This window comes from Rutidosis leptorrhynchoides, chromosome 10 (assembly GCF_046630445.1).
Source record: "Rutidosis leptorrhynchoides isolate AG116_Rl617_1_P2 chromosome 10, CSIRO_AGI_Rlap_v1, whole genome shotgun sequence".
In the NCBI taxonomy this organism is placed as follows: Eukaryota; Viridiplantae; Streptophyta; class Magnoliopsida; order Asterales; family Asteraceae; genus Rutidosis; species Rutidosis leptorrhynchoides.
In genome coordinates, this window is record NC_092342.1 from 79,084,540 (window position 1) to 79,156,628 (window position 72,089).

The window sequence follows — 72,089 nt, forward strand, 5'->3', positions numbered from 1 at the left end:
CAAGATTATTGATCGTGTCGGACCAGTAGCTTACCGACTTGAGTTACCTCAACAACTCGCGGCTGTACATAACACTTTCCACGTCTCGAATTTGAAGAAATGTTTTGCTAAAGAAGATCTCACTATTTCGTTAGATGAAATCCAAATCAACGAAAAACTTCAATTCATCGAAGAACCCGTCGAAATAATGGATCGTGAGGTTAAAAGACTTAAGCAAAACAAGATACCAATTGTTAAGGTTCGATGGAATGCTTGTAGAGGACCCGAGTTCACCTGGGAGCGTGAAGATCAGATGAAGAAGAAATACCCGCATCTATTTCCAGAAGATTCGTCAACACCTTCAACAGCTTAAAATTTCGGGACGAAATTTATTTAACAGGTAGGTATTGTAGTGACCCGAACTTTTCCATGTTTATATATATTAATTGAGATTGATATTTACATAATTAAATGTTTCCAACATGTTAAGCAATCAAACTTGTTAAGACTTGATTAATTGAAATATGTTTCATATAGACAATTGACCACCCAAGTTGACCGGTGATTCACGAATGTTAAAACTTGTAAAAACTATATGATGACATATATATGGATATATATATATAGTTAACATGATACTATGATAAGTAAACATATCATTAAGTATATTAACAATGAACTACATATGTAAAAACAAGACTACTAACTTAATGATTTTTAAACGAGACATATATGTAACGATTATCGTTGTAAAGACATTTAATGTATATATATCATATTAAGAGATATTCATACATGATAATATCATGATAATATAATAATTTAAAATCTCATTTGATATTATAAACATTGGTTTAACAACATTTAACAAGATCGTTAACCTAAAGGTTTCAAAACAACACTTACATGTAAAGACTAACGATGACTTAACGACTCAGTTAAAATGTATATACATGTAGTGTTTTAATATGTATTTATACACTTTTGAAAGACTTCAATACACTTATCAAAATACTTCTACTTAACAAAAATGCTTACAATTACATCCTCGTTCAGTTTCATCAACAATTCTACTCGTATGCACCCGTATTCGTACTCGTACAATACACAGCTTTTAGATGTATGTATTATTGGTATATACACTCCAATGATCAGCTCTTAGCAGCCCATGTGAGTCACCTAACACATGTGGAAACCATCATTTGGCAACTAGCATGAAATATCTCATAAAATTACAAAAATATGAGTAATCATTCATGACTTATTTACATGAAAACAAAATTACATATCCTTTATATCTAATCCATACACCAACGACCAAAAACACCTATAAACACTTTCATTCTTCAATTTTCTTCATCTAATTGATCTCTCTCAAGTTCTATCTTCAAGTTCTAAGTGTTCTTCATATATTCTACAAGTTCTAGTTACATAAAATCAAGAATACTTTCAAGTTTGCTAGCTCACTTCCAATCTTGTAAGGTGATCATCCAACCTCAAGAAATCTTTGTTTCTTACAGTAGGTTATAATTCTAATACAAGGTAATAATCATATTCAAACTTAGGTTCAATTTCTATAACTATAACAATCTTATTTCAAGTGATGATCTTACTTGAACTTGTTTTCGTGTCATGATTCTGCTTCAAGAACTTCGAGCCATCCAAGGATCCGTTGAAGCTAGATCCATTTTTCTCTTTTACAGTAGGTTTATCCAAGGAACTTAAGGTAGTAATGATGTTCATAACATCATTCGATTCATATATATAAAGCTATCTTATTCGAAGGTTTAAACTTGTAATCACTAGAACATAGTTTAGTTAATTCTAAACTTGTTCGCAAACAAAAGTTAATCCTTCTAACTTGACTTTTAAAATCAACTAAACACATGTTATATATCTATATGATATGCTAACTTAATGATTTAAAACCTGGAAACACGAAAAACACTGTAAAACCGGATTTACGCCGTCGTAGTAACATCGTGGGCTGTTTTGGGTTAGTTAATTAAAAACTATGATAAACTTTGATTTAAAATTTGTTATTCTGAGAAAATGATTTTTATTATGAACATGAAACTATATCCAAAAATTATGGTTAAACTCAAAGTGGAAGTATGTTTTCTAAAATGGTCATCTAGACGTCGTTCTTTCGACTGAAATGACTACCTTTACAAAAATGACTTGTAACTTATTTTTCTGACTATAAACCTATACTTTTTCTGTTTAGATTCATAAAATAGAGTTCAATATGAAACCATAGCAATTTGATTCACTCAAAACGGATTTAAAATGAAGAAGTTATGGGTAAAACAAGATTGGATAATTTTTCTCATTTTAGCTACGTGAAAATTGGTAACAAATCTATTCCGACCATAACTTAATCAACTTGTATTATATATTATGTAATCTTGAGATACCATAGACACGTATACAATGTTTCGACCTATCATGTCGACACATCTATATATATTTCGGAACAACCATAGACACTCTATATGTGAATGTTGGAGTTAGCTATACAGTGTTGAGGTTGATTCCAAAATATATATAGTTTGAGTTGTGATCAATACTGAGATACGTATACACTGGGTCGTGGATTGATTCAAGATAATATTTATCGATTTATTTCTGTACATCTAACTGTGGACAACTAGTTGTAGGTTACTAACGAGGACAGCTGACTTAATAAACTTAAAACATCAAAATATATTAAAAGAGTTGTAAATATATTTTGAACATACTTTGATATATATGTATATATTGTTATAGGTTCGTGAATCAACTAGTGGCCAAGTCTTACTTCCCGACGAAGTAAAAATCTGTGAAAGTGAGTTATAGTCCCACTTTTAAAATCTAATATTTTTGGGATGAGAATACATGCAGGTTTTATAAATGATTTACAAAATACACACAAGTACGTGAAACTACATTCTATGGTTGAATTATCGAAATCGAATATGCCCCTTTTTATTAAGTCTGGTAATCTAAGAATTAGGGAACAGACACCCTAATTGACGCGAATCCTAAAGATAGATCTATTGGGCCTAACAAACCCCATCCAAAGTACCAGATGCTTTAGTACTTCGAAATTTATATCATATCCGAAGGGTGTCCCGGAATGATGGGGATATTCTTATATATGCATCTTGTTAATGTTGGTTACCAGGTGTTCACCATATGAATGATTTTTATCTCTATGTATGGGATGTGTATTGAAATATGAAATCTTGTGGTCTATTATTATGATTTGATATATATAGGTTAAACCTATAACTCACCAACATTTTTGTTGACGTTTTAAGCATGTTTATTCTCAGGTGATTATTAAGAGCTTCCGCTGTCGCATACTTAAATAAGGACGATATTTGGAGTCCATGCTTGTATGATATTGTGTAAAAACTGCATTCAAGAAACTTATTTTGTTGTAACATATTTGTATTGTAAACCATTATGTAATGGTCGTGTGTAAACAGGATATTTTAGATTATCATTATTTGATAATCTATGTAAAGCTTTTTAAACCTTTATTGATGAAATAAAGGTTATGGTTTGTTTTAAAATGAATGCAGTCTTTGAAAAACGTCTCATATAGAGGTCAAAACCTCGCAACGAAATCAATTAATATGGAACGTTTTTAATCAATAATAACGGGACATTTCACATACGACGAAACTGAACAATGCAGGGTTGGCCTCGGATTCACGAACCTATAATAATTATATATATATATATATATATATTAACACATATATTTATAATCGGACATATCATTATTAGTGATATAAATTATATGTTTCATATCTATATATTTCATATATATTATTACATTGTAACTTATCATAATGTATTCAAATTAATATTTATTTTTATATATGTGTTATTATTACTTATAATATTTTAAGATATATTTATACACTAGATGTAATTTAGTTATTGTTATAGTTACAAAGATATAGTATGTAATATATTTTCTATATATAACTCTTTTGTTTGAAAAATTAAAAATTATAATAGTACTAAATAGAGATGATAATACTAATAATAATAAAAATAATAATTTTTATTAAAAGATATGATAATAATAATGATAGTAATAATAATAATGTTAAAAGTAATAATAAAAGTAATGTTAATCCTAATAATAATAATGATACTAATACTAATATTAATAATAATCATAGTTTGTGTTATTTTGATAATAATAATAATGATAGTTTTAATAATAATAATACTATTAATAATGTTCTTTAATGATAATACTAATACCAATGCTAATAGTATTAATAAAAAAAATTAAAATCATGTTAATACTAATAATAATAATAATTCTAATAATAATAATACTAATAATAATAATACTTAATGATGATATTAGTAATAATAATAATGATAATACTATTAATTATACTAATAATCATATTATTAATATTAGTGATAATAATAATTAATTTAATATCAACATCAATAAAAAAAATAACAATAAAATTAATAATACTTGAAACTACCTTTAAAAGCTTTTTCCCTAAAAAGAATGCCTCAGACAAGGCTCGAACCCAAGACCTCGCACTTAAAGCAAATCATGCCTAACCAGTTTGCTACCCTTTTATTTCTATTTTAATCTCACGGCTTATATCTATATACCCCGTATCTCTAAACTTATCCCAATTCGAAAGTCCAACAATTAAATGTTACGGCCCAATAACGAATAGCCCCATTAGAAAAAGGAAATCAGCCCAAAACAATTAAATCAAACTCAATAGAACTGGATCGTACGTTCTTGGTCCAATCTAGAACCGAAAATAGAAAAAAAATGAACATGTTACAATTCGAGTTCTTCATCATCGTCAAATCATATTCATCATCGTGTACTCGCATCATCATCGTTTTCATCATGTATCATCTTCATAACAACATCTCATCATCATGTTATCGTATTTCATTACTACAAAGCATTACCATCATCATCTTAATACTCCACTCATCATCATCGAGCTTATTATCAATAACATAATACACCATGTACCACCTTCTTTGTGATTAACAACGTATGCAGCAGTAGCAGGAAACAATCGCATTAACTACCTGAACTTTTGGGCTTTTTATAACTCATTTAAATTAAATGGTCCAACTTGCTTCCCAAGCCCGTTTAACGATATATGGCCCAAAGGGAGTGAGGGTTGCTGTCCGAATTTAAAACAAAAATATAGAATAGGAAAAGCAACTTGGATTCCTTTTTCTTAAATATTCAAATGGTTTATTGGTTCCTGGTTGTCGGCCATTAAATAGGAAGGAGAAAAGAATAGCACATCAATAGTGATGGTATTTTGTTTATCAAAGTGGGTTTCAAGTTTAAAACGCGAACTAGAAAGTATGGAGTTATAGATATGTGTTGTTGGTTAATAACATAGCAAGGACATGGTTGTTTGATCGCATTAGGAAACGGCAAAACAAAAGATCGTAGGTGGTGTTGGGTCTCGGTTTAGGCAGAAAAACAAAAAAAAAGAAATAGCAGTTGTGGTTGGTTGGGTCATGAAAAGGAAACAAGGAGGAAGAAGGAGAGTGAGATAATTGGAGAAGAGAGAGAGAAGGAAGTTTACGGTTGTGAGGTGGAGGTGGTAGCCGGCTGTTTGCACGTGGTGAAAACAAGGTGATGGTGTTTGATTTACGATGGTTGTATCCAAACAGAAGTTGTATGCAGTCGTAGGTAATGGTATCTAATGGTGAGGTTTAATGGTTGCTTGCGGTGTGATTTATGGTGGTGAAAGGTGGTTTATAATGATGGTTTGAGTGATGGATCAAGGTGGTTGTTTCAGTTGTAGGAAGTAAGGAAAGAAATGTGGTGCATATTGGATCGGTTGTTGTAGGGTGGTGGTTTAAACAATGGTGAATGATAGTATCATATATAGATTGGAACCGTGTAATTGAGTTGGTACAATTGATTTGATCAATTCTTGTTTGTATTGGTAATTTGATCGACAGGATTTTACAATCGTACATGAAGTATCAAATAAAAATATTAAGAAAGTAAAAGCTGGATACTCACTTTAAACAAATTTTGGTGTTTTCTAATTATCTGATTTCGTCCAATATGATATCACAGGCAGGAAAAGATTCAATTGTGATGTCCATCAGATTACGTATTTATTTAGATATATCTTTGGTATTTAGTAAGTATAAATATATTAAGGTAATTAATAACACTAATAATAATATCATTAATAATATTATTAATAAAAAGGCTAATAATACTAGATGACAAATAATAATATTATTATTAGCAATTTTAATAAATTTTAATTACTAATAATGATAATAATAATAATAGAAATGATAATAATAATCTTATTAGTTTTATTAATGATAATAGTAATATTGATAATAATATGATAACTTATATATATATATATATATATATATATATATATATATATATATATATATATATATATATATATATATATATATATATATATATATATATATATATATATATATATATATATATATATATTTCTAATAGCAATTTAAGTTATCCTTCATTATAGTTAAGCACATAATAGTTTAGTCTATAATATATATTTATTTATATTTCCATTCAATTAATGGTTCGTGAATCGTCGGGACTAGTCAAAGGGTAATCGATCACATAAATATAGTTCCATATATTTGAGATTCAACTTAACAGACTTTACTTATCGTGTCGGAAACATGTAAAGATTAAGTTTAAATTTGGTCAGAAATTCCCGGGTCGTCACAGATTCTTCAACAAGCACTTTCTTGGATAAGCTTTTGGAAGTGGTATAGGATTTGCTCTTCTTCTTAGCAATAAGGGCAAGTGAATCACCCGGAGAAGACTCCTTCCTTTCCGCTATAGTTTTTGACACAGCAGGTTGATAATGTATAAGTACTCCAACAAGCTCATGAATATTCAGCTTATCAATCTCTTTGGTAAATTGAATGATTGTTCCATAAGGACTCCAATCAACATTAAGCTTTTTGAGAAACTTCATGTTGATCTCAGCATTCACCTTAGTAATCTTGCACCTTTTCAACTGATTCAGAACACCATTGAAACATCGGTATTTATCCTTGAGTAGTTCTTCTGGTTCCTGCTTGAAATCTTCATAAAATCCCAGAGCCTAATTCAGTTTAGTAACATCTGATATGTCATAATCTTCTTGTTGTCGTTTGATCTCATCCCATATGTCCTTAGCAGTGTTGTTGCTATCAACATTTTCAAACAACTCATACGGGATGGCTTGCATGATGATATTTTTAGCTTCGAGATCACCTTGAGCTCTCTCACGTTTCTCACCAGAAAGTTCATAGACTGGAATTGGCATACCAGTATCCGGATGATACTCAACAACTGGACCATCTCTCAAAGAAACCCAAATATACTTTGCCTTTTCACCCTTGTAGTTTATGTACTGAGTGATACGATGAAGCTACTGGTTGTACTTGCCATCAAACAACACTTGAGGTCTGGAATCTGATCCGATAATCAATGTATCTTGAGTAGACATATTGATAACAAATGAGGTAGATTCGGTATATCACACAAACTGAGATTCAGGTTCAGAAAAATCTAACAAAATGTCAAATTTGGTATCTGGTTCGGTACTGTAGCAGACTCGGTATCTTGTTCAGTACAGTAGCAGATTCGGTATATCAGATTATGTATAAGAAACTGATAAGAATAACAAGTATCACACCCAGATTCGGTATAGATTCGGTTAACACAAAATATAAAGCCTTAAGTCACTTAAAACTCAAAGTATCAAGTTAAACAGAGATTCTGGTTCGGTATCTAGTTCGATATCTGGCTCGGTACCCAAATTCTGTAAACACTTTGAACTTAAAACAATCCAATTCCTTTGAATCAGACTCGGTAACCTTGCTGCACAAGGAAATAAGTTAGTAACAAACAGAATATCAATGAAACCGAATGTTTATGATACCGAATGTCAACTGTAGCAGTTGACAAACCGAGTCTAAGTGTAAAACTTAGAAAATCAATCGAATCCTTGCACAAACCACAATAATTAGCTGCGTATGATCAAACCGAATGTGATAGAATCACTAACACACCACAAACTGCAACAATTAAGATGAATTTCCATCTTTGAAGTGGACTCGGTATGACAGTTACGATACCGAATGTAGATCAAATCTTTAATACTTGAAGAATTGATGAAATTGAATCGTCAAATATGTGATTAAACACCTCACTAACACAACTGAATCCACAAACCTTCACTTAAACACATAATCAAGCTGGAACTGATCAATACTGAGAATTTTAGCCACGAACTCTAAAAATCAACTTGGTTCTCCATAATTGTTGTTAAAAAACTGTAATGATGATCAAAACTATTTCTAATACACCTAATAAACCTTCGCTAAACTTATCAAAAGAATCTGAACATCAGATTATCAAATTCGATGATACTGAATGTGATTCAATCTAACCGAGAGTGTACAGATTCTGTAATCTTTAATCTCTAGATCGATATAGTGATGTAATATCACTCCCTGGAGGCTCTGATATCAAATGATAGTCAGATCATAGTGAGAATCTAAGATATGATAAGATTGAGTGAGACTCGGTAAGGTAAGAACAGATTCGGTATTAGAGAGAATCGGTATATTTACATTCCACAGCTTTTTAAACTAGTTTACAATGCAATGGCTATCTAATTAGGACTACTTAGGTTCCTTATATAGCCCTCTTCTAATGAACCTTCATTTAGGCATGTTTCACATTAACACTATAAACACTTCGGGGTCCTAACATGTACCCTCCGGGCCACAATATGACACGGATGGAAAGTTCTATTCGGATGATTAAGATGATTTCTAAATGTTTAGCTTAATTATCCTTGTGATTGTGTTAAATGTTTAGTTTAAAAAAATGTAACCGTGTTTGTGTTTTAATAAAAGTGATGTTAAAAATAAATTTACTCTGTTATAATTAGTAATAATAATAATAATTATTATATTTATAATAATAATAATAATAATAATAATAATAATAGTAATAATAATAATAATAATAATAATAATAATAATAATAATAATAATAATAATAATAATAATAATAATAATAATAATAATAATAATAATAATAATAATAATAATAATAATAATAATAATAATAATAATAATAATAATAATAATAATAATTTAAACAAAAATAAAAAACAAAATTAAAATGTGAGACTAATTTAACTCATCACACAACTATCACCTTTGCCAAATCACCACTATACCCCACAAAAACACCCATCACACCTCATCACGTCCATCACCACTATTAAAGGTCTAATTCAATGCATTGATCAATGCATACAAATGGTGGATCTATCAATTTTAGTTTTAATGTTCGATTTATCAACCCCCTATTAAAAAGCGTTTGGTATATATTACAGTATGTCTCTATATAAATTGAACTATTCCAAAGCTTTGACAAGTTATATCTCATAAACTTCACATGTGATATGTTATGCATTCCTTAATTTAATGTAAGGTGATGTCACCGCTAATGAGTAACTTTTTATCTTAGACTTCGTCTTCAAGTTAGTCGAATGTCACATCTGGTTATATAACTTTAGGAAACAAACTATGTCTTTGATATTTACATAATATATCTAAGGGTTTGTTACAGAGTTCAATTTTGAAAGAAATGAAAGGGAATGAAATTTTTTTTAATTTATTAGTTCCTGAGTGTTCACATGAAAGAAATGGAATGAAGTGGATTGATCATTTTAGTGTAATTTTTTCTCAACCACTTCCTTCCAAATTGAAAGGATTTAACTCCCCTCCCCTTCATCTCTAGATTCCATTTTCATGTTTCTCAATCATTTGTCCATGGAATCACTTTTTACATGTAGGCAACGAGAAATCACCATATAATGGATAATTAATCTTTGACCATCAAAGAACAATTGTGGTTCGGGTTTCAAGGGTTCATTTTTCGGATATTGTTTTAGAACCATTGTTGGATCTCTTCTCATGAATCCTGAAACTGCTCCTTGTGTCTTGGGCTTTCTTTGACAACAGCATAAACATTAACTTTGGGTGTACTAGTGACTTTATGAGCTCGTTCAAACAATTCATCAAGGTTTTCCATCACTAGTCCTTTGGTTTTTCCTACTTTTCTTCGGTAGCATTCATGCAGTTCCACCTACTCATAAAATCCATAAGATACCAATGTTACCAACTTAACATTTTCTCTTACATTATCTGCTCTAATAATGTTGATGACATTATCAATACACCTTAGACAGAAGACAACCAATTTGACAAAATCAATATTTTCTTATACATTATTTGCTTGAATAATGTTGATGACGTTATCAATACACCATTGACATAAGACAATCAGAATGAATCACCCTTCTCGTAGTCACACCCCCGAGCTTTTTCTTTTCCCTCACTTCAAGTATGGCTTGAACATTAGGTGTAATCTTGTATGTGGGAACAACTGTTTGGGTACAGCTTCTTCTGCTTGATCAACTTGACATTAAACCTTTTTTTTTTCAAATGATCAATTAAGATCTTAGACCAATTTTACATACATCTCTCTTACTTGCTGTATAAACGATAAAAAATATATACTTGATGCACAAGTCACGTAAATAACATGGAGGGCAAATTTTGTTAAATATTGTACATATCTTTACCATAGTTGTTGTATTAGAGTATAACTAAAGTTCCTTGATGTACTATATATATTTGATCAATAAAAACCGTAAAGGGTGTAAATTATTATTCCTTACATGGTATCTGTTATACATAACATAATATTTCATCATGTAATTCATTAGATAAAGATTAAGACATGAAGATGTAAGGCTTACTTGAATGGAAAGATGAAGCCATAAGAACACAACTAGGATGTTTGATCTTCTACTTGATCCTCTCCTTTAGTGATGGACTTAGAGTAATTGTAATGTGTTGTTGTTGTGTGTACTTAGAGGTGAAGAATGAGCCTCTATTTATAGGAGAGGTCAAGGAGGGATCAACTCCAAATATTAAAGAGTATGCAACTTAATATCTCCCATCAAGATTAGTTAAGTGCATTCATTATGGTATTTAAGTATGATCATAAAAGACAACATGTAATCTCACCATATCAATAAGATGGTGACTTGTTATTAATAATGATATCTTGTGATCTCACCATATCAATAAGATGGTGACTTATTATTAATAGGTTAGGACACATTAATGTAGGAGTAATAAATAAGTCTAACATTCTCCCACTTGGCCGTATACCTATTAATGTTTTGTATAAATTTGGCCAATTAATTGATTTAATAATTAATCGTCATTAGGTAGAATTACTAACGCAAATCAATATAGTCACATGTATCATTTTTCGATACAGGACCCCTATCAATTATTCAGTTAGTCATTCACATAATTCATAATTCTCATAATCCATAATGAATTCGAATGGTGATTAGAACATAAGTGGTAACCAAACATAAACCATTCATAATAATGATCCATTAATAATCGTTTGTTAATGATATCTCATAATGTGCACAAAATTGAGAATAACAAACTTCAACATAATGTAGATAAAACATAATATAAAAGAACATAATCCTTAAACTAGGTTATTACATAATCCCATGCCGGCAACATGCTCTAGAAAGAGCTTGGGAGGTAAACCTTTAGTAAGTGGATCAGCCAACATGTCATTAGTGCGTACGTACTCAATGGCAATGCTCTTTTCTTCAACTCTTTCTCGAACGTACAAGTACTTAGCGTCGAGATACAAACCAGCTCCACTAGAACTAGTGCTATTTGAGAAACTAACAGCAGCACTATTGTCACAATATAGTCTAATGGGTCGTGATATGGAGTCAACAACCTTGAGTCCTGAAATTAAGTTCTTGAGCAAAATAGCATGACTAGTAGCGTGATAGCATGCAACATACTCAGCCATCATGGCAGAAGTGGTGGTTAATTCTTGCTTATGACTCTTCCATGAAATAGGACCCCCTGAAAGCATAAAAATGTACCCTGAAGTGGATTTCTTATCGTCCTTACATTTGGCAAAATCGGAGTCCGAGTAACCCACGACTTCAAGGTTATCCGTTCTTCTATAAGTCAACATTAAATCCTTAGTTCCTTGAAGATATCGCAAAAACTTTTTGGATGCTTTCCAATGATTCATTCCTGGATTGGATTGATAACGTCCAAGCATGCCCGTTATGTAAGCGATATCGGGACGCGTACAAACTTGAGCATATACAAGACTTCCAACAACCGAAGCATACGGTTTAAGTCTCATCTCTTCGCGTTCCAAATCATTTTTGGGACATTGAAATGAGCCAAAACGATCACCCTTAACAGCAGGGGCAACTGATGGTGAGCAATTATGCATTTTGTATTTCTTAAGGACTTTTTCAATATATGCCCTTTGTGACAAACCCAAAATGCCACGAGACCTATCTCGGTGGATTTCAATGCCAATTACGTAAGAGGCTTCCTTGAGATCCTTCATGTCAAAATTGCTTGAAAGGAATCTTTTGGTCTCATACAACATATCTTTATCATTACATGCCAAAAGAATATCATCAACGTATAGTACCAGGATAGCAAATTTGCTCCCACTGATCTTAAGGTATATACATTGATCCACTGCGTTTTTCTTGAACTGAAACTTATCAATAACTTCATGAAATTTCAGATACCATTGTCGAGAAGCTTGCTTTAACCCATATATGGATTTTTTCAATTTACAAACCATGTGTTCCTTGCCTTGAACCTTAAAACCTTCGGGTTGTGTCATATAGACATCTTCATGCAAGTTACCGTTTAGGAATGCAGTTTTAACATCCATTTGATGCAATTCCAAATCATAATGAACTACTAAAGCCATAACGATCCTTAATGATTCTTTTCTCGAAACAGGAGAAAAAGTTTCATTATAATCTATTCCTTCCTTTTGAGTGTAGCCTTTAGCAACCAGTCGTGCTTTATATCGTTTAATGTTGCCTTTTTGGTCTAGTTTTGTCTTATAGACCCACTTACACCCAACAGGTTTTGCACCATTAGGTAATTCTGTAAGTTCCCAGACATCATTTGTTTCCATCGACTTCAACTCGTCATGCATGGCTTCAAGCCATTGAGTTGATTGATTGCTCGTAATGGCTTCTTTATAGGAAGTAGGATCTTCAACTTTGCTTAAGTCATAGTCAATCTCATTTAGGTAGACTACGAAATCATCATATTTAATAGATCTTCTAGCTCTCGTAGATCTTCGTAATGGTTGTTGAGTATCGGGTTCATGATTTTCTTCATCATCATGTGTTTGTTCATTGATGATGGGAGTGTCATGTGGTAACTCATTATGTTGTGATTCATTAACAATAGGGACACCATCCTCATTTTGAACTAATGATGGTGTGGTTATCATGTTCGGTGGTAATGGAATATCAGACTTATGAGTGTTTACACTCTTTTCAAGTTCAATATTTCTTACCCCACTCCCACTATTTTCACCATTCTCAATGAACTCAACATTTCTTGATTCGACAATTCTTGTAGTATGATTAGGGCAATAAAACCGATAACCTTTACTACGTTCAGGATATCCGATAAAATAACAACTAATGGTTTTGGAGTCGAGTTTATTTATTTGAGGATTGAAAATTTTAACCTCGGCTGGACAACCCCATACCCTAAGATAGTTCAAGTTAGGTGTCCTTCCTGTCCAAAGTTCAAACGGTGTTTTAGGGACAGACTTGGAAGGCACTCTATTTAGGATATGAGTGGATGTTTTTAATGCCTCACTCCATAAGTACTTTGGGAGACTTGAATTACAAATCATACTTCGAACCATATCCATAAGAGTTCGATTACGTCTTTCGGAAACACCATTTTGTTGCGGTGTTCCCGGCATAGTAAATTGATTTATAATCCCATGTTCACGACAAAATAAGGCAAATGGACCGGGGCTTTGTCCAACATCAGAGTGTTTACCATAATACTCTCCACCCCTATCCGATCTCACAATCTTAATCTTGTATTTAAGTTGATTTTCAACTTCAGCCTTATAGATTTTAAAAACATCAAGAGATTCAGATTTTTCCTTAATCAAGTAAACATAAGTATAACGAGAATAGTCATCAATGAAAGTGATAAAATACTTATGTCCTCCTATATCAGTGATGAAAGGTCCACAAATGTCAGTATGAATAATTTCAAGAAGTTCTTTACTTCTTGTGGACCCTTTCTTATTTGTCTTCACAAATTTTCCCTTAACACATTCAATACATTGGCTATAATCGGAAAAATCTAGAGTAGGAAGAATTCCTTCTTTAGTTAGACGTTGCATTCTATCTTTCGATATGTGACCTAAACGTTTATGCCACAATCTTGAGGAATTTTCATTTTCTAGTCTTTTCCTTTTTCCATTAGTGATTATATTTACGTCCATGGTCAATAGGGATTCCGCAAAGTTGTTATCTAAATGAAGCTTATAGAGGTCATTTTCTAATGAACCAGTACCGACAACATGAGAATCAAAATACACTTCCAAACAATTATGCCCAAACTTAAAATCATAACCAAAACGATCAAGTTTAGAAACAGAAATAACGTTCCGAGTCATTAATGGAACATAAAGTGTATTATTTAAGTACAAATTGAAACCGCCCTCTATTACATATAAGAGAGTCCCAATAGCTTCAACATGTAACTCATCTCCGTTACCGACCTTAATGATTCTTTCCCCCTTTTGTAGCTGCTTCTTTGAAAGGAATCCCTGCAATGAGTTAGTAACATGAACCATAGCACCACTATCAGCCCACCAAGTATTAGAGGGAACATTAATTGAAAAACATTCATGGTAAGTAATATAGGATATATACGGACCTTTCTTGTCTAACCATTCTCGAAACTTTGGGCATTCTCTTTGAATGTGTCCATGTTTCTTGCAAAACTTACATTTTGGACCAGTTTCCTTACCCTTACTTGCACTTGCCTTTAATGAACTTTCTTTTGCGGAACTTCCTTTCTCCCATTTTGAACCTTTGTTATTTTTAAAAACTTTCTTACGAGTAGTCTTAGCGGTGGTGAGGTGAACAACATCGGGTTTTTCAATTTTCAACCTTTCCTCTTCTTGGACACACATGGCAATCAACTCGCTCATTTTCCATTTCTCCTTTTGAGTGTTATAGTTGATCTTAAAAGGACCAAACTGAGAAGGGAGAGATGTCATAATAAAGTGAAAGAGGAAACCTTCAGATATTTCCATGTCCATGCCCTTTAATTTTGAGGCCATGTCATTCATCATCATGATGTGCTCACGTACCCCACTAATACCATCATACTTCGTGGTAAGCATCTTAAGAATAAGGGTACTCGCATGAGATTTAGATGAGCCCTTAAATTGTTCCTCGACAAATTCTAAGAATTCTTTAGCATTTTCGGAGTCAGGAATGGCTCCTCGAATAGCGGGCGATATAGAATTCTTCATTATCATTAGGGACATGCGATTTGATCTTTCCCATATATCATAAGTCCTCTTTTGTTCAATCGTACTTTCGTCGATAAGAGGTGCAGGTTGATCAAATCTTAAAGCATAATCCAAATCAGTTATGCCGAGGGAAATCTTAATTTGATCTTTCCACGATGCAAAATTAGTTCCGTTCAAGTGTTCTATGCGAGGAATACAGTTTGCAATAGCAGTGGGTGTTAAAGCTGAAATGTAACGGTCATTAATATTATGCTCATCATTATGCCCATTATTATTAAGGACTAAAATAATTTTCAGGGTACATCAATAAATCAAATTTATAAAATTAGACAATATTAGTGACATAATAATAATAACAATAATAACACCAACTATAGGGCAAAAGTTGGTATAATTAATTTAATCACAACACGAAATTAAATTTATTGAAGAAGTTGTGAAATCATTGACTTCTCGTTGGTTCCATCAACAATACACTTATAACTTCTTAATTAAGTAATGCAAAATTAATTTACAAATACATCACCGTTGGGCAGAAATATAAGTAAACTAATTATAAATAATTTGCTAAATACCGTACGATGTCTGAAAATTATGGGTCATCGTTGGGCTATCCCACAATCCTTAAACACCACACGTAACTTAATATGACTTTTCATTCACCAAAGTTATATCAACTAGGAGCCTTCCGTTGGGCCGACAACTAATCTCAATAATTAGGTAGTCAAATAAAGAATGATACATACATGTTTCATAATGCCCTATATTATATATAGAGAAAAACTATAAAACAAAAACAGTTTTAATGAATTTGTTTTGTATCGATAATTAATGTTCAAACTGTTTAAGTTTGACAATATAAACGAAATATGTGCAATTTATAAACATCATGATTACACCAATAAATTCTAATGTAATAATAGCATTATTATCCATAATATGGTGATGGTAGTTAAAGCGTTCTATTCTTAAGCCATAATAATTCATCAATCTATAATAAATTTAAATCATGACCAAAAAATAAATAAATAAAATTCATCATCAGTAGTTTAAAGTTACACTAGTTAATTCACTAACAATAGTTCTTGAGTGTACCTATAATTAATGATACTTACATGATGTGATATTTTATTATTGTAAAATGCTACTTCACATCCATAATATGAGTAGACGTTTTGGATTATGTAAAAAGTTAAATAGTCCATAAACAGCAAAAAAAAATATAATGCATGCGAACAAATTTCCGTTAGTTACATCATGCAATCAAATCAAGATTAAAATAATAAGAAAAATAATGGATGATCTAGATCATACCTAAATTCAGATTTAGCTTTATATGGGCTGTGATATTTCTATAAATACTATTGACCACCACCACATTTATGCATACATGTGCCGGATTCATTAAAAGTTACTAGAAAAACTGTCATCACCAACCATATTTTAAGAGGAAGATTGTGATTAAAACCAATATTTATGTTTATTGCATACCAACTGTTTGGTAAAATGCATCCAGCAGATAATATTGAATAATAGTATTTTGTTTTAGAGTATCACGTGTTATCTTGTTGTAAAGTATTTCAATATTTGGTAATGGTGTATGTATAATGTATGACACTGAGTAAGCAGTAAAGAAAAGATGAATTACAAGATTACAATATTTGGATCATCATCATCATATAATATCCGAATGTTAACTGAAATTTTGATAACATTTGATTATGACTGGTAAGAAAAATTAAATTATAAAATTTATGGTCATCGATCATAATTCGAATTGTATATGATGTTTATTTGCTCTGATACCACATGTTATACATAACATAATATTTCATCATGTAATTCATTAGATAAAGATTAAGACATGAAGATGTAAGGCTTACTTGAATGGAAAGATGAAGCCATAAGAACACAACTAGGATGTTTGATCTTCTACTTGATCCTCTCCTTTAGTGATGGACTTAGAGTAATTGTAATGTGTTGTTGTTGTGTGTACATAGAGGTGAAGAATGAGCCTCTATTTATAGGAGAGGTCAAGGAGGGATCAACTCCAAATATTAAAGAGTATGCAACTTAATATCTCCCATCAAGATTAGTTAAGTGCATTCATTATGGTATTTAAGTATGATCATAAAAGACAACATGTAATCTCACCATATCAATAAGATGGTGACTTGTTATTAATAATGATATCTTGTGATCTCACCATATCAATAAGATGGTGACTTATTTTTAATAGGTTAGGACACATTAATGTAGGAGTAATAAATAAGTCTAACAGTATCAACCTAGATTACGATCCTTTTTCTTTTCTCACGTACATCGATCTATTCTTTTCATCACGGTCACCGCGGCTTCTTCTTTTACCGATGATGGATCATTGCCTCTTAATGCGATTCTTCATATGATCACAATCAAGCTAACATCATCTAAGTATCTAATATGGCACCATCAATTACTTATGCTTCTCTCATACCAAAAACTATTGTTGTATATTGATGGCACGCTACATGTGCATTCGCCAACAATCATTGATGACGGCAACACCTCACCCTATCTCGCATATCTCACTAGGCTTGAATCGGATCAATGAGCACTCATTATCCAATCCTCTATTTCTGAAGAAGAAATGTGAATTTTTCTTAGATTAAAAGTTGCCCGTGAAGTTTGAACGACTCTTGAATGTGACACTCTCAGCTGACATGTTGACGAAAGTGTACAATAGAGTCTGTTCCCGTAATTCGTGTACTTCTTTCTCAGTGAGTTCGTTGGAGCTTGAAATTGAGTATCATTGAATTGAGCCTGTCGTATCTTTCCCAACCCAAGACAACAAGGCGTTAACAGAACTACGACAACTCCGAATGCATCAGGCCGCTTTTAGCTCCTTGTCATTTGATATGGGGGAATCAACCTCGAAGAAGGGAGTGAATAAGGTAGTTAAGAAAAAAGTTAGCCTGGGTTGGGAAGGGAAGAGCAAAATGCTTAGAGCTTTTTATCAAGCAGCCTACTCTGTGTTCCAACTGTAATGAAGGGGACATGATCGAAGATCATTACAATCATGAATCTGTATATAGAATGCACATGTTGCGAGATAGTCTTCGACAACTCCAAAAAGGCACATATAGTGTCTCTGAGTTTAGTCACAAGTTTAAATCAATCAGTGATCAATTATCTGCAATTGAACATCTCATTTAATGATGTTGATAAGAGTCACTTTTTGTGCGACCTTGTCTCCTATTTTGAAACTTTTTATACTACACAACAGACAATCAAAGCTTGACCTAGCTTTCGTGAATTACTTGCTCAAGCTGAAAGTCACGAGTTGTTTCTCGTTCATGTTTAAACAACCGTGCTTCCCCCTACTGCCTTCACGATTCGGTCAAATGCAAACCATAACTGTAATTTTTATTTTTTTAACAATGGTCGCATCTTCTCTACCAATTCTCGCAGACGAGGTCGTGGTTTCTCTGGTCGATATAACAATTTAAATAAAAGAGGGTGTGGCCAACGAACTCCTCATTGCCAACTATGACGTACTAATTTACACTATGCATCTTATTGTCCAGATCTTCAAACTTATGCCACTCTATCCCTTTCTTTGATGCGAATTTGATTCAAGCTTTTTCTAATTGTCATGTCACTAGTAATGCAACTGCACATATGACACCCTCTTTATCTACCTTGGATTCCACCGAACCCTATAAAGGTAATCAAAAGGTCATAGTTGGTAATGGACATTAGTTATCAATCTCCCATCATGGTCAAGCAACCTTTTCTAATAATATCTTGTTTACCTTATATGCTTGTCGTTCCATATATTACCAAAAATTTGTCATCTATTAATAAATTAACTGTTGATAATCCTGTTGATATATTGAAAATTCGTTTCTAATTTAGAACAAGAGGTAGTAGCAACTGGTCGACTTCATCATGAGCTTTATGTATTACTAGAAGGAGGGCACAAGGCATTCATATCAAAATTGCAGTCACATCGCCTGCACGAATCTTTTGAATTATAGCACAGTCGTTTAGGACATGTTTAGTTTATTGTTATTTCTTTATAAATAAACTCGGTAGGTTATTGGTCACTTCTATTTTATCGAAACCGCACCTATGTTTTCCTTGTTAGCTTTCCAGAAGTAAATGTTTAGTTTTGATATTAATGAAAAATGCGCTTCTAAAGTTTTAGATTTAATTCATTGTGATTTATGAGGACATGCACTAGTTAATTCTATTAATTGATATTTTTATTATCTTATAATTGAATTTATTATCTTATATCTTTATTATCTTTATTAATGGATATCTGTTATAAAAGTAATAATTGGATGATAATTTTATTATTATTATAGATATTGCATAGTATATTTTTTGAGTATAAATAGGTGTGTTGAGTTAGAGTTTATTGTATATATTTTTTGGTTAACAAAAACACTCTCTCTCTCTAGATTCCAAATGCCACCAAACTCTCATTGTACATTTTTCTATAAATAAAAAAACCAATTACTCATACCTTTTGTTCAACCTTTGTTTTCTCTGTTTTACAGTATCTCTATCTCTATATACCTTCTACAGTCAAGAACCACTAAAGGTAGTTATAAGCCTACTGAATTATAACACGTTATCAGCACGATTATCTCAACATTTATACTAAATATGGTTGGCTCTGCCACCTAACTAATATATGGTCGGTTATACCACCTAAATGATATATGGTCGACACTGTCGCCTAATTTACATTTATGTTATCTAACATTTATTTATGTATACTAACATTTACAGTTATGTTCACTAACATTTATATTTATGTTATTTAAGTTATATATGGTCGGTTATACCACCTGAATTATATTTTCTGTAATCTAACTCTTATTAACTTCACTAACATTTATATTTATGTTATTTAAGTTATATATGGTCGGTTATACCACCTGAATTATATTTTCTGTAATCTAACTCTTATTAACTTCACTAACATTTATATTTATGTTAATAAGACCTCATGATTGTACGCAACACGTCATTTGACAACACGGTACTTTATGTACGCAACACGTCATTTGACAACACGGTACCATGGGTCGAGATTAATTCCGATCAATACGAATACGACGGGGTCTTTATATGTTATCTAACATTTATGATTACTTATGCAATTAATCATTATTTATTTCATGCATACTAATGTTTATTCTTAAATTTATAATTTTAAAAGTTAAAATAAAAATAGTTTGTATTTTTATTAAAAGTAAATCTTAAAAGTTAAAATAAGAAAAAGTAGTTTGTACTTTTATTAAAAGTAAATCTTAAAAGTTAAAATACAAAAAGTAGTTTGTATTTTTATTAAAAGTAAATTTTAAAAGTTAAAATAAGAAAAAGTAGTTTGTATTTTTATTAAAAGTATATCTTAAAAGTTAAAGTAAGAAAAAAAAGGGATGGTAAAATGGAATAGTTTTTTGTCAAAAATGAAGTATTGAAAATGAAGTGGTCTCCTTCTATAACTAAAAAAAAATATACATATACTTTTATCAAATGAATTTTTTTGTGGCCGACAATTTCAAACACGAGTCCGTGTTTAGTTTATCAAGAATATCTCTTGCTTTGGTGAAAGGTCACGATCACGATATCAGGTGTTGTGAAAGAATTAAAAAATTGGTCAAGTGGCCTTTTAAAAATTAGAAAAAAAATTTAAACAAAAAGTTTTTTTTATATATTTATAATTTACGGGTAACGTAAAAAAAAGGAAGTTTTTTAAAAAAAAAAACAAAGAAAGTGTTTAAATGAGTTTTACAGAAAGGGGGAAAGCAAAGTAAAAAAAAACTTTTTTCCCAAACAAAGGTAAATGAAAGTAGGACTTAATACAAGAAAAAAGTAAACATCTCCTAGACATGATAAAATCTATCAATGATAAGTATTAGACTTGATGAGCTAAATGTGACAAAAATGTTTCAACATGTCTTATGTTAATTTTTCTAAAATAAGTTATTATTATTCCGAGTTTAACACATATACATATGTTAATTTAAAACAACATTTTTGTTCTTATGTAGTGTTGGGTTGCAATTTTGGTTGTATGCCATAATTCCATCCAGTAGAGTGACAATAGAAAACTTTTGATGATAATCAATAAAAAACTTTTTTCCAAACTTGTCAAATGTTTTGTTAAAAACGTGACCGTTGAAAAAAGGAGGTTGAATAATAAAACTTAAAAAACAAATTATTTTTTTTAAGAGTGTGCATTAAAATGGCCCGTTTAATAATGGGGAGTAAAAATATAGTCAAATTGTTTCAACGAACAAGGGTTCAATTGGATGTCTCTTAAAAAAAATCCGCGGGTACGGGTGATGGATCCAATGGATCCGCATCCACGACCCGCGGGTGCTATCCCTAATTGTGACAAGTACAAATCAACTAAAAGTCTAAAAAATAAATGCTCTTATAGGGACCAAATGTTCACAATAATTGCCTAAGCTAGATATGAAATAAATAGTTCATAAAAAAAAAAGAGGTCGTTGTGCGTTTTCGGGATGATAGCCGAAATACACTTACAAAAGTAGGTCAGCCGTCAATTCTTTATGGCCATATCAACATAGATCAATAAAATCATTTATGGTTTTGATAAAAGATTAATTAAAAATTAATTGTTTTTTTGGTCTTGGATTCTCGGTAACAAAAGCAAAGGTTGTTTTTGGTTGCCACAACAAACAAGACAGAGGTTGTTGACTTTTGTTGTTAAACATGGCACAAGTGAACAATAACAATAGATTATTGTTTTTGAAAAGAATAATGATGCGTTAATTTTATTGTATAAAATAAAATTAAAGAAAATGGTTTTCATTGATGACTATGAACAAACGCAAACAAAGTGTTTGTGGTATTTGGTGATTAAAAAAAAAGTGCATCTAAAGTTTCTACTGAAAATAATATGCATCTAAAGCTTCTACTGAAAATTAATGTGCAAGATACAACGTATAACTATATGGTCAAATTCATTTGAGCCTTCGGAGTCACAAGTATATGATGTATATATATATTACTCAATTAACAAAATAGTAAATCTAAATTAATTCATATGAATAGTAAAACGAAATTAATTAATTTACTATTCACATAAAAAAGCGCATATGATAAAAAGCGCATCGCATATGATAAGCGCATATGATAAAAGGCGAATATGATGAAAAGCACAACGCATATGATGAAAATCGCATATGATTAAAAGCGCATATGGTGAAAAACACAGCGCATATGATTAAAAGCGTATATGGTGAAAAGGATATATGATAAAAAAAACACATATGGTGATTTATAAAAAAAAAAAAAAAACATATATGGTGATTAATGGAAAGCACATATGGTGATTAATGAAAAGTATATTGTGAAAAAGAATCACAAATGTTTCTTGAAAGAATTCAAGGTAAGATATATGAACCAATTCATCCATCATGTGAACCATTTTGATATTTCATGGTTCTAATAGACGCATCTAGCGGATGGTCTCATATTTGTATGTTATCAAGCCGTAATATGGCATTTGCAAAGTTTCTTGCACAAATTATTAAATTGAGAACACATTATTCTGATTACACCATTAAAAGGATGAGACTTGATAATGCTGGTGAGTTAACATCTCAAGCATTTAATGATCATTATATATCTACAGGGATTGTTGTTGAACATCCAGTTGCTCATGTGCATACACAAAATTGGTTTAGCTGAATCAATAGATAAACGCTTACAGCTAATAACTAGACAATTGATAATGAGTACAAATCTCTCAATATTTATATGTGGACATGTAAATTTACATGCTGCGACATTAATTCGCATTATACCATGTGGAAGTCGTAAATATTTTCACTTAATACTTGATTTTGGCCAAGAGCCAAATATTTTCTACCTTAAAACATTGGTTGTGCAGTGTATGTTCCAATTGTATCACCACAACACAATAAAATGGTTCTTCAAAGAAAGATGATAATATATTTTGGATATAAAACATCTTCAATCATAAGATATATTGAACCCATGATGGGTGATGTTTTTACAGCACGTTTTGCTGATTGTCATTTTAATAAAACATTGTTCCCTAGATTAGGGGGAGAAATAAAAATAAAAAATAAAATGATGCTTCATGATGTGAACATCAATTAAGGTATATTGAACTCGCACAAAAGAATGTGAAACGAAAGTTCAAAAATAATGCATATGCAAGAACTTGCAAATTAATTACTTTATGCATTTACAGATATAAAAAAGTGACTAAATCATATATACCAGCGATAAATGCTCCAGCTCGAACTGAAATTCCAAAAGCTGGCAATAATGTGACTGTTGAGTCTTTGCCACTCATCAAACGTGGAAGATCAATTGGTTCCGAAGATAAAAATCCTCGAAAAAGAAAATCAGCTGATAATGAGGTAAAAGAAAGTGTTCAAGAAGAACTACAAATCAATACTCCTTCTGCAGAGGAGATTGATGATGTCAATACGGAATTTTCAATCAATTACGCACATTCAAAAATATTATGGAACCGAAATGAAATGAAAAATCTTGATGAGATATTTTCATATAATGTTGCATATGACATCATGAATGATGATGATGACCCAGAACCAAAATCTGTCATGGAATGTCAAAATAGACATGATTGGGATCATTGAAAAGGAGCAATACGAGCTGAATTTGAATCACTCAATAAAAGAAAAGTTTTCGGATCTATCATTCTCACACCTAAAGATGTGAAACCTGTGGGATATAGATGGGTTTTTGTGCGAAAAAGAAATGAGAAAAATGAAGTTACAAGGTATAAAGCTAGACTTGTAGCTCAAGGTTTTTCTCAAAGACCGGGAATTGATTATGAGGAAACTTATTCTCCTGTTATGGATGCAATTACTTTTAGATACTTAATCAGCCTGGCAGTTTCTGAAAATTTAGAAATGCATCTCATGGATGTTGTGACTGCTTATCATTATGGATCACTTGATAGTGATATATATATGAAGATACCTGAAGGATTTAAGGTATCAGAAGCAACCAATGCAAAACCCAAAGAAATGTACTCAATCAAGTTACAAAGGTCTTTATATGGGTTGAAACAATCGGGTCGCATGTGGTATAAACGATTAAGTGATTACTTGATAAGCAAAGGGTATACCAATAATCTTATTTGCCCATGTGTTTTCATTAAGAAAACAACATCCGGATATGTGATCATAGCTGTTTATGTTGATGATCTTAATATCATAGGTACAAATAAAGAGATCCATGAAGCCATTCAACTTCTAAAGAAAGAATTTGAAATGAAAGATCTCGGAAAAACCAAGTATTGCCTTGGTTTACAAATTGAACATATGCCTAATGGTTTACTTGTACATCAAACAACATATACTGAAAAGATTTTAAAACGTTTTAATATGGACAAGGCAAAACCATTAAGTACTCCTATGGTTGTTAGATCACTTAATGTTGACACTGATCCATTTCGTCCCTGTGAAGATCATGAAGATATCCTGGGACCAGAAGTACCATATCTTAGTGCAATTAGAGCTCTTATGTATCTTACAAATTGTACAAGACCTGACATTTCTTTTGCAGTTAATTTGTTGGCAAGGTTCAGCTCAGCTCCTTCCAAAAGACACTGGAATGGGATCAAACACATATTTCGATACCTTCGAGGAACTACTGATTTAGGATTATTTTATTCTAACGAATCAAAACAAGATTTGGTTGGTTATGCAGATGCAGGTTATTTATCTGATCCACATAAAGCTAAATCTCAAAATGGATATGTATTCCTAAATGGAGGTACCGCAATATCATGGCGTTCTCAAAAACAAACACTTGTTGCAACATCATCAAATCATGCCGAAGTAATTGCATTACATGAAGCCAGTCGGGAATGTTTTTGGTTGAGATCAATGACACAATTCATTACTGATTCATGTGGACTAGAACGCAATAAAAGTTCAACAACTATCTATGAAGATAATGTAGCTTGCATAACACAGATGAAAGAAGGGTATATCAAAAGTGACCGAACAAAACACATACCCCCTAGATTCTTCTCATACACTCAAAATCTCATTAAGGACAACCAGATTGAAATGAGATATGTTCAGTCCAGCAAAAACTCTGCTGACCTTTTCACCAAAGCACTTCCAACTGCTATTTTCAGAACACACGTTCATAATATTGGCATGAGGCATGTTCAGAAGATGTAACAACTCAGGCGTTGCCTACTTGAGGGGGAGTCAACTCTATGCTGCACTCTTTTTCCCTTAGCTAAAGTTTTATCCCAAAGGGTTTTCTTTAGCAAGGTTTTTAACGAGGCAGTACTAGTTATTCACTAATAAAATTATCATCCAAGGGGGAGTGTTATAAAAGTAATAATTGGATGATAATTTTATTATTATTATAGATATTGCATAGTATATTTTTTGAGTATAAATAGGTGTGTTGAGTTAGAGTTTATTGTATATATTTTTTGATTAACAAAAACACTCTCTCTCTCTAGATTCCAAATGCCACCAAACTCTCATTGTACATTTTTCTATAAATAAAAAAACTAATTACTCATACCTTTTGTTCAACCTTTGTTTTCTCCGTTTTACAGTATCTCTATCTCTATATACCTTCTACAGTCAAGAACCACTAAAGGTAGTTATAAGCCTACTGAATTATAACAATATCTTTATTATCTTATAATGTTGATAATTTTTCAATGTTTACATAGTTTTATCTGTTCAAATTCAAAACCGATTTTTGTGGTATTTTTTGGGCATCCTTAAAATTGGTTCAAACACAATTTTGAAGCAAAGTTAAGGTATTTTTAAAGCGATGGAGGGACTCAATTTTTTTGCGAAGTTACATTACATGCTGTTTTCTAAGATTTTCTCTAATGAAAATTAAATTAGAGAAAAATGAAAAAAAAAAAAAAAAAAAATCAGCGTATTTTATGAAAATTAAACTAGAGAAAACTAGAAAAGTATATAAAAAAAGGTAAGCAGAGGATTCACCTGAGCCTATAATTGCAAAAGATCCTGGGTCCCACAGTCCTCCGATAATCCCGTGGAAGTTTGACACACGTCAACGCTCGTCATTTCGTACGGTATACCAACCACTCACAAAACCCCTATTCGCATTTGTTCCCCTCCCCCTCCCTCACGGACTCACCGCATCAAATATCACCTTTTCTCGCTTTTTCTGTTACAGCAATTTATCTTCAAATACGCACCTTCTTCACAAAATCACACACACACATACACGGTAACGGAAATAATGACGGACATAACGGACGATATAGCTGAAGAAATTTCAATTCAAAGTTACGACGATGATCTCCGTCTTCTTTTTAGCCTTCTTCACGACGTCCTTCAACGTGAAGTAGGTCCTAATATCATGGAGAAAATCGAGCACACTCGTACTCTCTCTCAGGTCTTCATTTTTCATTTCTCAATCATTTTAGTTCAATTTATTTTCAAACATTGATATACAGTATATGATAATCGTGATATGATGACGTACAATATATGTAGTTTAGTTGATCTGACCGTAGAATTTGACGAAATGTGGATCATATTCATGTTCAGCTAATCGGATTCGTCAATATATGTATATTTTTATCTAAATGCATACGCTTAATTTCTGTGACGATGAAGTTTAATTTCTCCAAATTTTTTGTGCTATTTTTGGTAACTTACAAGTCGGAAGAGAAATAATATTATCACAATGACGTTTTGGTGGTTCCGTAGTTGTATGGTACAAGTATTAAGATGTATATGTATATGTATATGTATATGTATATGTATATGTATATGTATATGTATATGTATATGTATATGTTAGCCATACATATGAAATGGTGGTTGTAAATTATGTAATCGTCTATTTTTGAAATGATTTAGTGAAGTTAGAATGTTATGTGTAGCAGATTTCTGGCTGTTGATTGTGTGAATTGGTATCGGATTTGTCATTGAGATCCGAGTTCCTATAATTTCACAAATTATAGAATTATAGATTAAAACTAAAAAGCAATTGATCATCACAGAAATATAGGTGTTATATCAATGTACTAGTCAAACAGAACCGGTTAGAACAATATGTCCAAGTCAATTTTATGCTGCTACTGTAACTGCTGTAACAGAAAACTATCTAGTAATTTGTAGAAGGAAAATTGTAGATGTTGAATTATGACAGAAAACAGAAAAGATACAGCTATATTATCTGTGAATTTGTTGTATAAGATACAGTTTTGTGAGCCATTATTGATTACGAGATGCATAAAGAGGCCTGATCGTATAAAGGACTTGTGAATTAGAGAGAATGAATGCATGAATCTCATTGTATTAACTTAGGTCCTGAAGCACCATGTATGACCCTGCATTTTAAGTAACGAGTGAAATACGAGTGAAATAGTATGGAGTACATGAAAGTCAACTATATACAGCTAGATGTTATGATTCCTCATTTTTTCTAACCGATTTTCTTTGAAATTATATGTTAGAGTGCATGTCTTATAAGATCTGCTGGGATCGAGGGCACTGCAGAGGTTCTGGAGAAACAATTGGCAACTGAGTTATCGAAAATGACACTAGAGGAAGCCCTGAAGCTCGCTAGAGCCTTTAGTCATTTTCTCAGCTTAATGGGTATTGCTGAAACTCATCACAGGTAAAACATTTTCCACTCTTGGTTTGGTAACGGTTAATATCAGTTTATTGATCAATAAACATTTATAATTTTGTTGGATAGTATAGTACGTAGTATTGTTTATATAGACTATAATAAAGGAAATGTTCATAGCATTGATGACCTTAAGTATTTTGGTTTAACAGATTGACTTACCTAAATTCTTACTCATGGTTTGTCTAATTAAGTAGTCTTGTTGCAGCAATAGTTTGAACTTATATTTGGTGTAATATTCAACTTTCAGGTCTCGTAAGTCAAAAAATGTGGCACAAGCCTCAAAATCTTGTGATGATACTTTCAATCAACTGATTCAGAGTGGGCTATCTGCGGATGAGTTGTATGATACTGTATGCAACCAGGTGTGATTTATGGTATCTTACATTTATGTGTTCCATCATCAGTCATAAAAATGTAGTCTGAGATGTTTCACATAACTGAATTTTGCATTGATTTTTTTGTAGTTGGTTGAGATCGTTCTCACTGCACATCCCACACAGATTAACAGACGTACACTTCAATATAAGCATATTAGAATTTCTGTAAGTTTTCTAAATCTTAGTAGCTCTTAATATCAATTCGTACCGTTGATGTAAATAAGTTGACATATATATGTAACTTTTGCAGCATCTGTTAGAAGTTAATGACCGCAAGGATCTTACACAGGAAGATCAAGATACTCTGATAGAAGATCTGGTGCTGTCATGCATATTATTTTGAGTTAAACAATAGGTTCTGGCTTATTCTGTTAATGATCATTAATATTTAATTTTGCAGGTTAGAGAGATAACTTCCATATGGCAGACAGATGAACTCAGACGCCACAAGCCTACACCTGTAGACGAGGCTAGAGCTGGTAAACTCTTTTGGAGATGCATAATACAAATTAAGTTTTGATCCTCAAGAATATGCAGTAACTTATATTTCTTATGAATTTAGGATTAAACTATGTTGAGCAGTCTCTTTGGAAAGCCATACCTCATTACTTACGTCGTGTCAGCAATGCTTTAAAGAAGGTGTGATTTTTCTGACTTGCATCCATAGATTACATGATGCAAGCTTCAAATATTTTCACTTATATGTTTGTTATTACCTTCAGCATACTGGAAGGCCACTTCCTTTAACATGCACACCAATAAGATTTGGATCCTGGATGGGTGGTGATAGAGATGGAAATCCTAATGTCACTGCAAAGGTAAGCTTTCATAATCCAATGTTTCACCCTCGAGTTTGGTGATAAACTGATAATAACATTTGTTTTCATTGATAATCTCAAATCTCAATTTTGTTGGAAAAGGGTATAGTCCTATACTGAAGAATATTTGATGTTATGCTTCTTGTACGTAAGTGGAACCAAATATAGTAAATGGCAAAATCTAAAAGTTCTGAAATACATTTTAAGAATTGTCTCGATTCTCTGTTTTTTTCGTTGGATTTTTTTTTATATTTAGTTGATTATAAAGTACACACATCAGCATTTGCGTCACTACGTTTCAGTGTTTTTTCAATTCTTATTACAAATGATCTGGATGCCTATATTCTTAATCACATTTGCACACAAAATATTTACTATCAGATTTTCAAAAAACTTTTGGATCCCATGTTGACTGAACACTTTGCTTTTGCAGATGTTTCTTAAACAATACAGTTCCTTTCTTTCTTTCTTTTTTTGCAGACTTTTGAACATTAAATGCCCATTGTTATTGTTACACACAGTTTCTGCAATTGATATGAGGCTACCATTATACTGTTAATGCTATTTAAGACATCAAGTAAATAGTCTAACATATTTCGTTAACTATGTGTTCAAATCAGTCAAACTTGAAGTTTCAGTCTAAGTCTATAAGGAGAAACATATTGTATTCAGGTTCTTTGTCAACATGACAGATACTTTGAAGATATAGTCCACGTATAAAGTGGTAGAAGGTCTCACAGATTATTCTGCATTATCTGATCAAATTTACTACAATTTCTTGTTTACTATCAGATCACAAAGGATGTATCTCTTCTTTCAAGATGGATGGCGATTGATCTTTACATACGGGAAGTTGACAACCTCAGATTCGAACTTTCTATGAACCAATGTAGCAATGGCCTGTCAAGTCTGGCATACGATATCATGAATAAAGGTATTTCGTTTATGTCTTCAGACACCACCCCATTTGTTGTTTATTGGATGTTCATTGTAGATATCTATTGTCTACTTTTGACATCTGAGTTGGAATAATCAGCTACCAAACTAAGTATTTTTTTCTGTACATTTTTCAGAAAATTCTGAAGAGGATCGGCACATGAGTTGGAGCCATTCCCCAAAGAATCAAAGCCTGTATGTTCATGGTCTACCTACACAACTTCCTGCTGAAGCTGATGTACCCTCTTGTACAGGTTAATTAAAACTTGTCAGTCATTTATAATATCAGCATAATTAACACAAGATAAAGCTCATTGTAACTAATCTGATTCTACAATACTTTAATAGAATATAACGAAGTGGCGTCTCATTATCCTCGACTAGATGTTCCTGGTTCAGAGTACAAACCTCTGAAAAGCACGGTAAGCAATTTTGAGCATAGCTGATAGCTTGCACAGCTGATACCTCCTATTAGATCAATATGCACTTTTCATCTTCATCTTTGTCAAATCGAATAATATTCTGCAAAATTTCAGGATGAGAAAGTTTGTTCAGGCAAAATTGATCTGAAAGTAACTGTGAACGGGAACCAGTCTAATGCAACCACTAGTCAACCATCTACACCAAAATCTGGATCTTTCAGTCCCAGTCAGCTTTCTCAAAAGAAACTATTTGCAGAAAGCCAAGTCGGAAAATCCAGCTTCCGGAAGCTTCTAGAACCAAGCATGCCTCAGAAATCAGGGTTTTCTCCTTACAGAATTGTCCTTGGGGATGTAAAAGAAAAGGTAATCTTAGCTGAGTACTGTTAAAAGTATCTGAGAGCCTGTAACGGTAAAAAAAATAAAAAGAATCAAACATCAAATTATCTTTAAGATGGAAACACAAACATATAAATTAATATTTAGGAGGTAGCCTTGATTGTTACTTTCTCTTGTAATTTTGTGTTTAGCCTTCACTTTTATGAGATTGTAAACCATCGACTTTCTACATGGTTTCAGCTTATGAACAGTCGTAGGAGGTTAGAGCAGCTTCTTGAAGGTCTTCCATGTGACCAGGATCCCGGTGATTATTATGACTCACCAGATCAGCTATTGCAACCACTCATGCTGTGCTACGAATCTTTGGTATTTACACAATATGCTATTTATATCTTTGAAATTATGAAATCTGTTTATTTTGGTTGGCTGATGTATGAATTGTCACAGCAATCGTGTGGGTCGGGGATTTTAGCTGACGGACGGCTCGCTGACCTAATAAGAAGAGTTTCTGTCTTTGGGATGGTACTGATGAAGCTTGACCTTCGCCAGGTTCATTCTATTCTACTCATGTTTACATCATCACAGACATCATAACAATTCGGTTTTGATGCTTACAAGTTAAAATTATTACATGTAACAGGAATCTGGTAGACATTCAGAGACTCTTGATGCAATTACCAATTATCTTGATATGGGCACATACAGTGATTGGGATGAACAGAAGAGACTTGAGTTTCTAGAGAGAGAGCTAAAAGGAAAGAGACCTCTCGTTCCACCAACTATCGAGGTATCATCACTGTAATAATCAACTTGTTAAATTATAATGTATAATGTACTAGTTAAAATGCTTTATAATCATATCGTGTTGTATTCTTTTAGTGATTTTTTCCACATTGGTGCATCAGGTTTCTGCTGAAGTTCAAGAAGTCCTGGACACCTTCCGCATTTCTGCTGAGTTGGGTAGTGATTCTTTAGGCGCATATGTGATTTCCATGGCCTCAAATGTATGTTATATGTGAAACTCCCTCAAAATCATAATTGAAAACGTGTCTAATGTCTTGATGCAATTGATGAAATATTTTCGCTTGTGCTTCTATCACGACAGGCAAGTGATGTCCTAGCTGTGGAGCTTCTGCAAAAAGATGCCCGTTTCGCTGTTGCAGGGGAACAAGGAAGATCATGTCGTGGTGGAATGTAAGCCTTCTGTTTTTTTTTTTTTTTTTTTTTGAAAAGCAAGATAATTTTATTGATAAGGAAATGATACAACGAGGATTACAACATGAGAAACACTAATTTGAGCGAAACTCGAGGACCTATACTAGATATAAAGTAAGAAACTAACAAGATGTAGAATACCCTGATTTCGGAGCAGTATTATCAAACCTAACATCAATCACCATTACCCTCATCATCTACTAATACATAAAAAGGATTGTTTGTTTCAATTCTATCTTTGGAATGTGTCTTATTATTACCTTCACCATCAATGCCCTTCCCTTTATCTCTTTTCCTTAAAACATTATGATTTCGATTTTTCTGGGTCTCCACATTCCAATTTGTTTCCTCCACAGCAATATTGTCTTTAATACCATAATTATTCTTAACTGCATTTTGCTTGATACCTTTTGCTTCTATTGACTGCCATTGACTTTTATTATTATCAAAATTCAGCTTATGAAATATCCTTCCATTCTTACCAACAACTTTAGAGCCATCCTCAACACACTGGTTATTTAAATCAACTGTTTCACCATCATTGTTGATTTTCAAAGCGTCTTTTAACACTTGTGCAGATACTTCATCTTCTGTTTTAGGCCTAATTTTACAAGTATTAAAAGAGTGCCCAAACACTTTGCAATGAGTGCATAAAGGCGGTTTCCATTGATAAGTCACCTCAAGTTTACCCACTTTGGCTGGAAAAGAACCAATCACAGGATAGGAAAATTCGACAAAGCTAGGAAGGTCATCAGCTGCATTGACTTCAGTCAAAACTCTAGCAAAGCCTAGTCTTCCACTTTTACTTAAACATCTCTCCGAAGTAACTTTGTCCATCAATATAGGCCTACCAATACCACTAACAAGTTTACCTATACTTCTGCCACTCCATAATTCAATGGGTATATTGTGAATGCAAATCCAAATTGGAACTTTTTCAGGTTCAATTTTTTCAAGCCAAACCCCAGGTTCCCACTGATTCACGAAAAAAGGAACATTATTAACTAACCATGGACCACTCTCAAGAACCTCCTTCATACCCTTTTCATTATTAAATTTGCATAAATAAAATCCTGCAGCTGTTTTGACGATTTCTTTAAGGTCAAACCTCCGCCACATTCTCCTTAGATGGGCATTAACAACCCTATAGTCCATAGAAGTTCCAATAAAATACCCATATAATTGAAGAGAAAATGCACTACCGCCCTTCTTAACCTCCTCAGCTGAGAAAACTACTCTCTTTTGACCATTAGACATTAAAACAGGAGGAATGAACTCCATTTTTAATTCTTCTTCATCTTTATTTTGTTTTAAGAAGTCAGCAAAAGTGATGTTTGGATTTACCCATGCTCTTGGGGTTTTAGTATTTGTATTGTCTTGCCCATCACTAGTCTCAACCCCTTCCATTGTTGTAGATTTAATCCCAGAGTCAACATTATCTTTATCACCGGTATTATTATCCTGCGTATTCATTAAAGGCACATTGCCACCCAGTGTAAATTGGGAGAAATCATCGGGAACAACAATTGACTCTCTAATACCATCACTCTTAAATAACTTAACAGCATTCTCAGCAGCAGCCACTAGGTTTACATCAACCTCATTATAACTACCATCTTTTGAACTCTTAAAGAATACAACAGGACTAGCAGAAACATTCGGTTTAACAACAGCAATTGTTTCACCAATAGATTTAGCAATAATATCATCATTACTAGCTACAATATCATCAATAGAATGATCAGTTTCAGCAGAATTCTTACCATGTCCACCTTTCTTCCTGTTACCCTTGCGTTTTTTAATTATTTTCTTCCCCGTCCCCTTTCGGTTTTAAGTGGATGATTATAAATCTTTCTATACGTGGCATTTTGTACTTACAAATAGTTTTTCTCTCCTTATATAGATTGCGGGTCGTACCTCTTTTTGAAACTGTGAAGGATCTGAGAGCAGCTGGTTCAGTCATACGAAAATTATTATCAATTGATTGGTACAGAGACCACATCATAAAGAATCATAGTGGACACCAAGAGGTCAGTATATCATTACTTTCGTTATAACCTTTTATATGCAGTCTTTCAATTGATCGTTAACTTGAAATATTAATCTATTCAGGTAATGGTCGGGTACTCTGATTCGGGTAAAGATGCTGGGCGTTTTGCAGCTGCATGGGAACTGTACAAAGCTCAAGAGGATGTTGTAGCTGCATGCAAAGAGTATGGAATCAAGGTTACTTTGTTCCACGGCCGCGGTGGAAGCATTGGCCGTGGCGGTGGTCCCACACATCTTGCTATTCAATCCCAGCCCCCTGGTTCTGTCATGGTATGGAAATAAATTATTTTATTAAATTTCTAAAAACAACTATATACAATAAATTAATATTTTTATTGTCAACTTAATAGTTATACTTTATTTTCCTGCCTGACGGGCCTTAGTTAGACCAGGTTTTAGCGGTAACTTGTTAGGACCAGCCCCGGCGTACGTGATCATTTGGTTGAATTTGCAGGGTACACTTCGATCAACTGAACAAGGAGAAATGGTGCAGGCCAAGTTCGGGTTGCCAGGGATGGCTGTCCGGCAGCTAGAGATCTACACAACAGCTGTACTACTCGCTACCCTGCGTCCCCCAAAACCACCAAGGGATGAAAACTGGAGGAACTTAATGGAACAGATCTCAGATCTGAGTCGACAAAGCTATCGAAGCACCGTTTACGATAACCCGGAATTCATTACATACTTTCAAGAAGCTACACCACAAGCCGAGCTCGGTCATCTAAACATCGGTAGTCGTCCGACAAGACGAAAATCATCAGTAGGAATCGGTGATCTGCGGGCCATCCCATGGATATTTGCATGGACACAAACACGATTCGTTCTTCCAGCCTGGCTTGGTGTTGGAGCCGGGTTAAAAGGTGTTTGTGAAAGGGGTCATACTGAAGAATTAAAAGCAGCTTACAAAGAATGGCCTTTTTTCCAATCTACATTGGACCTTATTGAAATGGTACTGGGAAAAGCAGATATTCCTATTGTTAAACACTACGACGAAGTGCTGGTTCACGAGTGTAGGAGAGGTCTTGGTGATGAGCTTCGAAAGGAGCTTTTGTCAACTGAGAAATACGTTTTGGTGGTAACGGGACACGAGAAGCTGTCTGAGAATAATAAGAGTCTGAGGAAGTTGATTGAAAGCCGTCTTCCTTATCTCAATCCTCTTAACATGTTGCAGGTTGAAATATTGAAGAGGCTGAGATGCGATACCGAGAATCATAAACTTCGAGATGCATTGCTTATTACTATCAATGGCATTGCAGCTGGGATGAGGAACACCGGTTAATGACCTTCAACTATTATAGATAGACCGTATGGATTAAAGACCTTTTCGTATTTTGTTTGTTCAGAAACCTTGTATGTCTTTAGAAAATTCATAATAACCTTTTAATGGCTGCATAATAATGGCTGTAATTGTGAATTTTAGTTACCTACTACTTGACAATTACACACACTAAGGAATAGTATTCTACAAGTCGTTGTAGCTACTAAGCATCCGTTATAGTCTGTGTATGGGATCATATGCTTTGTTAATAACTTGTTTGGGCATAAAAATAATGCAAGTGTTGTCTTAGTCACATCTTCAATCTAATCAGAATCTGATGCAAAGGGTTCCTATGTTTGTGATTATTGTATTCGGATATTTGTGTACTTCTCATCATGTAAATCCAACTATAAATTCACCATTGTTTGTGTCAGTGTATACATCAAGGGTAAACAACTTCAAAAACTGCATTTAAATTGTCCAAGGAATCAATGGCATCAGTGAAGATGGAGAAACCTGTTAAAGAAGCAGCAAAACCATCTATTGCCAAACCTTCGGCCTCCAAAGCGGCCCCTAAGAAGCCCACACAGCCTCGTGAACCTAGGAAGAAGGTAACATAATATCCATGAAGACATTAATAAAATCAAGTTTTCCTTTTTTCTGAAGGGTGGTATATATCTGCCATCTTTTTGATAAATTAATGCATTAATAAGTTGTACATGTACAAAATTTTACACGAATAATGCTTTAAACATGACAACCATGCACACTTTAGGTTTAATTTACCTACCATACTCTCATGATCACCTAGAAAAGATAAATATTAATGATCTCATTGTGTTTGGTTTTATGATGTTGCAGGCATCAGGTGCAAAGGGTGCAGCAACAGCAAAAAAATAAGGATAAGGTTGGGTAACAATGAAAGTTGTTACCAGTAAACAGTGGGAATGTAATCTACTGTAGTTCTTATGCATGTCTTCTAAATTGGAATAAAACATAATTAGTATTGTTTCCGTTTACAGTGTTTAACAATTCAAATGCTTGTTGGCTCGTGCGAAAACAATCTTGATGACCTTCTACATATCTCTCGATTCAAAACTAAGATCTAACAAATCACCAGTGGTTTTAAACTTTTAATCATGCAAATTGCAGACAAGCTCGGTATCATGCATCAAGTTTATGGCTATTAACAACTAAATAAATTTGTAGAAAACGAGATAATGAGGTTATAACAGTAAGTAATTCACAGATCACAGATTCTTTTGAAGTTTAGTAAAATTAGTATATTATGTATGAAATATAGTTGTAAGATTAAATATAAATGTACAGAGATGAATCCATTAGACATATACAGTACATGTTACGTGTACAAAGAATGTGATACCGCAAGGTGTGTATGTAAAGATGGTTAAAATGGACTGATTCTCGCAGCCAACTTTAGCATGAATTCAGGTACAAGTCGGCGTCTTGGAGGTGCTTTTGCTAGTTTCGCAAGAGCTTCTTCATCTCCAGCATGAATAATTTTAACTAAATCATCAAACAATTTATCCTCGCCTCTCATTGGATCCTAAATACAAAAATTGTAAGAAATAAGGATCTCACTGAAAGCGAGACACAATTTCATTGACATGGGTTTTGTTTTATAGTAAATGGGTTGAAACAGGACATTTAGCTAAAACTTTAAAAGGGGGAACTGGTAAAAAAGATTGAAACCCTAACCAAAATAATGTATCCTGCCTCCTAAATCTTTCTTATTCAAGATTCAAATTATTATTGTATTGTACTAAATTACTAATGCTAATATTGCTTTTGTCATCATAATTAGCGCATTAATATTTTTATTAATAATTATAATTATATTTATATATAAAATTTAAATAAGGATGTAAAGTGTTTGTGAGTCAACCCAGATACCCAACACGACCCGTTCTGTTTAGACACAAATAGAGGACCCGCATCAACCCAAACCCATTTTCACTGTAACTCAACCCACCCATATTGTCACCTCTAGAATTTAATTAAGGGAGAGGCTACCTGAACAAACACATCTGTGTGAGTTTTCCCCTCGTATAACATCAACTCTGCTTTCACTCCTACTCTTTGAAGAGCGTCCACAAATGTTTTACTATAAACCAAAAAAAAAAAAAAAAAAAAAAAAAAAATTGTCTCTGAATAAGTAACTATCAAATTAGCATTCCAAAACTTAAATCATAATTACATAATCATGTATACTCAAAAGATCTTTCTTTAGATACGTGCCTTTTTACAGCACCACAAAATTCCATATTTTATTATTTATATATTTGAATATATTTAAATTTAAATACCTGCAGTCTGTAGGGATGGAATAATCTGCTGTTCCATGAAATAAGATAACCGGGGGTAGAAGAGAAACAGCATTCTTATTGTGTGGGTCTTGAACCGTAATCTCGGGTGAAAATTTACTCATAGATTGCTCCCCTTCCATTATGCTTTAGAAATTGTACACAATTTTTCAGTTTATTTACGCCAGTAAAAGTAGGTAAAAAATTAGAGGGAATAGAATGCAGATAATACCTAAAAAAAAGTGACTTGTATGGGCCTCTTGTTGTCAAATGATCTGCTAGTTTAAACATATTATATCTGTACAACGATTTAAACATGAACACTAGGGTTAATCTAATAAAGGAATTAAAAATCTGTATAACAATGAATTCAGAGTATAGATTTATACATACCCTCCTGATAAACCTAAATAAGCTTTTATCTGGGAAACGCTCCATGAAGTACTTTGTGTTGGTACGGACTCTTTAATTGCCTGCTCAACAAGGGCACAAGCAGCAATGTGTGCACCAGCTGACTGTCCCATTAGATAAATCCTTCAAAATCACAATAAAACCAGAAACTTTATTGAATTAATTGGGAAGTTTAAAAACAATAAACTAAATGGTTAATGCATTTTGTCGGCTACGTAATATACCTTTGTCCCTAGGTAGGCAACCTACCCATTTTAGTACTAAGAATCAATAAAATAGCAAAATTCGTGTGGAAGTAAGCAGGATAGTAAATTAGTAACCAGTTACGGACCCGGACAATTACGTGGTTTTTTGCCTTCTTATGTCGCATTAAACTTTTACATTAAAAGGTAGGTTTCGGAACAAAGGGTGTACTATATGTAGCCGACAAAATGTAATTACTGTAAACTAAACGTACCTGTTAGGATCACCACCATATTCAGATATATTGTTACACACAAACGAGATACCTCGTGAAGCATCTTGAACCATTTCACTCATCGTAGCCTTCGGATAATTTCTGGATACACATTTCAATATTTCGGATCAAGCCTAAACTATTTCAATAAATCACAATATAAGACAAGATTGGTGCAACCACACTTAACAATTTTTAACAGTGATTCAGAAACATAATCAGTATAAGGGTTGTAAATTCAAATTTAAACCACGCATGAAACACACACACACACACAAGTGATGAATAAAATTGTTTAATATTGATTTAAAAAGTAGAAATTTAAATTTAAAACTAAATATATAACTACCTGTAATCTATACATGCCACTATGATGCCTGCCTCTGATAAGTGACGTCCTAAAAGCGAACCCCAAGCTTTATACCTACAATAAGGGAAATAGTCGTCAAATCTCGTAAAAATTAAATGAAAACGTGAAAATTTACGATGCATTTTTTTGTTGTTGCAATTTTCTCTTTTTAAATGCTTACCCTATTACCCAGGCTCCTCCAGTGATGAAAGCAATCACAGGCTTTGGAACGTCATTTTTAGGTAAAAATATATCAAGTCTGCACAATAACAAGAATCATTCAATACTTTTTTTCAAATAAAATCCTGTTACAAGTACCAAAAGAGTAATCATGTTTATACAACATACTTATTCCTTGGTTGATCACCAAAAACAATATCTCGACGTATCTGACTTGAGAAATAATAGTAATAAGCAACTGCCACAATTAAATGGTCACATATCATTAAAAAAGTAGACTAAGATCACAAAATAATCAAATTTATGAAGGAAAAAAATAGGTTTTTTTTATTAACATGTGAGGAATGACCTTAGGCACGAGCCACCAACTTTACAAACCTTGAAGTACACCTGGCATAATTAGGATCGCATAACACTGCAGGGAAATAAATCCAGTGATCAATCTATAGCCTGACCTGAAGAAAGAAAACGACTATGAAACGTTATATTAACTTAATCCCAAAAATATCGAAAAATACTTGCTATCACATATAAATGGTAAGGTCACATACAAAATGGTTTAATAATATGCAGAGTTGAGTTGAATAATGCAGGGTTAATATATCACAGATATAATAGAAGGTTACATGTTAAACATACAATGAAAAACCAATTCTTAAATGGTACAATGAGGAAATCATTGTCGATTATTAGAGAATTTACACTAAATACGTACACATGAAGTGGCAACATTGCATCTAAGTAAAAAGTAGACGAATGACCACTTGTTAAAATTCAAGATGGCTTTCTACATTTAACAACTATCTAATAGTAAGCAATATACTAAATGGCATAAAACTAATGTTCTAGCCCATTTCTAAGATTAATTATTTAGTGCACTAATATTATGGGAATGGTGAATGGTGATGGTGACAGCATAAGCATTTTCCTTAACAAGTGGTATTACATCCTTTGAAATGTTTTTGTATTTTTTTTTCTTTTCTTTTTTTTAAAGGCAAGTATTTGAAATAACTGACTGGATAGAAAACACTAACCCGATCATTTTTCATGCACACACGCGCTTTCGATTGGAAACCCGAACCGCATTACAGGGACCCGATCCTTAAACCATCCCGAGGGGCGGGCGGAGCGGGACGATCCTGGAATACGGGTCTGTAAAACCTCCCCAGGGCAATCCATAATCAGGTAAATCTCTGAATATTTTGGATATTGTTGAGAGAGGCACTCGAACTTGAGACCTCCCACACCCATCCAATACACAAGGTATTGGGCGTACCATTAGGCCACAAGGGGACATATAAAGAAAGTTAATTATTTATCAAGCTATAAAGTCTAAAATTGAAACAAAAATTGATAAAAAGACTATGTCGAAAGAAAATAATAACTCTTTTGGATCGGATGGCAATTAACATCCAATTCGATGGATATCCATCCGATCCGATTAAAGCGGATATGGATGATCTATATGAATGAATATTGGATATGGATATGGATGTTTATTGGATCGATTTATATGGATGGCAATTTGTAACCCATGGATGAACCCGAATTCACTAGAAATGCTTAAATATATAACCCCATATAATATACAACTATAAATATATCACTATAATTAGTCTCATTTATATATAGTAATTCACTAAAATTTTGCACAATCCTTTCATCTTTTTATTGCATTAAATTTTTATAGTTCTTATTCTTAATGATGTGATACTTCCCTTCATATTTAACTAATATTTCGATCAATGTACCCAATGATCATATTTTAATATGTATGTTGTTTATTTGTTGACATCAGATTGTATATTTGTATGTATAGTTGTATACACAAGTTACGATAGACTAGTCATGTATGTTATTTAGAAAATCTAGGTTATACGTTACGACTATTTAAGTAATTATATAATTTTATAATAAACTAGGACTTTCAATAGTATTAGATTGACAAAAAAGTATATAATTATCTAATGGATATCCATCAACCCTACGAATTAATCGGATATGGATGGATGAATTAAAATTAAATATGGGATATGGATATGAATGAAACTTTGGTTAATCCATATCCGATATATTGTCATTCCTAATCGTGGCTAGTGTTTAGGGGTTCGTGATTAGGTCTTCCAAAACCTTTTTTTCTAAAATTATATCAAATTAAGGATTAACAATCACCATTATTCAGCAGTTGATATACAAAACTAAATATAGAAAATTACCCAATTAAAGCCACCACTTTTGACCCGGCCCGGGTAATCAGTGTCTTACCACCATCAACCCGACCCGTCCAAAAATACCGGCGACGGCCACCACGAAGCTCAGAAAGATTGGGATCACTAACAACACGACGCCGTCCTTTATGATTAAAAATTGAAGTTGACATCAACACACTATCATCATAACTTGAAACCCTATTATTATTATCCATAAACGGTGAAGTTTCAAACTTTTTATCATCTTCAATCAAAGAATTGCTACCCAGATCACCGGTATCATTAAAATGATCTGAATTCATCAACATTGAGCCAGCTGCAGCTTGTGATACAGCTGAAATTGGCATGATTGAATTCGATGATGATTGATTTGGGAGAAAGGGGTTAGAGATTGATATAGGAAGGATATGTGATTTCATGTTTGATATGTATACGCGTGTTGCTTTACTGATTGATTTATGCATGTGTTTGTTGTAATCAGTGATTTGTATCTGTGTTTTTTGTGAATATTGATTAACGATTGTGCAGATGGTGGAACAGAGTGTTTTGATTTAGGGTTTATTACTACTCTATCAATTAATTTAATTTAGCTATATTTATTATTATTATTATTATTGACACTGTACTAAATTATTTTTTAATTATTTAGAGTAAAAACAAAAACAAGGGAACACGTGGTTATGTGTGATTGGAGAATGGGTGCGACATGGCGTGTAGAGTTAGGCTAGACCATCACTTTTCCTCCTTGTCAACGTGTTTGACGCTACTAACGCGGCGCCAAAATTTTGACGCTCGGGGCGTCAGTCGAAAATTTGACGGAAGTGTCAAATTTGTTTCAGTCAACCAGATTACGCCACATATTTTTATACATTATTAATTAATATATTTTATAACTTATAATATTTTACCACATCACCACCACAATATTTAGCACTCAAATTTAACACTCCCCTTTAAAAAAAGCTTCATCTCTTGACCTTATCACATCACCAAAAAGTGCATCACTTAATTTTGACGTCACCGCTACGATTAGAAACAGTCTAATTGAGGTGGCAATTTTGTTTGGAAAACGGACTCACTTAATTCTTGACACTCGGGTCAATGAAAACAATAAAGAAATTAACAATACAAGAAGAATTTAGGTGGAAATTTTAAAACTGGAGATAAAACACAAGCTCTCAAAGAAAATCTCTGATTTATCATAAATTGTTATAATGACATAGACCGACCACTTTCTTTCAACCGACTACACTCTCCAAAGGTTCGACTATACACTGCTCTTAGACAAGAGAAGAAAACAAGACTCAAAAACTTAAATTGTATTGATTTGGTGCATGTTGGAACGAAGACATAACCTACTTATATAACCAACTTCAACCTGATCACCAACCATAACTTGGCCACCAAACTCTTATTGTCCTCCAAGTTCACATTGCTCTCCAAATCCACCTTGGTCTCTAAGTTCAAAATTTAGAACTTTGCACAATTCTGGAAAGTTGGAATTAATATCTAAAAAATCCTTCCTTAATTAACATTCCCTAAATCTCAATATCACCGATGTAAATGTTTTTTCGAAGACAAGTTCAAGATCCACATCTTCATGGACATTATTTCTAACCTAAAAGACAAAATTTGCATCCATATCAAACGTTGTCTAAACCGACAATCATTGTCAAAATTGAAAAATTATAATTCTTAACGAATTATCATATTCCACCATAAAGAGTATCACACTTAGAATATCTCATTCTAAGAATTTTACCTCGACACATGTTGAACAACCATCTAAAACTTTATGATGCAACTTCCTCGTTTGACTTTCTCGAAAGTTCCACCAGCTATCAACATCAGTTTTCCCCACACAACTTTCATCGATGTCAAATTAATGTTCATGTGCAATTGTGGAACCGCTAACGAACATCCATTTACATGGCTGCGCGGACACACCATTAGGATGACATGACTTTAAAGAAATTTGTCATTCTATGTAACAACAGAGACATCATTTGCGCCTTTGGAGCCAATAGTCAAATTAGCTGCACATGGACAATTAACCCTTACATGCCTAATCTTCTCGCACCTTAGCGTACCAGATTCTTCTCGGAGTATTTCTTCCCCCTGTTTGTACACAGCAGTACACAGTACCTTCTAATGAAGAGACACTGTTACCTTCCAACCTTTGCTCCTCGGATATGAGCTTGTTAGTAACATCTTCAAACTTTAAAGTTTCCTTCTCATATATCAGAATAGGTTTCATGTGTTAATACTAGGGGTGTAAACGAGCCGAGCCGAGCCCGAGCTCGACTAGGCTCAAGCTCAGCTCGTTCGAATTTTACTGAGCTCGAGCTCGGCTCGATTCAAGCTTTGAATATTAAGCTTGAGCTCGGCTCGTCTGGATTTATGCAAGCTCGAGCTCGGCTCGAGCTCGACTCGTTTATTCAAAAATACTACTTTTTTATTATTATTTTTTATATATTATTTATTTTTTATTTAAATTACTGAACATCTTTATATTATACGGAGTATATGATTTAATTTACTCATTATATTGTTTATTTATATATAAAATAGTAACTATTTTGTAATTATTTAGTATATTATTAATTCGAAATAATAAATAATGCATATATATGAAAAGCTCGTTTAGGCTCGCGAGCATGTTCAAGCTCGATATAAGAAGCTCGAGCTCGTTTAGTAATCGATCCTAAAAACATGTTCAATCTCGGGCTCGAGCTCGTTTAGGCTCGGCTCGAATCGAGTTTTTAACGTGTCTAACTCGAGTAGTTCGCGAGTAGCTCGGCTCATTTACAGCCCTAGTTAATACGATGAAAACAAAGATAATATCAGTCTCAAAGCTTTATCTTCGTCATTAACTTCAACCCCAATAGCCTCTCGTTCCGAAATAATATGGAATTGCTCCTTGAGATACAAACTTTTTCTCATAAGAGCGTCAATTAAGTATTTTCTCTCTATATTAATGAGAACATCGATATCTATAACACTCTTCTTATACCGAGTAATAGTTATATATTACTCATTGGTTTAATTAATTAATTAAATCAAAGTACAAATATTAATAAGAAACGTAGAAAACAACTTTCGCATGTAAAATGGACGTGTGTTCTCATTTTCATTCTGACCATTGTGAAACGCAGGGTGAAATTCTCAGAACTATTAACTATGAGTCTGAGAATATGAATGCTAATATTAGAATTCTCCCAAAAGTTGTGAGAACATGGTGATAACGAATAGTAATATCAATGAATATATGATTTACTAGTTAACCATCACTCCGAGAAGTAATTACGTGAATGATCATGTGATTTTTATGTATAAAATATGTTCCTCGACTTTTATTTTCATATTTCAAGCTAGAGTAAATTTTTTGTTTAGTTTGTTTTCAACCAAAATTTACTCATGAACTTAACTCATTTATTGAAATGTTTGGGTCGGGCGTCAAATAGGTGACATTGCAGCTAGACCCGCGAAGGTGGTGTAACCAGGGGCGGACCTATCATGTATTGAGTGGTAGCACGTGACAACAGTGAAATATACGGTGAAATATACGGTTCAGTGGGAAAAAATTTGGGTTTTTAACTAGTGACACCAGTGGATACAGCGGATCTAGCTTAGGGCACCCGGAGTCAGGTGCCCCTGATGATAAATTTTATTTTTTGTGAAATTTTATGCATTTTATGGAAGAAATTGGTTAAAGATGTATGAGTGCAGGTTTAGATGGCGAAAGATGCATAAGTTTGAGGAAGGTTGAAGATGATAACATGTGGTATAGAAAAGGCCACGTAATGATAGAGAAATAACTCTACTGAGTGATTGACCATAAGTACTTTTTCAGTCTTTATTTTCTTTTAATTTTATTCCCATTTAGAGGCCCACATGACCCTATTATAAAACTTAATCAGTCACGTATAGTAATATGTTCATTCATTTTTAAATTATGTAATAGAAGAAAAATGATGATACTAAAGTAAAGGATATAAACATAATAAATACTACTAGTATAAATATAAATATTTATATTATTAAATATAAAATTAATAAGATAAGATGCAGCTTTAACTCAAGTTTATATAATTAATGTTTTAAATTTGTGTAGGAGAAAATTTGTTAAATCCGTCTTTTTAGCTACTCGGTATTGTGTTTCTTATTGATGTATGTTGAGAATCTTACTAATGTGATATTAACTCATTCACAATTCTATAGTCCATTATTTTACTTTGGTATTTATCAAATTAATTGTCCATTTCTATAAATAGATAAAAAAAATATAATAAAAATCTTTTGTGCCCTTTTTTATTCATATAGGACAAAAAGATAAGTAAAAAGTATGGGGTAAAATTAAAAAGTTAATAAAAAAGTACATGTGACAGGTAATTTTTCTTAAACTGTGTGTTTTTTGTGCGGATACAATAGATTTGGGACGGAGAGAGTAATATTTTTATGTAATTATTAAAAAAAGTTAGTAAAAGTTTTTGCTCTCTTACAAATTTTTTTTTGAACCGTCATTAAAATAAGTCATCTAGTAAAAAAAAATTTAGTTTTTAACCGGTGACACCAGTGACTACCATTCCTAGATCCGCCACTGGGTGTAACCCTCTTGACTTCACTAGTTTCATGACAACATCGAGTTAGCTCGAACGAACGCATACTGATGGAAAACCGTGTGTACTTTTAAAAACTTAGAAACGCAGCGGAACATGAAAATAAACATCTTTTATTAATCATTAAAATAAACATTGTAACGACCCGACTTTTTCGACTTGCTTTTGTGCCTTGTATTTTAGCGAAACTGCGTATTTGTGCGTACTGTGTTACTTTATTACTCCGGAACCTTGGCACACGTGTTTTATATTCATATTTACCCTAAAACATGCCTTGGTGTATGTGGAATGCTTAACTTGTCCATTGGATGCTTTATAACTGTTAGTGTACTTGCCGTTACGAATAAACCGCGGACTGCGCGCACGTTTGACTTTTGTCGGAACCGAAAGTTTTGGACTGCGAAATATTAATTATTATTTTATAATAATAATTACTTGGGCCTTTGGATGCTTAATTTTATTTATTTAATTGCTAAAGCCCAATAGTTAGTCTTGTTGGACTTTCTACCTTGTTGGACTCAAGCTCACCCTACTCTAGCTAGTGACCCAATTAATTAGCCCAAGTATTATTACTAGTAGTCCATAGTAATAAATAAATAATAAATAAATTAATTAATGAGTCATACTAGCATAATGGATAAGATTATCTATTTGTCACATGGGATTCTAGCATTAGTACACACTTTAGACAACCATTATCCATAAAGCAAAGTTTTGTCTCCCCCTCCCCTCCCTCAAAATCATGGCCCTAGGCCTAGCCACCTCATCAATCCATGTCAATTTCCTTGCTTATAAATACTAGCCATTTACCTCTCACTTGCTCATTTGATTTTCACACACACTTGTTCTTTCTTTCTTCCCTTTCTAGTATTGCTTGTAAGTCTTCTTTTCCTTCTTTTTTTCCTTTCAATTTCGTGGTCATCATCATCATAATATGGAGATCAAAGTTCCTTTTAGCTTTGATCTTACTTATATCTTGTTGATTCAAGCATGAATCTTTCAAGAACATGGAAGATTCAAACTTTCTAGCTTGAATCTTCATATCTTTTGTAGATCTACTTCTTTTATACTTTAATCTTTCTATTTTGTGATAAAGATTTAAACTTTTGTTTGTAATCTTCATATATCTTAAAGATCCAAGCTTTATGCTTCAAGATCTTCAAGAACAATTGAGATGCAAGCTTTCTAGCTTGAATCTTCATATCTTTTTGTTAGATCTAAGTTCTTTTTGCTTTGATCATGTTGTTTTGTGAAAAAGATTCAAACTTTTGTTTGTAATCTTCATGTATCTTCAAGATCCAAGCTTTATGCTTCAAGATCTTCAAGAACACTAAAGGTTCAAGCTTTCTAGCTTTGCAACCTTGTAACTTGTGTGAAATGGATCCAAGCTCTCTAGCTTAGGGTTCCATCACCACATTTGACTTGGATTGTGCTTATACTTGTTGAATTGATGTAAAGTTTGTATGTAACGACCCGTCAAAATCGCTATTGACGCGGCATGTTAATCATTGATTCCGCAGTGAGGTTTTGACCTCTATATGATATGTTTTGATAAAATATTGCATTCATTAAAATAAGTGACTTTCTAAACATAGAAAGTTATAAACATGTGGGCGAGTGCTTAGGTATAAGCAAAACCCCGAAATACATAAGTCTTTAATTTACAGGTTGACATCACAGTCCAATTATTTATTACACAACGCAGTTTTATTTTGAATACAATAAACTTTGTACAAAGCATGAGAGACTCCATGCAGGCAACAAGCACATCACAGCGGAAGCATTCTAAGGACCTGAGAATAAAACATGCTAAAAAGTCAACACAAATGTTGGTGAGTTATAGGTTTATTTGCTCGAGTCATAAACATATATAAAGATAGACCACAAGATTTCATCAAAAGTTTATCAATAGATTCTACGTAACAGAGCACCCTGGTAACTAAACTTAACGCTATAGTGATAATTACCCCATTCGTTTTAATACACGCAAACCAACGTGTCTTAAACTCAAATAACATACGTCCGTTAAAAGGCTAGCGCTCTAGCTCGGACGGGGATGTCAAGCCCTATGGATCCATATACAATTATTCGCGCCCACCAGTCCATATCCTATGTACTGGCAGCTACTAGTTACCAAAGCTAAGGGATTTTCGGTTTAACTCAGTGTAGAATTTAGTATGTATTTATGTCTTATTGCGTTTAAAATAAATTGCATGTATTCTCAGCCCAAAAATTTTTAAATTATTTAAAAAGGGAGACTATAAACTCACAGTTCAATATTGAGACTCAATATTGTAGGCAAATTGCGTAGACGTAATGATGGTAGACGACTGTATGGTTGGCCTTGGATTCAAGAACAATACCCCGAACAATACCCAATATTTCTTTAGCTTAAAGCGGTTTGAAACCCGAATTAAAAACACCCCCGTATATACCTTATTATTATTAAATTTTAATTTAAAATTATAATTATAATATAAATATATAAATAAAGATTATAGAAGAAGAAAAAGTGTGAGGATTTACGTCGAGCAAACTGACCTTTTATAATACTTTTGCATTTACTGTAGCTCATGCGATCGCATGAGTTTTCAGTGTTTTTGCCATGCGATCGCATGGCCGCCTTTTCCGTTTTTGTTTGCTAGTTCGTCGACATCAAATAGTGTTTGCTGTAGCAAATAGTGTACTGTAGCAAATAGTGTTTACTGTAGCAAATAGTATTTACTGTAGCAAAGTCATTTTTACTGTAGCAAATAGGGTTTTACTGTAGGAAAGTCGTTTTTACTTGTACATATATATATATATATATACATACATATAATTGTTCATGAATCGTCGAGAGTAATCAAAGGTAATTGTATATATGAAACAGTTCTAAAATTTTGAGACTCAATCTAACAGACTTTGTTTAACGTTTTAAAATAATAAATCGTATAGAGAATTGGTTTAAATAAGTCAAAAAAAAATTCGGGTCATCACATTGTAGCTTTAGTTGTTATTGTGAATTGAAATTGTGTTAAGACTAAGGATATGATGTAACCTTGGTTCATCATCCATCTAAGACTCATGAATGAGTTGTGTTCTTACTTGGTCTTAACATATTGTGTATTGATGGTGAATCTTGGTCAAAAGTGATGCTAAACCATCAACGAGTTGTACACTTGAAGCTACAAGCATCAAGGATGAGAACTGTGATGAGCATCAAGCACCAAGAACCCCACCGGAGCACTTGTCCACTGATTTTCATATCTAATCAGGCCACCTGGGCTACTGTAAAGTTGATTTTCAGTTAGTTCGGTTCGAGTAGATAATTTTCCATTTAGGCCTCGTCTTAATCCGAGTTACGGTTTAGGATTTATGGCCCTCCGAGAGTCACTACACCCTATTAATGTTGTGCTGAAATTTCTGACCTACTCGCACTTAAACCGTCGTCACGGTCAAACGAAGATGAGTTAGGTTCTGGAAATTGGTAAGCTGTTAGGGGACTCATATACGGAGCCATATCCACTGACTATGCATCTTTTCGATTTACGTAGAGGTTGTAGCAGCTGACCGAAGTCAGGCTATTGTTTCGATCTCTATTCTTGTCGAACTTACTTAGCTTTTATGATGATGAATGATGATGATGATGATACTTAAACTTATTTTATGCACTATTAGAATTTATAAAGACAACCTACTGACCTAGTAACCTTTGATTTAGGTTGACGACCTTTCGGACCGACTTACTACTTGCGTACTTTCATTAACGACTTTACCGCTTTTATCACTGTGAGTTATAGCATCCCTTTTTACTTTAACTATTTTGGGACTGAGAATACATGCGCTTTTTTAGTTTTACATACTAGGCACGAGTACTTAAACTTTAAATGTGTGTGGGTTATACAACGGCATAAACATTCCCCTTAGCACGGTAACGTTTAGTCATTGGTTTTTGAACCGGTGAACGCGAATCTTAGATATGGATCCATAGGGTTTGACATCCCCACTCGGGCTAGTCGCGCTAGCATTTAACGGGTGTTTAATACTTTGTGAACATACGCACTCGTCAAGTGTACTTTCAGGGGGTTATAAACGTTAAGTCTAGTTACCAGTTGCCCACGGTTATACATATACTTTTCATACTGTTTAATACGCTGTTTGCAGCACTGAAATCTCGTGGACTATCTTACGTTACTATTACAACTTAAACTATAGCTCACCAACATTCGTGTTGACTTTTTTAAGCGTGTATTTCTCAGGTGCCTAGAGGTTTATTGCTTCCGCTGTTAGACTTGATGTCATGCTATTATTGAATTGCTGTAAAGGACCTGCTGTATTAGTTATCCGCTGCATTACTAGAGATGTCTCATTCATAGAACTTTTCTGTTGCACTCGTAGTTTATGTTAATTTCAAACAATGGCTTTGTAACGACCTTAGGGTCAAATAATTATGTTTATGCTCCTATTCATAGGATGCACGCTATCTTTTATAAAAACGTTATCTTTTATGAATGCAAATCGGTTTTCAAACAGCATATAGTGTTTGACCATGTAATGATCCTGTTGATTGATGATCCGTACACGATGATTTTGTACGGGGCGTCACATTTGGTATCAGAGCATTGGTTGTAGGGAATTAGGTTGTATTAGTGAGTCTAGACCGACCCGAGTAGGATTCACTAATAGGACTAATCTACAACTTGCTAGTTTACTTGTTTCTGCGAAACTTACTGCATGCTTTTGTCTACTTTCTCAGCTGTATGATCTTACTACATGCTATTGCTTATCGTTACTGCCGTGCGAACTTGCTGTATGCTTATTTCCGCTATTGCATGATTATAATCGGCTTCCGCATGTTATTTCTGTTTAGCACTATTGTTATTGCCATGCTAGGTTGCTATAGTGCCTAATACATGCTTGCTTATGACTTACTGATATGGAAAAGTTATTTTCCTTGTTCCGATGTCGGATATTCCACCTGTCATTATTTTGGGCAGCGATTCAGACTCCTCAGACACTTCACCTGCCACTGTTGCCGACCCTCCGATTCCGTCGACGACACCCTCCAGTGACCTTGGCACTTCATCCTCCGGAACCAGCAGCCATACACCTGTACCAGTGGTTACCGCAGTCGGAGCCCAGGACCCTCCGGAGATTCCAGCTCCAGTTGCCCTGTTACCTCAGGAGCCACAGCCCCGCCCCAGTGGTGTTGTGATTCCCGCAGAATTCGGGGAAGGTCCATTCCGTAATCATTTACGCATGTGGTGCCGACGCACTCCTGATGGACGTCTTGTGCCGATTCCGCCCGGCAGATACCGACAGATGATGGCCACCCGAGGACAGCCAATACAGCCACCCGTGCAGCCACTCCCAGCTGATTCATCATTCGATGACTCATCCACAGATGACTCTAGTGACGATAACTCCGACGAGGAGGACCTTGATGATGCACCTGTACAGCCACCCTCCACCCCGCCGAAGAAGCGGTACCGTTTCGATGGCACCGTTATTTCGGTGATCAACGGAGGACGAGCATTCACTGACGCACATGGCCAGCGTTGTAGGGTTACCGCCCGTAAGTGGGTCGTGCCTTACCCGGCTGATCCATTCGTTCGTAAGCCTTACTGCCGTGCATCATCTACCTTTATAGCCGGACCATCTGCACCACCAACACCACCTGCACCAGCAGCTCCGCCTGCTCTTCCAGCCCCTCCCTCTATCGAGGAACTGATGAGGGAGGTGGAGATCCTCCGTGCTCGGGTAACTGAGCTTGAGGAGCAGATGTCCCATGTGCTGGACATCCTTTACCAACCGTCACCATAGAGCTTTGTAGTAGGTTTCATTTTGTAATCTCATTTGTAGTTCCATGTTTTCCTTATGTAATGTGCGAACTTATGCGAATGTATGCAACTCTTTATTAATTAATGGAACTTTGCGTTGTTTAATCCTTGCATAGTGTTCTATTTACATTACTGTATGTTGGTTTTGTTGTATTTGTACCTAGTTGCGTTACTATATTGGCATGCATTGTGTTGTTTCCCTGTTTACTATATACTGTATTATTGTATGTTGTATGCTAGATTTTGACTTAAGTCAAAACTTTTGTTTCGAAGGGCAATGGTAAACACACGAACAACACCCACATCAGCTCAAATCGAAGAGATGATTAATGAGCGAGTCGCCGCAGCCTTGGCGGAAATGAACCCTGTCACACCCCCAAAATGGACCAGGGGTAATTGTGACCAATCATATCATAACACAGTTGTATAAGCGAGAACGACTCTAAATGAGACGTTTTATTTATTAAATAAATAGTGGAAGCATTATTCAAAGTTTTACATCATAAGAGTACAGTAAATGGAAAATGTCTTAAACAAAATGATAAATATGAATGATGGACTCCATGCAAGCAGCAAAGCATACATCAATCATCTAGTAGCAAGTAGCAGCTAGCTCAATCATCACATGAGACAAAACACGCTTAAAGTGTCAACCAAAAAGGTTGAGTGAAATTCATAGGTTTATAAATAATATCCAAAGTTTTAGACCGCAAGATTTAGTTTAAAGTTGATCAATATAGATATATCAATCTAAAAGTGTTGCTGCAGTTTGTAATATCGCTACTAAACAATTTACCCTATGACACCTTGTACTGTCAGTGTCGTGGAATCATTATTATGTAACCAAAGACCAACGGTCGAATGGATAGAGACGTTACTCTCAATAGGCCTACTCACAATAATTAAGTTTGCATTTAAACGTAGCAATTGACGATATTACAGTAGGGATTTAGCATGAATCAAAGCATGACAGCATAGTTAACAATTTAGTACTTGTGTCTAAGCGTAAAACAGTTATAAAGCAAGCATGTGTCTCACCCCAAAAGTTATAAAACAGTTATGAAACAGTAAAAAGTGGGGCTATGAAGTTCACCTTAGTAGCACAAAAGAGTATTCCACGAAAGAATTGAACGGAAGGACGTGACCGAGATCTCAACCTAGAGATAGAACGTATGATCAGACATTGCCTAACAGACAATAGTATATAGTACTATATTGATAGTAATGGTTCACTAAAGAATTTCCATTCTCGGAAGGTTACTATTTATGGAAAGTTTCCACTTATAGTAATTTTCCAATTTTAGAAAGTTCGGGTTAATCTTTAGCAAGACGTTGTACAACTTTACTCAAACTTCATTGCTATAAAATAAGTCAGGAATGACCAGATGTAACCGGGGGCCCAGGACTCTTGACCAGAATCTAAGTCATGGCATTCGAGATCCACAAGCTTACCCATAAATGGCAACCTAGACATCATTCACTTACGATCGTGAGTAGCGATGAAGTTTACATGAATTATACATTATCTTTGATTAACCTTCACTTTAGGTGTATACACACAACGAATTATTAATGTACTTAATAATTATATATGTGATAATATAACCTAAGTATTATTTAATATTTAGTTATTATACCTTAGTATGTCTTATATATATTAAATATAATTACCTTTAAATAAATACCTAAATTACTTCAAAAATAATAGTGTTTTATTAATCGAACATTATTCAAAAATGTCTAAATAATAAATTAAATATCTAAAAATTACTTACATAATTTTTATAGTCTTAGTTAATCATATAGATTAGTAGAAAAATTTAAGAAAACGTTTTTATTATATTTTTGTATTTATTTTTGTTTTTACCCTTAATGTATTCACAAAACAATTTTAATTCTACATAATTACTAAATAGACCCAAATAATTATTTTTATAATTTTTATAAGTTTCTATCAGTCTAATAACCTGTAGAAAAATATTTAAAAAAATATTTTTTATAATTTTATATTTATTCTTAATTTACCTTTGAATTACATAATAATAGAATTTAATTATATAATAAATACCAATTCGAGCCAAGTAATTATTTTTATAATTTTTTCAGATCTATATAAGTTTTAAAAACTCATAAAAAAATTATATATATTTTATTTTTGGTTAAAAGTATTTATTACGAATTTTACATTGTTTTTACGTTTAAACACTACATAATTCGTATTTAATTATAAATAATATTCCATAAATTATCAAAATTATTTTTATGCATCATAACACTTATAATACTAATTATAACATATAAACATAATTAATTTCGAATTTTACAAAGAATATACAATAAATATAAATATAAATGACAATATTGAAAAAATTTAATAAAAATAGAAAGTACCTCAAATTTTCTTCAAGGTTTTGAGAGAATAACTTAAGTTTTTGTGTTTTGCAAGAAAAAATGAATGAGGAGCCATGTATTTATAGGTAAAAAATGGTTGGTGAAAAGAAAAAAAATAATAAAATAAAGGTGCCAATTTTGACAAAATAATAAAAACATGTTAAAAATGTTTTTAATAAGTTTTTGTTTTTGAAAATATTTAGTCAAAATTCATGGGCTCATTATTTAATTTATAAAAAAAATCTTATTTTTTTTATTTTTATTTTTTTTATAAGCTAAAAATATATATAATGATTAAAATAACTTATCATTTAATTAATAATTATGTTACATATAGTTTTAAATATAATACGCATTAATATTAACTAAAGTTATTTTATATAATTAGTGTAAACTTTAGTTAACAGAACGTGTCGACTAAAAATAAATATTTGATCAACGTCGAATTTAATTATATATTACGTATGGATAACAACCCTATAGGCAAATTAGTCAATTCAAGTATGAAAATGTGAGGGTTGTTATAGTACCTCCCCGTTAAAGAAAACTTCGTCCCAAAGTTTCAAGTAGACTTCTCGGATGCATCGGCGGTTGAGAAGAGGTGGGGATATTTCCGTTTCATTTGGTCTTCACGTTCCCAGGTATACTCGGGGCCACGTCGTGAATTCCAACGGATCTTAACAATGGGAATGTTGCTTTGTTTCAAGCGTTTAATCTCACGATCCATAACTTCAATAGGTTCTTCGATGAAGTGCATTTTATCATCAATGCGGAGATCATCCAAAGGAATAACAAGTGGGTCATCAGCAAGACACTTTTTCAGGTTCGAGATGTGGAATACGTCATGTACTCTACTAAGCTCAGCAGGTAGTTCTAATCGATACGCCACGGGACCAATTCTCTCAGTAATCTTGAAAGGTCCAACAAAATGCGGACTTAGTTTGCTTCGTTTACCAAAACGAATGACGCCTTTCCAAGGGGATACTTTCAACATGACTTTATCACCAACTTAGAATTCTAAATCCTTTCGACGTTTATCAGCATAGCTCTTCTGTCGGCTGCGGGAAGTTTCCAATCGTTTCTTAATCTGTACGATCTTTTAGGTAGTTTCATGTATGATTTCAGGACCAGTCAATTGTCTGTCCTCTAGTTCATCCCAACATAGGGGTGATCTACATTTTCGTCCGTATAAGGCTTCAAAAGGTGCAACCTTAATACTTGAGTGGTAACTGTTGTTGTAAGAAAATTCAGCCAAGGGCAGATGTCTGTCCCAACCTTTGCCGAAGTCGATAACACAAGCACGAAGCATATCTTCAAATGTTTGAATGGTTCGTTCAGTTTGGCCATCAGTTTGCGGATGATAAGCGGTACTCATGTCGAGTTTAGTTCCAAGAGCAGATTGTAAAGTTTTCCAGAATCTAGAAGTGAATCGACTATCGCGATCAGAAATGATAGAAATAGGGACTCCATGTCGTGAGACAATCTCTTTGATGTAAAGTTGTGACAATTTCTCCATCTTATCAGTTTCCTTGATCGGTAAAAAGTGTGCAGATTTAGTAAGGCGATCCACTATGACCCAAATAGTATCATTGCCACTAGAAGTCTTGGGCAATTTAGTAATAAAGTCCATAGTGATACATTCCCACTTCCACTGCGGAATATCTGGCTGTTGAAGTAAACCAGACGACTTTTGATGCTCGGCCTTAACTTTCAAACAAGTAAGACACTTGCTCACATACTCAGCAATATCAGATTTCAGATTAGGCCACCAATAAAACTCTTTCACATCATGATACATTTTACTAGAGCCTGGGTGAATAGAATACCTAGTCTTATGTGCTTCATCCAAGACTAGTTCTCGAAGATTTCCAAAGGTTGGGACCCAGATTCGGTTATTAAAATACCGTGTTCCATTTCCCTTGAGTTCAAGTTGCTTTTCAAGACCTTTTAGTCCCTCGAGTTGAACATTTTCTTCCTTCAATGCTTCAAGTTGTGCTTCACGGATTCGAGTTGTAAGATTAGTCTGAATAACCATGTTCAAAGCTCGGACTCGAATAGGTTTATTACGCTCCTTTCGACTAAGAGCATCTGCAACAACATTTCCCTTACCGGAATGGTACTTAATCTCACAATCATAGTCGTTTAGTAGTTCAACCCATCGTCGTTGCCTCATGTTTAGTTGTTTCTGATCGAAGATATGTTGAAGACTTTTATGATCGGTAAACACCGTGAATTTAATTCCGTAAAGGTAATGTCTCCATATCTTCAAAGCGAATACCACAGCTCCTAACTCCAGGTCATGTGTGGTATAATTCTTCTCATGTTTCTTAAGTTGTCTAGATGCGTATGCAATAACTTTTTGACGTTGCATCAATACACAACCGAAACCTTGATTCGAGGCATCACAATAAACTATGAAATCCTCGTATCCTTCAGGTAAAGATAGAATCGGGGCTGTGGTCAATTTCTCCTTTAAAATCTTAAACGCAGATTCTTGTTCTTCAGACCATTCAAACTTCTTCCCCTTATGAGTTAACTTAGTAAGAGGTTTCGCCAGAATAGAAAATCCTTCGATAAATCTTCAGTAATAACCAGCAAGTCCCAAAAATTGGCGAATATTCTTCGCATTCTTAGGCGCTTCCCAGTTCTGAATAGCAGTGATTTTTGCTGGATCAACATGTATTCCTTCACTATTAACCACATGTCCGAGAAATTGAACTGTTCGTAACCGAAATTCACATTTGGAGAACTTGGCATACAATTGTTCATTCTTTAGCAATTCTAAGATCAAACGTAAATGTCGTTCATGCTCTTGCTTGTTCTTAGAATAGATTAAGATATCGTCGATGAAAACAATCACGAATTTGTCAAGATAAGGTTTGCATACACGGTTCATAAGATCCATGAATACAGCTGGTGCGCTTGTTAAACCAAAAGGAATAACAAGAAATTCGTAATGTCCGTAACGAGTTCGGAAGGCAGTCTTGGGAACATCAGTTTCCTTGACTCTCAACTGATGATACCCTGACCTAAGATCAATCTTCGAATAGATACTTGACCCTTGCAGTTGGTCAAATAGGTCATCAATACGCAGAAGTGGATAACGGTTCTTGATAGTTAACTTGTTGAGTTCTCGGTAATCAATACACATTCTCAACATGCCATCTTTCTTCTTAACAAAAAGAACAGGTGCTCCCCATGGAGATGAGCTAGGACGAATGAATCCTTTTTCTAAGAGTTCTTGTAGTTGGATAGATAATTCTTTCATTTCGGATGGAGCTAGTCGATATGGTGCCTTTGCAATAGGTGCAGCACCGGGAGTTAGATCGATTTGAAACTTGACTTGTCTTTGAGGTGAGAGACCAGGGAGTTCTTCAGGAAAAACTTCAGGAAATTCTCTAACCACCGGAACATCTTCAATTCGTTTCTCTTCCAGTTCGACTTTCTTAACATTAGATAAGATGGCTTGATACCCCTTCATCAGGTATTTACGGGTTTTTATACAAGAGATGATATTAAGTTTAGAACCACTCTTTTCTCCTTGTATGATTAGGGTTTCACCATTCTCAATAGGAATATTAATGGTTTTATCATAACACATGATTGCAGCTCTCAACGGGGTTAGCCAATCCATCCCTACAACTACATCAAAGCTTCTTAATTCGACTGGCAGTAAGTTGATCTTAAAGTTTTTGTCAGCTAGAATCAGATCACAATTTTTATAAATATTGTCTACTTTCATAACCTTACCGTTTGCTACTTCTACAAGGCGCTTGATTTCTAAGGCTTGTGGGTTTTCAGTGAATAAGGCACAAAATTCCGTAGACACATAACTTCTATCAGCACTGGAATCGAATAAAACAGTAGCATAGCAATTGTTAACAAGGAACGTACCCGTTATAACTTCATCTTCTTCACGGGCCTCTTCGGTAGTCATGACAAATGCTCTACCCTTAGCATTACCCGCTGTTGCAGTCTTGTTCTTAGGGCACTGGTTTCTGAAATGCCCAACTTCCCCACAACCGTAACAAGTTGGCACGGTTGGATCAGTCTTTGCAGCTGGAGTGTTGGTTGCAGGCAGCACAACCTTACAGTTCTTGGCTAAGTGGCCACTCTTCTTACACCTACTGCACTCCACAGTGCACCTCCCATGATGATGCTTATCACAGCGATTACATAATGGCTTTGTTCCAATATAACCACTTTTTGTAGCATCACTAACCTTTTTGTTTGAACCCTGACCCGAACTCTGAGCAGGCTCAAACTTCCTTTTATTATCAGCAGCTTTTACTTCGGTTTGCTTATTAGTGGCGAGCTTCCTTCTTTTCGCCATTACCAAATTTTGAGCCATCAATATCACACCATCGACGGTCTCTTTACTAGCAGCTATCACATTACCCTGAATCTCATCAGGCAGACCATCTACATAACGTTCAATCTTCTTGTGTTCCGTAGGTACCATGTCAGGGCACAATGTAACCAACTCTAAGAAACGGTTGGTATAAGCCTCAATGTCAGTACCCTTTAGCTTGAGTTCCCAGAACTCACTTTCCATTTTCTGGACCTGATTTCTTGGACAATACTTGTTCGTCATCATTCTTTTTAGGACAGTCCATAGGATGGCATTTGCAGCATCAAGTCCCACAGTTTGAGAGTATGCGGTCCACCAAGTCAATGCACCGCCAGATAAAGATCCTGTAGCAAACTTAACGCGATCAACATCGGCACAATTGCACATCCTGAAAATAGACTCAAGTTTTTCGAACCACCGGGTTAGTTCAACCGGTCCCTCAGTTCCTTTATAGCTTGGAGGTTTGCAATTTGAGAAATCCTTGTATGAACAAGTTTTGGGGAGATTCTGTTGACCGTTGTTGCCATTGCTGTGGTTGCCCTGGGCGGCAGCTAAAAGTATCTGAAATTGCTCGGCAGAGAGAGTGATGTTGGGAATAGTGTTGTTATCATTTGTTTGCGCACCACTAGTCATTTTCTTCAATACATAAATAAAGTATTAATTGAAGAGTTATGGTGCTATAAATATAAGTTTGCAATTATGATTCATAATAATCACACAAAACACACATATAGATATGGTGAGATAAGACAAAATTTTTAAAAACAAACACTTGACTTTTATTAATAACGAATGGATAAATTATCCTTATTACACAGAAAACGATGAGTAGGCAAAGCCTTTTATATGAAAAACACTTGACTTTTTTTTTTTTAATAACTAAGTTAGTTGTGTTTAAGTCTCTTGGAGGGACTAGGGGTTTCAACAATAGGTGTCTCAGGTTCCTTCCTCTTCTGAGAGGGAGCTAAGACAACAGTGGGCTCAGACTCCTTCTAGGGTTCTGATTCTTCTTCTTCAATGATTTCCTCCATGATTTCTTCTTCATCATCATCCCCATCATAGTCAGCATCAATTTGAGATTCTCCAGCAGGTGGTGAATATGGTGGAGTAGCGGGCATATAGACTGGTGGTGCAGGCGATGTAGTCGAAACATAAACTGGTGATGCAAGTGGAGTAGCAGGTGCGTAAGTTGGTGAGTTGCCTGATCCTTCAGTTTCAGAATCAGAGATGATGATCGGATTACGTTTGACTGATCTTTCAGTTTCGGAGTCAGAGATGATGATCGGATTATGGTTAGACATCCTAAAAGAAAGAAGGAAAGAGAACTAGAATGATTCTAAGGATGACATAAAAGCACGAGGTAAGATATAAGGGAAAAGCACTTAAAACTAAGGCAGGAAAGGTTATAGTCCTAAAGATTGCTAAGGTACCCTAACTAGCACATAAGGCACACATAAAATGCAATCTTGGTTCTCTATAACAAACATGCTCTGATACCAATCTGTCACACCCCCAAAATGGACCAGGGGTAATTGTGACCAATCATATCATAACACAGTTGTATAAGCGAGAACGACTCTAAATGAGACGTTTTATTTATTAAATAAACAATGGAAGCATTATTCAAAGTTTTACATCATAAGAGTACAGTAAATGGAAAATGTCTTAAACAAAATGATAAATATGAATGATGGACTCCATGCAAGCAGCAAAGCATACATCAATCATCTAGTAGCAAGTAGCAGCTAGCTCAATCATCACCTGAGACAAAACACGCTTAAAGTGTCAACCAAAAAGGTTGAGTGAAATTCATAGGTTTATAAATAATATCCAAAGTTTTAGACCGCAAGATTTAGTTTAAAGTTGATCAATATAGATATATCAATCTAAAAGTGTTGCTGCAGTTTGTAATATCGCTACTAAACAATTTACCCTATGACACCTTGTACTGTCAGTGTCGTGGAATCATTATTATGTAACCAAAGACCAACGGTCGAATGGTTAGAGACGTTACTCTCAATAGGCCTACTCACAATAATTAAGTTTGCATTTAAACGTAGTAATTGACGATATTACAGTAGGGATTTAGCATGAATCAAAGCATGACAGCATAGTTAACAATTTAGTACTTGTGTCTAAGCGTAGAACAGTTATAAAGCAAGCATGTGTCTCACCCCAAAAGTTATAAAACAGTTATGAAACAGTAAAAAGTGGGGCTATGAAGTTCACCTTAGTAGTACAAAAGAGTATTCCACGAAAGAATTGAACGGAAGGACGTGACCGAGATCTCAACCTAGAGATAGAACGTATGATCAGACATTGCCTAACAGACAATAGTATATAGTACTATATTGATAGTAATGGTTCACTAAAGAATTTCCATTCTCGGAAGGTTACTATTTATGGAAAGTTTCCACTTATAGTAATTTTCCAATTTTAGAAAGTTCGGGTTAATCTTTAGCAAGACGTTGTACAACTTTACTCAAACTTCATTGCTATAAAATAAGTCAGGAATGACCAGATGTAACCGGGGGCCCAGGACGCTTGACCAGAATCTAAGTCATGGCATTCGAGATCCACAAGCTTACCCATAAATGGCAACCTAGACATCATTCACTTACGATCGTGAGTAGCGATGAAGTTCACATGAATTATACATTATCTTTGATTAACCTTCACTTTAGGTGTATACACACAACGAATTATAAATGTACTTAATAATTATATATGTGATAATATAACCTAAGTATTATTTAATATTTAGTTATTATACCTTAGTATGTCTTATATATACATTAAATATAATTACCTTTAAATAAATACCTAAATTACTTCAAAAATAATAGTGTTTTATTAATCGAACATTATTCAAAAATGTCTAAATAATAAATTAAATATCTAAAAATTACTTACATAATTTTTATAGTCTTAGTTAATCATATAGATTAGTAGAAAAATTTAAGAAAACGTTTTTATTATATTTTTGTATTTATTTTTGTTTTTACCCTTAATGTATTCACAAAACAATTTTAATTCTACATAATTACTAAATAGACCCAAATAATTATTTTTATAATTTTTATAAGTTTCTATCAGTCTAATAACCTATAGAAAAATATTTAAACAAATATTTTTTATTATTTTATATTTATTCTTAATTTACCTTCGAATTACATAATAATAGAGTTTAATTATATAATAAATACCAATTCGACCCAAGTAATTATTTTTATAATTTTTTCAGATCTATATAAGTTTTAAAAACTCAGAAAAAAATTATATATATTTTATTTTTGGTTAAAATATTTATTACGAATTTTACATTGTTTTTACGTTTAAACACTACATAATTCGTATTTAATTATAAATAATATTCCATAAATTATCAAAATTATTTTTATGCATCATAACACTTATAATACTAATTATAACATATAAACATAATTAATTTCGAATTTTACAAAGAATATACAATAAATATAAATATAAATGACAATATTGAAAAATTTTAATAAAAATAGAAAGTACCTCAAATTTTCTTCAAGGTTTTGAGAGAATAACTTAAGTTTTTGTGTTTGGCAAGAAAAAATGAATGAGGAGCCATGTATTTATAGATAAAAAATGGTTGGTGAAAAGAAAAAAAATAATAAAATAAAGGTGCTAATTTTGACAAAATAATAAAAACATGTTAAAAAAGTTTTTAATAAGTTTTTGTTTTTGAAAATATTTAGTCAAAATTCATGGGCTCATTATTTAATTTATAAAAAAATCTTATTTTTTTTATTTTTATTTTTTTATAAGCTAAAAATATATATAATGATTAAAATAACTTATCATTTAATTAATAATTATGTTACATATAGTTTTAAATATAATACGCATTAATATTAACTAAAGTTATTTTATATAATTAGTGTAAACTTTAGTTAACAGAACGTGTCGACTAAAAATAAATATTTGATCAACGTCAAATTTAATTATATATTACGTATGGATAACAACCCTATAGGCAAATTAGTCAATTCAAGTATGAAAATGTGAGGGTTGTTATAAACCCTCAAGCTGAACCATCGGCGGTTATCTAACCCGTTCGAAATGGGTGCACCTACAAGGAATTCCAGAGCTGTAAACCACATAACTTCAGCGGAACTGAGGGGCCTGTTGCTCTCACAAGATGGTTTGAAAAGCTTGAATCCGTATTCCGAGTCAGCAACTGTTCCGAGTCCAACAAAACTAAATTTGCTTCCTGCACGCTATCTGATGGCGCCCTCACGTGGTGGAACACCATGGCACAGGCACAAGGTATTGATGAGGAGTATACTACGCCATGTGAGGAGTTCAAAGCAGCTATGATTGATGAGTATTGTCCGAGAACCGAGATACAAAAGATGGAAATGGAGTTTATGCAATTGAAAGCTGTTGGCAACGATCTCGATGGTTACAATCGGAGGTTTCTTGAGTTAGCTCTTATGTGTCCTACCATGGTCACCCCGGAATTCAAGCGTATGGAGAGATACTTTTGGGGACTCCCTAAGTCCATCAAGGGTAATGTCACCTCGTCCAAGCCACCGAATGTTCCCGAAGCAATGCGCATGGTGCATACACTCATGAATCAGATTCTCATCGATGAACCGGAGAAGTCCAAGTCTGAAGCGGGTAGTAGTGACAAGCGAAAGTGGGATAACAGTAAGGGGAAGACCTATGATCAAACCCCTCCTAAGAGACACAACAACGGTGGAAACCCCAACCCTGACACAAGCTCCAACCCGAACTACAAAGGTACCCTACCGCAATGCAAGAGGTGTTACAAACACCACACTGGGTATTGTAATGTTGTTTGTGAGAAGTGTCAACGGTCTGGGCATATAGGCAAGGATTGCAAGGTCACTACTTTGAATGCAAGGGCAAACCCCACCTGGCCGAAGAAGTGCTACGGATGTGGAAAGACGGGCCACTTCAGGAATGAGTGTCCCGACAAGCGAAAAGACGGCGGATCACCGAGAGGTAGAGCTTTTAATGTTAATGCAACGGATGCACGCGAGAACCCCGACTTGGTGACAGGTATATTCACTATCAACAACCTTTTAGCTTCTGTCCTCTTTGATACTGGTGCCGATAGAAGTTATGTATGTAGACACTTTTGCGATAAGATAAATTGGTCATTAGTTCCTTTAAAAGAAAGTATGCTAGTTGAGGTAGCCAATGGGAAACTTGAGAAAGTTGACCAAATTGGCCGAGGAGCTATTATTAACATAGCTGGTGTGGATTTTGCAATTGACTTAATACCTATCAAATTGGGAAGCTTTGACGTGATTTTCAGCATGGACTGGTTGACTAAAGTAAGGGGCCGATGTTATCTGTGGAGATAAAGCTCTTCGTATACCACAAGGAGATGGTGAGCCACTGGTTATATATGGAGAGAGATGTAGTTCGAAACTGAACCTCATTAGCTGTATGAAAGCGCAGAAGATCATGAAGAAAGGACGTCTTGCTGTTTTAGCACACGTGAAGGTTTTAGAAACAGAAGAGAAGAGTGTGAATGATGTGCGAATCGTGAATGAATTCCCCGACGTCTTTCCGGAAGAACTACCTGGATTACCGCCACCGAGAGCCGTGGAGTTCCAGATCGATCTAGTGCCGGGAGCTGCACCCGTAGCTCGTGCGCCTTATCGTCTGGCACCTTCAGAACTGCAAGAATTGCAGTGTCAACTACAGGAATTGTTTGGCCGAGGGTTTATCCAACCGAGCTCATCGCCTTGGGGCGCACCTGTTTTATTCGTGAAGAAGAAGGACGGATCTTTCCGCATGTGTATCGACTACCGCGAACTCAATAAATTGACGATCAAGAATCGATATCCTCTTCCCCGAATTGACGATCTTTTTGATCAGTAGCAAGGATCAAGCGTTTACTCTAAGATCGATTTGTGATCCGGTTATCACCAGTTGAGGGTGAAGGAGAGTGATGTGATGAAGACTGCGTTTAGAACCCGCTATGGTCATTACGAGTTTCTCGTGATGCCGTTCGGATTAACCAACGCACCAGCCGTGTGATGACCCGGGAATTTCTGACCAAATTTAAACTTAATCTTTATATGATTTCGACACGATAAGCAAAGTCTGTAATGACGAGTTTCAAAAACTTTGAACTGTGTCTATATATATGTTTTATCTTTAGACTGTGCCCGACGATTCACGAACGATTGCTTGTAAATAAATATGTATATTTATATATATATATATATACATACATTTATATAAATATATATAAATGTATGTATATATATATATATATATATATATATATATATATATATATACATATAATTAAAAATTATAAACATTAAAAATTAAATATATGAATTTAGATATAAAATAATTAAAATGAACTTATATATAAATATATGATTTCTATATATAATTATTATTATATGTATTTTGTAATATATGTTAAAATGTATAAAAACTTAATATTCAATATTAGTTCTATAATACACATTATATAGTTATATTACATAAGCAATAACATATAATACTAAAATACTAAATTTAATTATTAATTGTAATAATAATATTGTTGTTTCTTTTAATATTAATATCAATACTATTACTATAAAGATTATTATTTGTAGATAGGAAATATAGTAAATATGAAGTGATAAATTATTATTACTAATCCTATTATTATCATTAATAATAAGTATTACTATAATTAGTATTATTATATGTAACATTATTGGTATCACTAATAATATCAATATTATTATTATCATTTTTATTATTATTATTATTATTATTATTAATGATTACTAAATTGATTAAAATCATTATTATTATTATTATTACTAATATAACTATTAGTATTATTATTTGTATCTCGATATTATTAACAATAATTTTATTAATTTATTACTATTATTAATATTTGATTATTAAAAACTTTATAAATATCAAAATTTATAAATTATAGATATATATAAACAAATATATATAATAAATCTAAAAACAGAAAAATTAGGAAATCCAGTTTCAATGCAATCTATCTATAATTGATTGACTTTTCTGTTTCAAATTGTATGAAATACAATATAACCAAAAGAGTAAATCCAAAATCAGTTAGCCTTTTCAATCAGGTTATATTTTTTCTTATTTTTTTTATGTCACGGATAGAATATTTTGTCCCAAAATTAGTTGAACGTCAAAATCTGATTTATATTACAAACAATTGGATTTACTGCTTCATATATTCGAATTATATCTATATACAATCCTGTCCTCATAATGAAAATCGAAAAAAAAGAAAGAAAAGCCTGTCGTAAAAACTCTGTTACAAAACTCAAATTACAAACTCTTGAATTCGAAAAATATTTCAAATTGTGTTAATTGATGTCAAAGCTAAGGTATACGAAATAGTTTATATTTTACTAGGAAACACTATTAAATATGATACAATTTTACACAAGATATTTATTTATTTAGAGAATGGATATACTTAAACCTTGCTACAACACTTATAGGCAGTGTACCTAATCGTACAGTAGTGTAGTTTTTAGTAAGTCCGGTTCGTTCCACAGGGAAATCTTTAAACAAAGCTTAACGCTATATTAGTTTACTTTTATAAAAATACAAATACATATATATAAGTAATATTATTATTATAAAGGGGGGTTTTTACCGTTTAATGACCGGTTTGTCGATTTTAAGACTTTAGTTGCAGTTAAAACCTAATGTAAAATATAAAATAAATACAAGACTTAAATTAAAGCGTAAAGTAAATAACGATAATGAAATTGCGAATAATAAAAGTGCGATAAAATAAACTTGCGATAATTAAAAAGGACGATAATTAAAAGTGCAATTAAATAACAATAAATAAAAGTGCGATAATTAGAAGTGCAATTAAATATAAAATAAAGGAAATTAAATATGAAATAAAAGAATTATGCTTATTTAAACTTCCGTAATCATGATGTTTGATGTGTTGATTTTAGTTTTATGCCCATGGGTTAATTGTCCTTTGTCCTGGTTTATTTAATATGTCCGTCTGGTTTTTGTCCATAACAGTCCATCAGTCATAAATATAAAGTGCGAGTGTCCTCGTCAAATTATTCTTATACCCGAAGTTAAATATTCCAACTAATTGGAGATTCGAATTGTAACAAGGTTTTAATACTTTGTTTAATGAATACACCAGGTTATCGACTGCGTGTAAACCAAGGTTTTACTACTTTGTTAACAATTACACCAATTACCCTTGAATGTAATTTCACCCCTGTTTTAATTATTCTAGTGGCTATTAATCCATTCCCGTGTCCGGTTAAATGAACGATTATTCGTACATATAAATACCCCACCCATCGTGTCCGATTAAATGTATATGGTAATTTATAGGGACGCCCAATTGTAAATCTTTATATTAACATTAACAAACTATCATTTAGTTAAACAAATATAAAGCCCATTAATAGCCCATAGTCTAATTTCCACAAGTGTCGTTCTTTTGTCCAAACCCCAATTATGGTACAAAGTCCAATTACCCAATTTTAGTAATTAGCCCAACATCATGATTACTTCGTTTTAAATAAGCATAATAATAACTTAGCTACGAGATATTAATATAAAAAGGTTGAACATAACTTACAATGATTAAAAATAGCGTAGCGTTACACGGACAGAATTTCGACTTACACTCTTACAACATTCGCTAACATACCCTTATTATTAGAATTATAATTAAAATTAAAATATAAATTATATATATATATATATATATATATATATATATATATATATATATATATATATATATATATATATATATATATATATATATATATATATATATATATATATATATATATATATATATATCGTTTACGTATGATAAGAAGAAGAAAAAGATTGATGATTTTGATCAGAATTCGGTTGGCTTTATAGGCAGTTTTAAAATTTGGGGCTCCGCGACTCGCGGTGAAATCCTCTTCAAACTCCGCGAGTCGCGGAGAATGAATTTACAGCTCAGTCCCTTGGAGTCTTTCTCTGCTGACGGTTTTTATTTATAAATATAATATATATATAATTAATTATATATTATATTATATTTATATACATAGTTAACTTGTAATTTTTAGTTCGTTGCGTCGAGCGTTAGGAGTTGACTCTGGTCCCGGTTCCGGATTTTCGAACGTCCTTGCGTACAATTTTATATTTTGTACTTTGCGTTTTGAATCTTGTACTCTTGTAATTTCGAGACGTTTCTTATCAATAATTGGAACCTCTTTGATTGTCTTTTGTTCTTTTGAGCTTTTTGGTCGTTTGCGTCTTCAATTCGTCGAATCTGTCTTTTGTCTTCACCTTTTATTATTTAAACGAATATCACTTGTAAATAGAACAATTGCAACTAAAAGCTTGTCTTTCTTGAGGAATAATGCTATGAAATATATGTTCGTTTTTAGCATTATCAAATATTCCCACACTTGAGCGTTGCTTGTCCTCAAGCAATATCGTCTTGAAATACAAGAATCACTTCTTTATTCTTCACACTTTGTACATCAGTGATTTCTATACGGTGATATAAACAATGGTAGTAACGATATGGTTTACAGTCCCACATGACTATAAAAATTTAGATCCATTAAGGAAATTGGATCTTTATGAAAACATTTGATCTTTTGAAATCTAGTTTTTACCCTAGATAATTTTTCCGGAATAACCCTTTACCGGTGTTTGCAAAATATTTTTGTGGGTTTGGTGGGTTTCAGATTTGAAAATTTTAGCTCAAACTTGCGGTTTTGTGTCACCCACTTGCTAACCTTGTATTTGGAAAGCAACACGTCCAGTTTACTTGTCCCGTATATTACCTTTCGGTAAACTACCGTCCGGTTGAAAAGGAAAGCGTTGAACAAGCAACTGTTAAGGCAATGTCCCCTGACATGCTTTTAATTATGGTCTATAACGTGTCGGACGCAATTACTATCCTTGGTAGGAGCAATAGTAAAGCTCACCCTTATAATTTTTCGGTATGGCACAAGGTCCTGTCTTTGACCACTATGCAACCACCGTTCTTACGGTTGACACCCGATTTAGTTCAGGTGACCTAATGAATTCCAGGTGAATTCCTAGGTTTTTACGTTCAATGGTAATGAACGCATTGAAAATAGGGTTTTCAGAAAACAAATCGGTTTGTAATTTTGATCAAAATATTTTCTCGTTCAAGCTCGAGTTTAGATATCATTGAATTCCATGAGTTTGTAATTCTCAATCTTTAAAGTCAATCTCTAGGATTGAGTAATATCAATCTTAAAAGCTGATTTTTAATCTTTAAGGAGATTATCCTTTCTGGGGATCTGATTCATTAGTCTTGTCCAGCTAATTTGCATGGTGCCCCCCATTGTACGAGATAAATCCTTCTCATGGTTAGGATAAATCTGACCACTTGGCGACCCTGTTTAATGCTGAGGTCCGTTGATTTCCTGCTGATTTTAGTGATGACTTTTCTAGATTTTTCGTCAACCTACAGCTGGTCTGGACGACAACTTCTTGACCTAAATCAAGAAGCGCGTTTCTTTTTCGGAAGACTTTACTTCCTTTTAATGATGGAATTGATTCATCGTGTAGATCCATCTCTTCTTTTCTTTCATTGGGTAAAACAGTTTAGTTTAGTCCAAAGCAAAAGTATTTTCAGTTATTTGTTACAGATATATGTGACATATGTTTAAGATAACTTGGTAAATTTTCCCACACTTGGCTTTTATTTTCCTTTTTATCGTCCTCTATTCCATTTTAAATGAATTTTAACATTTTGGTTTGTTTCTCAATTTATGTCCTTTTTGAGGTAACAATAATTTCGGTGTTAAAACCTAGTTTTATCGTTCATAAATATGTATAAACATGATTTTTAGTTCATTTAATTGAAAATTTTGAAAAATTTTACTAGAATTGGGTAGTCAGTATATAAGACTAGGGCTGTTCTTTATTATCAGAGAGCACTAGATTCTAATACAACTACTGCTTTACTAGTATTTTTAATGGTAACCAAGTGTATAAAGTAAAATTTTTTTTAAAATCCGAAAGAATTTAACCCCTTCCCACACTTAAGATCTTGCAATGCCCTCATTTGCAAGAAATCAGTAACAATTTAAATTATTGAGGGTGATTTGTGTGAAAATGATTAAATTTTACCAAAGTTTCCAAATATATTGGCATTTGTTTGCTGAATGATAAATGGTGCACATCATTTGTTCATTCCGTCTTGTTGTTATTTCACATATATTTTGCATCTTGTCGTCAAAATTAGTTGCTTTTGCTGAACTTAATGACAGTCTTTGAAAATGCGTTGTTTTACCCTGTTGTGTACATAAGATAAACTGCAAACATATATACATATTTTTGAAGTTTGGTATATTACCCCACATTCAAAAATTATTAAAATCTAAGAATAAAAGTTAGATAATTATAAAAATGATTACAATATTAACAAAAGTATTAAACGTATCAATAATTACAAATTACAAAATAAAAAAAAATAATAAGTAAACTAAGGATGATATTGGTACCAATAGGGGTTCCAGGCATAACCATAGGTGCTATAGAATGCTTCGGCAGGGTCATACGTAGGATATGGTGGCTGCATCTCTATAGACCAAGGAGGGAAGATGGGTTTCGGTGTAGGAATATAGTTTCTACCTATATGTTGGCAATGAGCTATGATTTGGTTCTGATGAACTTGCCAATCTTCAAATGCTCTCTGTCTAGCATTTTCGTATTCCTAAGAAGCTATAAACCTATGCATTTCTTGCATCTCATTCCCCCCTCCTACATTACCTTGCTGTTGGTTTCTCTCCACCTGTGGATGTCTACCATGGTATCGTACTGCGGCGTTATTTCGCCTCTTCAAAACTTTCGCACCATGGTATACATTTAAACCTATAGTATCGCGGGGTTCTGGTTCTTCTACTAATAATCCCCCCCGACTTATATCCACACCGAGATATTCACCAATCAAAGTAATAAAAATACCACCTCCTATTATGCTATGCGGTCGCATCCCCCGAACCATAGCTGATAAATAATAACCCACACAATATGGTATACTTACAGCGCTTTGTGGGTCTCGAATACACATATGGTAAAACAAATCCTGTTCATTTACTTTTTCCTTTTTTTACCCCTTTGTGTAATCGAATTAGCTAAAAACCTATGTATCACTCTTAATTCGGCTCTATCTATATCCAAATAAGAGTAATTTCCCCCTTTAAAACGGTGATGGCTTGTCATTTGACTCCACACACCGTGTGTATCAAAATTTTCATCTATCTTTCTACCGTTTAGTATCAATCCTCTACAATCGGCAGACGCTAACTCCTCAGGTGTATATATACGTAAAGCCTGAGCCATGTCCAGTAAAGACATGTGGCGCATCGAACCGCCTAACAAAAGTCTAATAAAAGAACGATCGGTTAAACTAGCTACCCGATCATTCAACTCTATACTACATAACAATTCTTCACACCATACTTTATATACAGGTCTACGCATGGTGAATAAACGTACCCAGTCTTTAAAAGAAGAATTACCATACCTCTGTACAAGTAATTCCCTAATTGGCCCGGCCAATTCTACAGCTTCTAAGGGTCCCCATTCTATGACCCTCGGTACCTCAACAACCTTAGAATGAAGAGTATGCAAACCCCTTTGATATTTTGGATAATCTATCCAAAGTCTGTCAAATCTCAGGTTCGGGTGCAACTCTTCCAAGTGCATATCAGAAAAGGTCATGACTGGATGAGGTATATCCTGCTTGTAGTAGTTATCCACCTCCTGTTGTTCCAAATTCTCAGCAGGAGCATTGCGGGCTTGGGATGAAGATTCACCCCTTTCATTCTGCAAAACACATCAAACACAATTTTTGTGCATCCAAATATGCATTAGTGTCAGCAAAATCATCAATCAAAATAATTACAATGACATTATCAATTTATATCAAACTTAAGCTCATTTTCACATTTTTTTTTATCAAATCTACACTTTTTCAAATAAGCATATACGAAAATGTTCGCCAAGTTCATAAGCATTCAACTCAAATAACATGTCAAAATAATCATTACTAGCAATTAAACAAGTCTCAAATGGCATTATCTTTCAAAAATCAAGTTCATGAATTTTTAGACTTGAAAAAGTCCACTTTAATTCTCAAAATCATGTTTAGGCTCAAAGTTTGGATCATTTAACTACCTAGACATGTTACACTACTCAATTTAGCAACAATTCATGACAAAAATCGGCCATAACCTGTTTATATCAAAAAGCCCCAAATTGCTCAAGAACACAAACCCTAGATTATTCAAAATTTGAAGTTTAAGGCTTCTAATCATGTTAAACAGCATCAATCTAGGTTATACAAGCA

General features: G+C 33.5%; 3 protein-coding genes and 1 long non-coding RNA gene across 4 annotated transcripts; 2 read left to right on the plus strand and 2 right to left on the minus strand.

Moving 5' to 3' along the window:
- Nucleotides 1-26,632: 26,632 nt before the first annotated feature.
- On the plus strand, nucleotides 26,633-35,850 carry LOC139872449 (phosphoenolpyruvate carboxylase 4-like). Its single transcript, XM_071860325.1, has 20 exons — nucleotides 26,633-26,914; nucleotides 27,984-28,147; nucleotides 28,410-28,524; nucleotides 28,627-28,704; nucleotides 28,790-28,858; nucleotides 28,940-29,018; nucleotides 29,102-29,178; nucleotides 29,262-29,357; nucleotides 30,150-30,291; nucleotides 30,431-30,547; nucleotides 30,642-30,715; nucleotides 30,830-31,078; nucleotides 31,292-31,417; nucleotides 31,499-31,600; nucleotides 31,692-31,838; nucleotides 31,957-32,055; nucleotides 32,157-32,245; nucleotides 34,170-34,296; nucleotides 34,379-34,585; nucleotides 34,770-35,850. Exons 1-20 carry the CDS (start codon nucleotides 26,759-26,761, stop codon nucleotides 35,592-35,594), a joined length of 3,138 nt encoding a protein of 1,045 aa, XP_071716426.1. The 5' UTR covers nucleotides 26,633-26,758; the 3' UTR covers nucleotides 35,595-35,850.
- Nucleotides 35,851-35,992: 142 nt separating this feature from the next.
- On the plus strand, nucleotides 35,993-36,586 carry LOC139872451 (uncharacterized). The gene is made up of 2 exons (XR_011767055.1): nucleotides 35,993-36,184; nucleotides 36,435-36,586. It is a non-coding gene; the product is annotated as an uncharacterized lncRNA (long non-coding RNA).
- Nucleotides 36,587-36,838: 252 nt separating this feature from the next.
- Nucleotides 36,839-42,025, minus strand: LOC139872450 (isoprenylcysteine alpha-carbonyl methylesterase ICME-like). The gene is made up of 11 exons (XM_071860326.1): nucleotides 41,511-42,025; nucleotides 39,673-39,749; nucleotides 39,463-39,532; nucleotides 39,296-39,373; nucleotides 39,115-39,189; nucleotides 38,766-38,867; nucleotides 38,291-38,431; nucleotides 38,130-38,195; nucleotides 37,901-38,044; nucleotides 37,608-37,698; nucleotides 36,839-37,140 (listed from the first exon to the last, which is right to left on the minus strand). Exons 1-11 carry the CDS (start codon nucleotides 41,966-41,968, stop codon nucleotides 36,982-36,984), a joined length of 1,461 nt encoding a protein of 486 aa, XP_071716427.1. The 5' UTR covers nucleotides 41,969-42,025; the 3' UTR covers nucleotides 36,839-36,981.
- A 1,264-nt stretch (nucleotides 42,026-43,289) lies between these two features.
- On the minus strand, nucleotides 43,290-59,320 carry LOC139870396 (uncharacterized). Its single transcript, XM_071858209.1, has 4 exons — nucleotides 58,231-59,320; nucleotides 57,638-58,035; nucleotides 43,595-43,734; nucleotides 43,290-43,437 (listed from the first exon to the last, which is right to left on the minus strand). Exons 1-4 carry the CDS (start codon nucleotides 59,318-59,320, stop codon nucleotides 43,290-43,292), a joined length of 1,776 nt encoding a protein of 591 aa, XP_071714310.1.
- Nucleotides 59,321-72,089: the final 12,769 nt, after the last annotated feature.

What these genes read in the sequence shown, in the direction of transcription:
- LOC139872449 (XM_071860325.1), top strand. Translation starts at nt 26,759, where the DNA reads ATGACGGACATAACGGACGATATAGCTGAAGAAATTTCAATTCAAAGT. An exon ending in ATACGATATCATGAATAAAG is followed by an intron (nt 30,292 to 30,430) that starts GTATTTCGTTTA and finishes TACATTTTTCAG; the next exon opens with AAAATTCTGAAGAGGATCGG. An exon ending in TGCTGTGCTACGAATCTTTG is followed by an intron (nt 31,418 to 31,498) that starts GTATTTACACAA and finishes GAATTGTCACAG; the next exon opens with CAATCGTGTGGGTCGGGGAT.
- LOC139872450 (XM_071860326.1), bottom strand. Translation starts at nt 41,968, where the DNA reads ATGCATAAATCAATCAGTAAAGCAACACGCGTATACATATCAAACATG. An exon ending in TATGCCAGGTGTACTTCAAG is followed by an intron (nt 39,533 to 39,672) that starts GTTTGTAAAGTT and finishes TAATTGTGGCAG; the next exon opens with TTGCTTATTACTATTATTTC. An exon ending in TACAAGTCACTTTTTTTTAG is followed by an intron (nt 38,045 to 38,129) that starts GTATTATCTGCA and finishes CAATTTCTAAAG; the next exon opens with CATAATGGAAGGGGAGCAAT.
- LOC139870396 (XM_071858209.1), bottom strand. Translation starts at nt 59,320, where the DNA reads ATGACTAGTGGTGCGCAAACAAATGATAACAACACTATTCCCAACATC. An exon ending in AGAAGATGAAGTTATAACGG is followed by an intron (nt 58,036 to 58,230) that starts GTACGTTCCTTG and finishes ATCTGATTCTAG; the next exon opens with CTGACAAAAACTTTAAGATC. An exon ending in CTCCCGGTGCTGCACCTATT is followed by an intron (nt 43,735 to 57,637) that starts GCAAAGGCACCA and finishes ATATATGAGAAG; the next exon opens with GAAACTTTAAAGTTTGAAGA.